The following is a 72,089-nucleotide window of genomic DNA, read 5'->3' as shown; positions in this document are numbered from 1 at the left end:
GTCTGGATGCGTATACAATACTTAATTGTGCCGCATCGACACACATCCGATTCCCTTATGAGAAGCATTACTATGAACTACCAAATCTCCTTAGTACTTTTCAATTGATAAAACAGGTGTCATAACCATTCTCTCATTTAACTTCGCAAAACTTTCTTCACCCTTCTCCATTTCATATAACCTTCTTGCTTTTCCTGGTTAGCTTCATCCAAAATATTGCAACTTTTAAGAAATCTTGCACAAATTTCTGATAGTAACTGGCCCATGATAAAACTTCTAACTTTTGATAGTGCTTTTGATCTTTCTTCATTCATACTATCTTAAAATTTTTCTTCTGAATCCCTTTTTATTTCCTTTTCACTGACTATCTATGCTAAGAATTATACTTCCTGCCATTATAGTTTTCACTTGATAAACTTTTCATACCACTTTTTGCTTCTTTGACTCCTCAGCTATCATTGTATAGATTGCATGATTCTTCTTAAATAACACAAATACATCCTATCCAGATTCCTCCTTCAAGATTTTATTCATCAAATTTAAATATCACCGGTATATCAGTTCGACCAACTAACATTTCTAGAATTTTATAACAACAGTACTGAGTTCTAAAAATTATCTTTGGTATGTCCATAAGTTCAATCTTCACTTAGTAATATACCCAGTCTTAAATTAATCTTATGAAAATACTTTGCTTTCTTCATTTGGTCAAACAAATCATTGGTGAGGTAACAAATATCTGCTCTTAAGAGTAACCTTATTAAGCTTTCACTAGTTAACACATAATCTCACACTTTCATATTTCTTATTAACAAATCGTGCCGGTGCACTTTAGGGGGTACACTAGGTCCAGTTGCTTTCTCCTCTAATTATATCCCGCGTTCGATCTGGTAACTTCTTTATTTTACCTGGTGCCATTCTGTGCGGGGCTTTGGACACTGGCTTCATTTCAGGTGCTAAATCAATCATAAACGCATTTTCTTTATCTAAAGGAAATATTGGTAACTCATCTGAAAACATATTTTGAGAATGTAAAATCTTCAAGTTCGGTTTGCTCCTGACTCTTATTTATAATCGTCATAGCACTTATATTTTGGTCGCTGTAATCTTAAATCATTCTTAACAAGTTCTTTACTTTCCTTTGTCCTTTAAACTTCTTCATGTTCTCATTTGGCGTCTTCAGAAATATCTTCCATCACGACGATCTACCTGGGCATCACACTTAAATAGTAAATCCACTCCTTAGAATAATGTCACATCCTCTTATCCCAAATGATATCAATTCTTCGTAACTTATTACCAGGAATATCGATTCCGCCATTGGTACTTACTTATTCAATAACTGTACGTTCTTAACTTGCTAGTCCTTTAGTCATAAACTTATTGATTCGACAAGATAATTCATCTGATCAATAAAACCTTGAGAGATATACGATCAAGTTGCTCCCACATCTTTCAATACTTTAACGCATAAGGTATCCGCAATAATCTTCCACGTCATCACATCCATATTCTAAATAACATATCACAAATTTTCGTTCTCGGAGACGTTTCCCTTATTGAATTAGATTCCCTTGACTGTTAATGCATCCCTGGCTAGGGCCAGTGATTTGCAATTCTCACTATATGCCCTTGTTTCCTTTCCATACATGAGAGGTAGATGAGACTTTGCCCGCTGAGTGTATAATACATTGACTTTTGTTTGAAAAGCTCTCGCAAAGAACAACGGTACAACGAAATAACGGATTCACAATTTTAATAAACTTAGAGTTGAAAAGAAAGAAGAAGTAATGATTTGAATATGAATGAGACAACCACATTGGTACTTAAGATGGCCAGTCTTTCATATCGTATTGCATACAACACATGATTAGGTGGCGTCCCACCCGACTCTTCGTCATTCCGACAAAGTGTCTCATCATAACATTGTTTGTCCCAATCAGAAAGCAAAACTCGAGGGGAACAATTAAATTTGAAAGGAATGCAAAATCCTCCATTTTGATATCATCAGAAAGAATTTATCAAGAAAAGGAGTTCATACATTTTTAGGAATTAAAAAGGAATATATGCTGTAATGTTGAGGACGAGAATGATACCATTGGTCACCATTCACATTTCACTTGTATTCATCTTTCGAGCTTGCTCGATCATTTCCCAATTGTATCACATAACAACTTTAGAAGTATGCTAAAATGCCTTCGCAACTAAGCATTATGGTAGATTCTTACTTGTTAATTCTCGCGTCTGTAACGTCGTACCTACACGTATAATACTTTAACAATTCGATCATAATGGCGTTCTTATCAGATAACCTTGAGTTTCTTCTTTTTAATTTGGAATAACCAAGAATCATTCAACATAACGATCATTTTATTAATAATATTCTTCCTTTAGAAAAGTCTGGAAATTTTCCCAATCTTCTTCGGTCATGCTCAGGCTTCCGTTTAATCAATGAATTCTTCGAACTCTGATAATCCCAGTAATTGGATGAATAGTTACTCCGTACGCTGGTTTTGTTGTTAATCTTATCAAACAATATTTGTACCTTTCTGTTAAGAATAACCAACTTCTTCATAATCATGGATTACTTCGTCCTCTGAATTAACAATACTAAATCTAAAATAATATCCTTCCAGCTAATCCAAATCTTTTGACAAACAAGAAACTCAAGTAGTAACTTGACAACCGATGTTTAAAACTTATTTTATTCAAAAAGGCTTTTAGAAATTTTGTAAGGAAAATCTTTTTCGAAAACTTGTTAAAAATTTTGAAAATTTTGAAAATCACGCATCTGGTTGTCCTTACTGTATGAGTTGGTTGTTGTCCTTCTTATGACCAGATACCAAGTTAAAGAAATGATCACTCAAAGGTCCATTCACTTCCATTTATCTCCTCTCCTTCATTGGGGTCTATTACTTTCCTTAATCAATGAAAACTTCAGCTATCGTTGCACATTATCTTATTCGTAGCTTCACATTAAGGCTCCCATACTGGTAGTACTCTCGTTAACCACTTTGCAATCATTAAGCGAAACAAACTATCCAATAGTCAACAAGTCAGCTAATGTCAAATCATCTTGTTAAATTATATATCACATCATTACAACACCATTTTCTAATTTCAAAAAAAATCTTCAGATCCCTAATTTCCTCTAACTCTCTCTCTCTCTTCAACACTTATCTACTTCATTCCACAAGCTAGTTGGCCTAATCACTTAATAACTTCTTGTAACCTGGTAACAGCCATCCTCCGAAACACTTGAATCTTCTTTCTAAACTCCTTCTCACCATAATTTATATCTCAATGCTCACCATTTACCGCAGCTCTCGAATCCATCCTCATAAATACAATTATTTCATAGAACAGATTTTAAACTGGGGTATAGAACAGGGTGTAGGGTAAATTGAAAGGACACACTCACAGCCGATGTCTAGTAAAACAAGAATAAACAGATGGAAGTTTCTTAAATAGGTCGTCTCATATCAAGAGATGATAGAATATCGTTAAATAACTTGGAGAGGCGCAACTGTCATAATAGAAGGTAATACCATTAATACTGATGGAGGAACAAGGCGCAAATCGAATTTGGGAGAAGATGACGATCCTTAAATGAAAAACTCCAAACGATCAGTTGATGCAGGGAAATCAGGATCTGCCATTGTCGTTGCCTGGATATCACGTAGCTAGTTAAGAATCCCGAATCGCAACACGAACCGTGCCGGAGACCTACTATACAGTCGCACTCAACCTCACGATGACCTATCTTTCTATTTCCTATTCCTAATCCTAAAACTCTACCCAATCCCGACAATCTAGGCTTATTTCAGTGACTTATAACCTGTAGCTCTGATACCAACTTGTGGCGCCCTCCAAACCCGGGTCAGAAGTTTGGGGTCCACAACACATATACAATATATAAACCTGTATAAGAAATATTATTTGTAATGACCCTGCTTTACATAACCACGGATCGCAATAGGTTAAAGTATGAAAACAAGCCACAACCTTAACTTTTATTACAACGTATCAAATCCCAACTAATTTAACTTACAACTGATAATGAAATTACTCTTACAATCTTACTATCCCACTACTGTGATAAGCTCCTGCTAGCTCGATCCAACATAATCTGGAATCCTAGCTCGCACTTTGGATTGAAGAACTTCATTATCATCCATATCCTTCTTAACTGTAAAATATATAAAAAGATTCGCAAGAGTGAGCTAACTAGCTCAGCAAGTCATATTATTAATAACTGAGGTTAAACAATAATTAAACGAGATGATTCAAATGAATTAAGTTTCTTGTTAAACAACCAATAGAATTGGATATTCATTTTAAATTTTTAAAACCAAGGTTAGGCTGCTGATCAGTCACACACTAACCCCGAGCAAAGCACACATCACTGCTCTAACTACTGGATCCAAGGCACATATTGGCCTAACTTGACCATCGATATGGTCTGACCACGAATCTGGTCCACATAAAGAAAATTATCCAATTCTAAAGCAGTTCACTATGATAAACAATATAATTCATAAAACCGGATCATAATCAATAACATTAAACATTTGTATAAGAGCATGGTGAAAATTCATGGGTACAAAAAGGGTATGTCAAACTATATAAAAGAAGTGGCCTCCAGCCTGTAGGATAATCGGGTATTAGATAAATAATGTTTTTACAAGGTTTTAGTACTTTGATGTCACAAGGTATGGTTGAGTATAAAAGTTTCTGTATGTGTAAACAGTTCTGTTCCAGTGTTTGGGATATGATGGATATATATTTGTGGAGCGGCATCGTGTTTGTGTGGTTTAGTATCTGGTAAATCAACAAGAAATGGTTCACAAAGAATAAGGCTTACGGCTCAAAGATCAAATGATGTGGCTCAGGTTCAAGGCTGAAGGATTCAAAGTACTTTCAACATAAAACAAAGCTATTTTGAACACTTAACAATATGTTACGAGAAAGTTTAGAAATATTTGCATTATATCTCGAAAAAGGTTTAGAAGTACTTGCCTTATCATAATCGATTTCAACTTCACTTGTACTTGTCTAATGACTCCATTCAACAATCACTCGTCTACTTCTCCTATGCCTCGCTTTTATCCTCTGATCACTTGCTGTATTTTCTATATGTTAATTCTATTTTCTAATCACCTGCTTCTCTTTCCTATGCCTTGCTTACTCTTCTAGGCATCATAAGTATCTATTAATATTTAACTCATATGATTCTATTCGACATACACTTCTATCTACCCTTCGTTTTACCCAAATCTGATTAATGGATTGAAAGTTACGCTATAAACAAGTAATCATCGAACATATAGACCGACAGTCAACCAACAAGTCACATATAACACATAGCACGTCACATAATTAATGATATATCATTTATAAAGAAGTCTCGGGGCATAAACAGGTTTTCGGGTATTTAAAATGATTTTTAAAATATTTTTCGAAATTAAAACGGGTCGTTGGATAAATTTTAAAGTAATAAATGGGTTTGGTTGGCCAAATCTGGCTTCAAAACAATTTTATAATAATTATCGAGCCTTGAAAACAATTTAAAATAATAGTTTAAAGCTCGAAACTATTTTTCAGAATTTTTAAATCAATTTTAAATAACTAAATCCAATTAAATAATCAATTAAAATTAATTAATAAATAATTAAATTAATTAATCAATTAATATTTAAATTAATTGACCAATTAAATATTTATTTATTAATTAAAATTAATTAATTAAATAATTCAGATTTTTTTCTAAATTTTTAAATCATTGAAAGTATTTTTGGAATTAAAAATGAATTTTATGAAATAAAAAAATAGAATTTTTGATTTATTTTTAAAAAGAAAATCCCAGAAACAGGATTTGGAAATGCAACTGAGCAAAAGAAGATTGAAAGCGGGTCGAAAATCAGGGAAACGGGTCAACAGTCGGGTTGCCAAGAACAACCCAGACCCGCCGGAAATTTTGCAGAATCCGACGAGGTCGGGAAGCTCCGGCGACCTCGATTCAAGCCTATTTCGAATCGTTTCCTTTGATTTATTAGCTCCAATCGATTACACACCACCACAGCATCTCTGCCAGTCGATTAACATCGAGTAACAACGGCCCAGGCAGCTTTTCCGGCCAAATTCAAAGAAAATCCGGCGAGCTTTAAATAAAATCTGGCAGAAACTTCAAATTACAACTCACTGCTCTACAGGTCTCGTCAATTCACAAAACTTATATGGATCGATTGCAAATTGCATAAAGAACACAACCCACCCCTCTAGAACATCTAACAATTCCGAAATAAGAAACCCCCAAATTGGATTGAAAACATTCAAAGTAATATACCTAATTTCTAAATTCCGAGAATCAAACCCAAAATTAAACATGTTATTGAACTCCAAATCAAGAGTATAATATACCAAAATGATCAGGAAAACAATCTCTACAACATACAATCATCAAATCATACAAACAATCTCTCGAACAAAAATTCATAATTTAAATACCAATAAATTCGAATATAATTAATTAAATAAAAAATCACCTGATGTTTCGGGGTTGAAATTGATGGAAGATTTGGATTCTAGATTTCAGTAGCTTCATTTTGAATGTATGTACACCAAAATCGGATATCGATAACGCCTTCAAATTTTTGTTTGATTACGAAGAACAAATATAATTATAGTATTTTCTCTGTAAAAACTCTGTAAATACTGTTTGCAAATGATTTCTGGTACAAAATAAAATACGGTAGAGGCTATTTATAATTATGGGATATTAGTATCCCGTTGGATCATTCTGGATATAAAACGGTACGTTTATTTATAAAAACTGATCCAAACGGTACCGGTTTTCGAGATAATTATCCAAACCAGTACAATTTGTACTGCGGTCTTGGTCTCAGCGCCTGGTTACACGTTTACGAGGTGATAATTGTGATAGTTTAATAAAAAGCTCTCGTTTATCGAAAATACGAGTTTATTTATTTACCGAAACGAATATTGTATCGAAAATGTTGCACCGGGACCCGCACAGGATAAATCGTACGCCGGATCGAAAGAGTCAAAACACGGAAGATGCTCGAAATATTGCAATTATGTTGAGAAGGAGTTCTCGGAAGAGTTTCGGGTTCTAAAAACGTAACTACGGATGACGTCGGTTGGTTCCCGTTTTTATAAAATAGATTTTAAATATCCGGAAAAAGATTTTATAGAATCCCTATGATTCCTATAAATTCATAAATCAACATAAAAATAATTAGGAAGATATGACAATTATCTATATTTTATTTTGGACATATAAAAATTAAAATACTCAATTAATATTATTTTTAAATATCCAAACACAGATAACACTTAACAATTAATTCATAGAATAGATATTGAACACATATAATAATTATTTATTAACAAAAATAATTACACGATATATCCCAGATATTACAAGGAAGATTTTTGAAGAATCAAAGACAACCTCTGACATAGCTCAAGTTGTTTAGAGTGAAGAACTGCAAGCTACAACAGAAACATCAAGTTCTGATAAAGTCATCAAAACATCAACCTCTGGCAGTGCTCAAGTTGATTTAGACAAGATGGAAGTAGCTGATAAAAAGAAACTTCTATGGAAAAATGTCAAACCATCAGATCCAAAGAAAAGCCAATTGTTGTCTACTTTCATGACTATTGGGTTAAATACTAGAGAACCAAGAGACAGGGATGGACTAGGTTCTGATGAAGCTAAGATCAAGACAGGAGTTGAAGTTGCTACTGCAGATCCATTTCTATTGACTCACAGACCTCTTGAAGATGTTACACAGAAACACCTTGATAAGGTTATCTCTGTTCAAGTGGTACTGGATGCTCATGACAAGCACAATGTCAAGGAAAATCTGATTCTATTTCTTGAAGATGGAAGGACATATCAGATGTCAGAATCAGATGTGCTAAATAAATCACTGAAAGAACTTCAATTTTTTCATTACCTTTTAGAGGTAAAGTCTGATATTACCTGGAGATGGTCAAATTTCTTATTGAAGACCATTAGAGATAAAGTAAGAATTTATGGTTCAAGAGTTACAGAATTCATTCCTAGTATTGTTGAAGATGATGGAAGTAAAACTCCAATGAAGAAATATTCTGCTAAGCTTGAAGTGTTAGTGAATGAGAAATGTTTATGCTACAATGAAGATTCTTCTCATCCTACGGTAATAAGACTGAATGATGGTTTAGAAAGAAACCATATCTATGCTTTAAGGACTGCAATCTACCATATTGGGAGTCAAGATGAAGAGATGAAGCAAGTTAAAGCTACAATGTCTCAAGTCCTGAGGAGTAAAGAAGAAAAGCTGATATCAAGCTTTGTCAAAAATCATTATGGATTCAGATTGACTCAGTGAGATTGGTAAAAGCTACAAGGACTGTAAGTTGTAGTTAGTTATCTAGTTAAACTCTTATTGCATTTGTACTTAAAATGTTTTTGACATCATCAAATCTATTAACTTGTATATTTTGCATAGTTTACAAGTTGGGGGAGATTGTTAGATATATTTGACATGTCATGTCTAATATGATTTGTGTTTAGTTTTCAGAACTTAACAATAGGACAAATTAGGACTTACTAAATTCAGGACTTACTGGAAGTCAGAACTTAAGGTCATCTCAGAACTTCAGTGCGGGAAGACTTTCATACAAAGAAGGAAGCTGATTTACAGTAGAAGATCGAGACTAAAACAAAAGAAGATATGCATGGAAAGAGTTAGAAGACTGGAAGACTTGTAGAAGATATTTGATTGATATATTTTAGGAGATAAAATTATATTCCATATCAATTAGAAGTTATCTTGTAACTGTGTACTATAAAAACACAAACTTAGGGTTTACACTATATGTGTTATGATTATCGAGAAGATTATACATTGTAACCTAGCAGCTCTTAGTGATATTTGTTCATCACTGAGAGAGAACAACGGTTCTTATTGTAACAGAGTTTATTCAGTATACTTGATCTTTGTTACATACTTGTGTTAAATCGATTTGATTGTATAAACACTGTATTCAACCCTCTTATACAGTGTTGTGTGACCTAACATTATAATTACAATAATTATTTTTGAGATTTTATAAATTTTAGAAATCAATATTTCATCAGTTATTTAGCCCTGTAAGATTTTCTGATTGCATTTATTTGAAAAATCCGTATTTAATTCCAAGATTATTCAAAAATTATGAAACATATATTTACTTAAGTTTGAAATATTCTGAGAATTTTAAAATTATTTTGGGAATTTTTGGAATTTATTTCATCTGCACGTTGTTTCGTTTATTCGTTAAAAGCATGTATAAATTGTGTTTTGCTTTAAAATTATGAAAATTACGTTTTTATTTACTTCGGGATATTTATAATATTTTAAAACTATTTTCGTGATTTTATAAATTTATTTTAAGTGCAGCTCGGTTCGTTAATTCGTCAAATGCGGGTGTGCGGTGCGTTTAAGGAATACATAATAAATTCTGAAAATTTTATTTTATTAACTTTTTAATATTCTGGAAATTTTGGTGTGTAATTTGTAATATTTTAATATATTCTCAAGCTCTGCTGATTCGTTAAATTAAAGGAAAACGAATCGGAAACTGGGAAATGAAACCAGGACAGGTGTTTCGCAATGGCAATATAAGTTGATACGTGTCTTCTTTGTGGACAAGTGGCGGCATTTCTAAGTATAATTTTTTAAAATTTTTTTCTTTCCTATAATCTAATCCCTCACAGTTCATCTCTCACCCTCCAGTCTCTCTCTCACTCGATCAATTACTCTCCACTCTTCCTTATATTTCAATTTTTTGTTTCATTCTTCTCGGCCTTCGCTGGTAAGCCGCCGCTGCTCCAATTTCTTTTTCCCTGCGACCCCGCCACCCTTGCTCCCCTATTTTCTTCTTCGGATTGATCTCGTGTGTGTGTCTAATTCATGTGTCTGTATGTCATGTATTATTGTGTGTGTGTGTAGCAGTTAAGTGTGTGTGTATGTTGCTATGCCTTGTTGCTACCTCTGTCCTTTTTATTTTCGGCCACCGCCGTGTGTTTTGCGGCATGGTGGCCGGCTTGCATGTGTTGGTCAAATTGCCTCTGTTGCCTTGATTTTAATTGCTGTAATTTGGTTCGGGTATATTCGATTAATTCGAATACCCTTTTTCAGTTGTCTGAATTGTGATTGCAAATTATTGACGAAATTTACTTGATAATTATTGCATTATTTAATCAAATGAATTTTGATGATTAGTCAAATATTTATTTTAAGTATTTGAGAATTAATCGGTGAAGTTCGTATGGAAACCCGGAATATTTGGGCACCGACGAATTTTACCACTGTCGGCGATGAGCCTCGGCGAGCCGACGGTGGTATGTGGTGATTTATTCTGAGTCCTAATATTTTAAAATAAATAATTTAGGTCGTAAAATTATTTCCAGAATGAAAGTATTTAATTAAAATGTAAAGATTGTATCGAGGATCGAGATTTATAATTGAATTGATTGTTTGGTTGTGATGTCGGTTGGATGGTGATTATGGATTTTTGTGGTTGTTGTTGTGTATTGACGTCGATTCATGTTTCAACGGGTAGTCCAATAAACAAAGGAGACGTTGCCCGATTTCCGAAAAATCGAACTACGGAAATACGGGAGCGTATCCGGTGATTATCGGGACGTCGAGCGACTATATAAATACATATGTATTCTATACGAAACTTGATTGTACGATGTGATGAAATATTTTGCCAAAACCCAATAACCCTAATTTCATAAAATGACGAGTATACATATTTTCTAAAAATGAACACCGAACTGATTTCAAGAAAGTGAACCCTAATTGTTGCGTGTGTTATTATAATATGTATAATTACGAGTCGGGATTTGATATTAAATGGGTAGGTTGTTAGCGAGGATATGTCAAGCATACCTAGAAGTCTAACATAGAATAGTTCGACCCTGTAGGTGTTAGTCGAATGACTCGAGAAGTGGTGTTGGACTAAAGATAACCTAGTGATCAGTCGACGAGCTCAGCAGATTCCAAGAGAAGGACCTGAGTGTCAAAGTCGGATCCAGGATAGGCTACTAGTAAGGCGATAAAGCCGAGCGTCCAAGTCAGTCCAAGGTCAATCGGTATTAGTTGTAAAGCTCTGCAAGGCAAGTACCCCTGACCATTCTTTTATGGTTCAGTATATGTGAATAGCTAATGTTTTAATCTCGCAATGGAACATAAACGTTTTAAGTTATGTATCCCTTGTAGTTATAAATAATTGTTTCCAAAACCTGTTTTGGGGAAAAGTAACTTCTGAAAGCACCTATCTCTAAATGTGATTAAAATGAAAAGAAGTTTTGAATAGTGTGCTGTGACAGGATGGTTTTAAAAAGAGATAGGTGATAGTGATTTGAAAAACTGGATAAAGAAAATGTTCTGATCCACCCGTGTCATGGAAGTTCTGATCCACCTATGTCGTGGAATTTTGGAAAGAGGCAAAAAAAAAGGGAATTCAGTTGATCTATTGGAATTGAGTAGGCGTAAGTGGATAATTCGCTTGGGCGCCCTATTTAACCGATTAGTCCAACATGGGGGAAAGACCTAGCTAGTCTTTTCCCAAGTTCCGGAACACATTCTTTATTCTGGATGGCCGTTAGTCGTTGTCCGGTGAGGGTAAACGGATCAGCTATCTTCACCCGTTGAACGTCCAATAGATTTGATTGAATCAGTTTTGAAATTGTGTAACAAATCAACTTGTTTGAGACAGGTGATTTGAGAATGAAATAACATGCTAAGATTTAACTCCGGTATTTATACACAGCACACGACTGATATTGTTGTTTTTCAGAGCATGCTAGTTTTGAATATCCAGTTTATGAATGTTTACCATATTTTGCAAACGAGCTATAATCTCTGTTCCTATCACTGTTTTATCATAAATAGTTTTACTTGTTATTCATATAGTACTGCTGAGCAATTGATTGCTCACCCTTACAGAATGTTTTATACATGTATTGCAGATGCCAAGGAGATTCTTTCATGGTAGTCAGGGCAGAGTTCCAATTCCTTCCGTGTCAGGCTCCTCTGAGGTAGTTGAGTTGATGTATTAAGTTAGTCGTCGGGATTGTATAAGGTAAATTGGATTGTGATAGTTGTGTACCCTAAATCATACTTAAACCTGGAAAAGATCTTGATAGAGGGGTTGTATTCGTATTATACCATTGAAATGGATTATTTTATATTTATTATTGATATTATGGGTGACGCCAACTACAGACCCCGGGGTTGAGGCCGTCACAAAAGTCACATGACTATTATAAAATTTATGCTAAAATAAAGCTTCATTTCTCCTTAACTAAATCGACCATAATGTAGCTGCCAAAGCTATTCCACAACAGACTTTAACTGAATTATCTTTGCATCACTCCAGCCATTTCCAAGTATTAAAATGAATTTGCCTCATAAACTTTGAGGTAAAACCCCACCAATTGCACACCTTCATTTAGAATTCCTTATCAATGATACTGTTAGATATATTTAAGATGTCATGTCTAATATGATTTATGTTTAGTTTTCAGAACTTAACAACAGGACATATCAGGACTTACTGAAATCAGAACTTACTGAAGTCAGAACTTAATATCAGAACTTAAGGTGTCAGAAGATACATATCAGTACTTAAGTGCGGGAAGACTTTCAGATAAGGAATGCGGCTGATTTACAGGAGAAGATCTAGACTAAAATAATAGAAGATATGCATGGAAAGAGTTAGAAGACTAGAAGACTTGTACAAGATATCTGATTAATATATTTTAGGAGACATAATTATATTCCATATCAATTAGAATATATCTTGTAACTGTGTACTATATAAACACAGCTTAGGGTTTATACTATATGTGTTATCATTATCAAGAAGATTATACATTGTAACCTAGCAGCTCTTAGTGATATTTGTTCATCACTAAGAGAGCACAACAGTTCATATTGTAACAGAGTTTATTGAATATACTAACTCTTTGATTATATAAACACTATATTCAACCCCTTCTACAGTGTTGTGTGACCTATCAAGTGGTATCAAAGCATTTCTGTTAACACACATACAGTAAAGATCCAAACAATCATGTCTGAAGAAACACAAACCCCAACTAAGCCCACCAAAACTCAAGATACTCAAAACACTCAAACCCACAGTCGATATGAGAATATTAGGGTTCCCATACTGAGACCTTCTGAGTATCCCATATGGAAAGTGAAGATGGATATGTTTCTGGAAGCTACAGATCCAGAATACCTTGACAGAATTAATGAAGGACCATATAAGCCTACCAAGCTCTCTGTTACAATTGCTGATCAACCAACAAAGTCCATACCAAAGTAGAAAGGTGATTACACAGCTGAAGACATCTCATCTATTGCCAAGGATGCAAGGGTAAGGCATTTGCTGCATAGTGCCATTGATAATGTCATGTCAAACAGGGTAATTGGATGCAAGACTGAAAAGGAGATATGGGATGCTTTGGACACAAGATGCCAGGGAACTGATGCAATCAAAAAGAACAAGAGGACTATACTCACTCAAGAGTATGAGCACTTTAACTCAAAAGCTGATGAGTCATTAACTGACTTATATGACAGGTTTGTCAAACTTTTGAATGATCTGTCACTGGTGGACAACGAATATGATCTTGAGGATTCAAATCTAAAATTCCTTTTAGCTCTTCCTGAAAATTGGGATTTGAAGTCTACTACCATAAGAGACAACTATGACCTTATTGAAATTACTCTTGATGAAATTTATGGTATGCTTAAGACTTATGAACTTGAGATGGATCAAAGGAGCAAAAGACATGGAAGAAAGTCAAGGACAGCTCCTCTTAAAGCTTAGGAGGAATCTCCTAAAGTGGTTGCCTCAAAGAGGGGCAAAGGAAAGGCTCTCATCATAAAGTCTGATTCAGAGTCATCAAGTTCTGATGATGATGATTCAGAAATTGAAAGTTTATCTGAAGTTGATGTTGATACAGAGATGATGCAACTGTGTGCTCTAATGGTGAAGGGTATCACAAAGATAGCCTACAGGAAATCCAGAAAGGGCAAGAAGTTTTCTTGGAAAGGTGGAAGTTCTGATAAGAAATGATTCAGAAAGTCTGAAGGCAAAGTAAGAAAGTCTGACAGAGGAGACAACTCAAATGTCAAATGTTGTAATTGTGGTGAAAAAGGTCACATATCTCCTGACTGCAAGAAAGGAAAAAGTGACAAAGGCAAGGCACTTGTCACAAAGAAGAAAAGCTGGACAGACACTTCAGATTCTGAACATGAGGTGAACTATGCCTTGATGGAAAATGCTGATAGCAGTCCTGAAATTGTTGAATTGAAGGTACCTCAAACAACTTATGCTTTTCATACTGATGATATTACTGAGTTGAGATTATATCTTAAAACCATGGTCATTAGTTATAGAGATCATACTTTAACATGTGAAAGATTAACATATGAAAATCTTGCTTTTAAAAACAGAAATGACAATTTAGAAAAGGAGTTAGTTTTTCTTCATCAAACTAAGAAAGAAAGAGATGATGCTTTGTATGTTAGAGATGAAGTACTAAAATTGAATGAATCTCTAAAAACTGATTTAGAAAAGGAAAGAGAGATTATCAGAACTTGGACTAACTCTGGCAGAACAACTCAGGATTTACTAAGTAGTGGAAACTGGAAAGAGGGCTTAAGTTATGGAGATGATAAAAGTGAGAAAGGAACTGTGCAAATTGAGCCAACTGTTGTTAAACAGACTGCTAAGCCAAAGATAAATCCAGTTAAGTTTGTAGCAAAAACTATAAAGTCTGATTCTGAAAAGATGAAAGAATCTAGGACAGAAGTTAAAGAAAAGACAACTTATGACAAATTAAAACGGGATAAACCAGCTGAAGTAAACATAGGCTTAATGACAAAGAAGCAGCTTAAGCATAAGCTGAAAGAGATTAGAAATGTGAACAAGGTAAAGGAAGCTAGGAAAAATAGGAATGGAAAGGAAGGTGTGAATAAAAGCAATAATTATATGCATGTTCTTAATGCTCCTAGAAAAAAATTTTATAACTATGGAAACTCTAACCATCTTGCTTCCTTTACAAGAAAAATAAAGATATAAACTCTTTACCTCCTAGATCAGGAGTTAAGAGTTAGTCTGTTAGGTTTAAACCATAAAATCCTTGTTTTCATTGTGGTAGTTTATGGCATTCCATTTATACTTGTAAGGAATAACATAGTTTGTACTATGATTATTATCAAATAAAACCTTCTTTGAAGAAAGTTAGTTTAATTCCTTCTAGTGTAAAGTCTAATGCAAAGTCTGATATAAATTCTGATAAATAGAATGTTAGCATAAACTTCGAAACTAAAGTCGCTGCAAATGCTAACAAACTTAATAAGGCCAAAGGATCCAAGCAAGTTTGGGTCCTTAAAACTAACCAATAGTGGTCTTTGTGATTGCAGGGCAACAGGAAAAACATCCTAGTTCTGGACAGTGGATGTTCAGGACATTTGACTGGAAATAAAGCCCTGCTATCAGACTTTGTGGAGAAAGCTGGCCCAGGAGTTTCTTATGGAGATGGCAACATGGGAAAAACTCTGGGATATGGTAATATCAATCTTGGGAAAGTCATCATAGAATCAGTAGCTCTTGTCTCAGGACTTAAACACAATCTGCTAAGTGTGAGTCAAATCTGTGACATAGGTTATCATGTGGATTTCTTTGAAGAACACTGTGAAGTTGTAAGTAATTCTACAGGCAAATTAGTTCTGAAAGGTTATAGGCATGGTAACATTTATGAAGCCTGACTTTCAACAAACTCTAATGGTTCTGCAATATGTCTGTTGAGTAGGACATCAATTGAAGAAAGCTGGAATTGGCATAAGAGACTCTCTCATTTAAATTTCAATAACATAAATGAGCTAGTAAAGAAAGATCTTGTGAGAGGACAGCCAAAATCAGTATTTTCTCCTAATGGCCTTTGTGATTCATGTCAAAAGGCAAAACAAAGAAAATCTTCATTCAAGAGCAAAACTGAATCCTCAATTCTTGAGCCTTATCACTTACTGCATGTTGATCTATTTGGTCCAGTAAATATCATGTCAATTGCAAAGAAGAAATATGTTATGGTTATAGTGGATGAGTTCACAAGATACACTTGGGTGTATTTCATGTACAAGAAGAATGAAACTGCATCTACTCTAACTAATCATGTCAAACAGTTGGATAAGTTGGTCAAAGATTCTGTTAAAATAATAAGAAGTGATAATGGCACTGAGTTCAAGAATTCAATCATGGAAGAGTTGTACAAAGAGAATGGAATTAAGCAGGAATTTTCAGCACCTGGAACTCCACAGCAAAATGAAGTTGTAGAAAGAAAGAACAGGACTCTCATTGAAGCTGCATGAATTATGCTTGATGAAGCAAAGCTACCAACCTACTTTTGGTCTAAAGCTGTGCAGACTACTTATTTTACACAGAATGCTACACTCATAAACAAGCATGGAAAAACACCATATGAGATGGTGAAGAAAAAGAAGCCAAATCTGAAATACTTTCATGTGTTTGGATGCAAGTGTTTTGTTTTTAAGACTCATCCTGAACAGCTGTCAAAATTTGATCTAAAAGCTGATGAAGGAATTTTTGTTGGATATCCACTTTCCACAAAAGCCTTCAGAGTCTAGAATTTAAGAACAAGGGTTGTCATGGAATCTATCAATGTATCTTTTGATGATAAAAAGATTACTGGACTTGAAGATTTCAATGATCATGATCAGATGAGACTTGAAAATGAAGATTTAAATTCTGATTCTGTAAATTCTGATGGCTTAAATCCTGATGTCATTGTAACTGTGGTAACTACTCCAAGGGAAACTGCACCTATTCGGGGGAGCAAGCTGAAGATCCTACCACAACTCAAGACTCTCAAGAAGCATCAGTGTAATAACCCCAATTTTTGAGAAATTTTGAAACCCTTATGAATAGTGTTTTTGCTGAACGAGAAAACTTTTCATGCCACGCTATGTAGGGGTTCTGTTATTGATCTTATGGGATATTATTAGTACTCTATGAAGTATATAAGTGTATGTAAAGATCGTCAGAATCCGATTCCGAACACTTTGGTTTTTCCCGGAAATCCACAAGATACGGAGAGAATTAAGTATAAGGTAACAGGATAAAAAGGATTTAAATTAAAGGATTATAATAGAGGATCATAAAAAGGAATATAATGTATTGAGAAAGGTTAAGGGAACCTAAGTAATAAGACCCCGGGTATGATCCTTCAAACGATAAACGAGAACGAAAGTTAAGCGAACCGTATAACAGATCAGCGGTCATTAGGCAAACGATTAGGAAGTTAATCAAAGGGATTAGTGGGATTGATGTCATCCAACCAATAGAAAGAGGACAAGGAAGGGAGGATGACATCATGAGGATGACACAAGCATGACATGGGAAGGAAGGAGATGTGGTGACTTTTTAACCACACAAAACCAAGGGCAACTAGGTAATTCACTAAAGCAAACAACAAAAATCAACCAACCAAAAGCAAATCAAGCCAAAACACAAAAATCTCTCTTCTTCTTCTTCAAGCTCTCGGGTGCATTTCTTAAAATTTGAAGATCCAAGCTCCACCACTTACTATTTAGCAAGGTAATTATCTAAGCTTCCCCATGGATAGTTACATACTTCCTATAAGTTTAAGCTTCTAATTCCAAGCCAATCTTTTTCTATAAATCATGAAAGAAGATGGGGAATAGTGTTTTCAAGAACTAAAATTTGTGTTCTTGAAGTTTTGTTTAGATTAAGCTTGGATAAGGGCTTTAAAGGTGATTCCAAGCCATCCTCTTGATTCTCCACTCTCCAAGGAAGGTATAAACTACAAACCCTAGCTTTAGTTTTGAGTAATTAGGATTGAATGTGTTTGGTATAGCATATGTGAAGCATGATGCTTGATTGGTTGAAGTTTGGTTGAGTTTGTAGAGATTAGTTGGTTTTGTTGCATTGTTGGAGTTGTAAATCTTGGTAATTAGTTAAAGAACCTAAGTAAAGCTTTTAGTTCATGTGAGGAATAAGTATAAATGGTTAATGTGGATTTGTTGGGGATGTTATGATGTGGTTTGGAGGAATATTGGTTGTATGATTGAATTGGGGTTGATTTGTGGTTGGTATTGAATGGTTTAAAAATTGGGAAATCGCGTAAACATAGCCGTCGTAATGTCCGATTTACTTTAGACTGCTTTTGTTCATAACATTAGGACCCGAGAACCCCCTGCTAGTTTATGACCACTGCCATGTTTAGATAACTCATGTTACGAGCTTCGTTTTGATATGTAGTTCGTTCGATTCCGATGCACGGTTTAGGAGAAACGACCGTTTCAAGTAACGGCGTTTCGCGAACGAAACTTTTCCCCTCGCCTTACTTTGAAACATAGGTTAAAGACCAAAAAGGGTTAATTAATGTATGAAACATTTATGGTAAGTGTTTTAGGCAGTTGGTAAGACACTCGCGAAGGAATCGCTTTAAAACTCGTAAAGGTTAAATTATTAAAAATGGTGGAGCCGAGGGTACTCGAGTGACTTAAGAGAATCAGTAAGCGCAAAACGAGCGTTAGAGTCTGAGTTGGTTAGAGTATAGATTTACAAGTGACTTTGGTTTAATTCCAACTTACTTGTTGTTTATAGGTTACCAGACTCGTCCCGAGCCATTCGTAACCCCCAGTCGCTCAGGCAAGTTTTCTACCCGATATACTGTTGTTGTGATGTAAATATATGTATATGCATTATCTTATGATAGTGCATGATTGTTATTAGCAAATTTTGCGATATATTGGAGCATGCTGATATGGTATATATGCATGTCTGTTTCGTAATCTGGTTATCTATCTGTTGATTTCAATGCTTATAGTTGCATAATACCTATGCTAGAAATAAGCAAGTAGTTGCGTATACCCTTAGTATAGGGGATAAAAGGTGAACATATTTCTAAACCGGGAGTCGATGTTCCCGAGTATATTATATATATATATTTATATATATATGGATATAGTTTTTAAAACTATGGATCGAATAAGGTTTATTCGATACCTTTATTTTATTATTTGAATATTATTTGAATATTCATTCGAGGGCTTATGACTCAGTTTATATTATTATTGAATATTACTTGGATATTCATTTGAGGATGTATGACTCCTTTATTTTATGAATATTATTTATAGTATTCATTCGAGGTATTATGACTCCGCTTATTACTTAATAATATTCTTTATTGTATTAAAGAATAAGGTGTCGATAATCAAACTTATTTTTGATTATTCAAATAAAGATAATACTTTCATATAAGTATATCTTTGATTATTTAATACTCGTTTCAAGTATAAGTTTTAATACTTCTACTTCAATTATTTTTATAAAGATAATTCTTTGTGGGAATATTATTTAAATAATAATATTCAGACATTTTCTAAATATACTGGGGACTGATTTACTTCATTAAATCAGTTTTACTCCAAACACTCTTTAAAGTGTTTTCGAGTCTTCAAAATGATTTTTAAAAGTTAGAGCGGATCCCAAAACTCATTTTTATATTTAAGATCTTCCTTTTTAAGGGGATTTAAATACTCGCTCAAAACCTGGGGAATCCGGCTCTGTGGTGTATTTTATATTCGCAACAAGGTTGCTGTCTTGGTAAAAGAGTTTTTGATTACTTACCCAATATTCGGGAAGTAAAATTCTTGGAACAAGTTAATCCATTAACAGGCATCGCCTGGGAAATATCGGTGAGTTTTCCTTTCCAACTAGATACGACTTCTTGGTGAAGCCGTATCAACAAGTTTCTACTTGGGGAAAGGGGGAACGAGCTTTACGTTTCAGAGTCATGGATTTCATCTGAACTAGGAGTGGCGTAAGTGGTCGAGTAGCGCCGGCCCAGCCTTATCATATTGGCCCAAATGGCCTGGAAGTTCCGCTAAGGCGATCCATTCCTTAGGAGTTCAGTGTTCGGTTGACAAGTAAATCCGACAGGTTCTCCTCTACATGTAGAAAATGGTGGGGTTGTACTACTACGACTGATCATCGTAAGTGGTCTTCCTGGCGCGGCAAACTCCCGTAATGAGTTCATCCTCCAATTGGATAATTTCTGCAACACTACCCAGAGCACTTCGATAGAAAGGCTACGGTTGGGCGATTGTTGAGTGTTGGCAGGGTCAAGTTTTCAAAATGATGTTTACATCAAATGAAGTATCTCATAACTTCATTTTATTTTGATGATATTTTAAAGGTTGAATCTATTCAAGTATTATCTTGTAGTCTCATCTATGTGATGAACTTTTGAACTAATTATAACTTGAACGGTGGTAGTTCAAGTAGTATTTGGAAAAGATATAAGTATATTGGAGTATCTTGTAACTTCATCTTTTAAACTTATATCTAGTAAATGATTATCTTATGCATGATAAAGATTTTCAGAAAAATGTTGAGACAAGGTTAGATATATGAGATCACCTTGCAACGATATTTTTATACAGTTATACACTGGAACTCTGTGTGTATTATGCATGGAAGAGGACTTCCAATATTTTGAAAAGTATATATGTATATATATATATATACACTGAATATTTTGCGACTTCATCGCATTAAGATATCAACTTGGTTCATTTCTTTTGACCAAGACTTTCATGAGTACTATGAGAAGGCTCATATATTGTTAATCATTATACATATTATTTTGGTGGGCTTGCAGCTCACCCTTGCTTTCTTCTTTCATCACACAACATCAGATAGACAAGATGAACCGGACCAAGCTCCCGATTCGCAAGAGGTTAGGAGACGTTCCGCAGTTTTCTAGAAGCACTGATGCCGCCATAGCTGAGGTAGGAACTACCAATAGGCTAGGCTTTCAACTTTTGATGTATCAGATTATGTATATTTATGAATTGTAATAATGGCAAAGAAATGTAAATTTATTCAGAAACCTGTTTAAGGTGTATTGGCATATAATTGTGGAATAAAATGACTTGTGATTATTTTTTTGATATTCATCTCTGAGACTATAACGTGTGGTGTGTGTGTTTATAGTGGGGTCACAGTACAGAGTAGTTGAGTAATTATTTAGATTGGGTGTTATTAAGGGAAATGGAACTCGTGACGACCCGGATCCCCGACCCCGGATCTGGGGGTGTTACAGAAATGGTATCAGAGCCAAGCGTTATAAACCTCAGAGATGATGGGACGTTAAGATAATAAGTTAACTAAGATAATAAGAACTCTTGCCAAGTTCATAGTCGGGCTACCTAACGTAGCACTGACAGTTAAAACCCTTATGGGAACCCTTATAAATATCGTGATAGGAGCGTAGTTCGTTATCGTATATGGTAGCGGGACTCCGAACCCTGAAGTTGAGGAACAACATCGCGATGATATTTTATTACTAATTGGAGATCGGATTGTGGATCCGATAGAGTGTCCTAATGCAGGACCGGATGATATTGATATTGAGGATGTAGTGGTTGAGGATGTTGTCCTAGAAGGGATAGTTGTTGAGGAGGATCCCATGGAGGATCCTGACAGGATTGGATAAAGGACCACTGATGAATTGATGACCATGGTTTGGTCGACTACCAGAGGTAGGATTGGCCGGTCACTACCGGAGGTTCGTTCAAGTTATAAAGATAGTAGCCCCTTTAACGCGGCTTACTCGTAAGACTGAGAAGTTCGAATGGACAGAGAAATGCGAGAACAACTTTCAAGAACTGAAGCAGAGGTTGGTGATGGCCCCTATGCTGGCATTGCCGGATGGAAAAAGGAGATTTTGTGATTTGTAAGTGACGCTTCGCATAAGGAATTAGGGTGCTTCTTAGCACAGCAAGATAATCGCGTCCGCGTCAAGACAATTAAGGTAATATGAAATTTAATATCCCCGCTCATGAGCTTAGGCTCGTGGCAATAGTTTACCCTAAAGATTGGAGGCACTACTTGTATGGAGAGAAGTGCGAGAATTACCTAAGCCATAAGTGCTCTAGTACATTCTTACGTAGAAAGAGCTCAACATACGCCAGAGGAGGCGGTTAGAGCTAATCAAGAATTATAATTGGGAGATTCTTTATCATTCGGGGAAAGCCAATATGGTGGCTGATGCCCTTAGTAAAAAGGAGAGACTCAAGATGATAATGTCTTTTGGAGAGTTTATAAGAGATTTTGAGAAAATGGAAATAGTAGTGAAGGTAACCGGAGCCGGTACCGAAAAGCTGTTTGAGATTGCAATACAGCCCGAATTATTGGAAAAGATCATATTGTGCCAGAAAAAGTTATGAATGAAGGCAGGGAGCCAACAATTAGATAAAAGATTAATATCGAGAAAGATAATAAGGGAATAATGAGGTATTCCTATAGAATTTGGGTTCCGAAAGTTCAAGAGCGTAAGGATGAGAACTTAGATGAGAGCCATAGTTTGAGGAATAAGATTTAGAGCAAACCCTGAACGTGATAGTCAGGGAGGTCGCCATCAAGATAGAAGGAAACCATGACATAATGGAGTGGAAAATGAGGATTTTAAATTAAAAGATGATCCCAATTATGGGGAGTAGGATGAAACATTTCATACTAAGGAAACAGAAAGTCGAGTAAGGAAAGGAGACCCGAGACGGTACTCCTATACGGCAATTCATGGACCTGTCCAGACAGAACTTACTATTATCCCCAACCACCACCTTGAGGAAACAATGTGGTGTGAAATTCTTTCAGGACCTCTAAGTCGCTAAGCTCTCAGAGTTCCAAGGAACAAGCTGACCCAGTCGAGGCAAGAGCCTGGCTAAAGGAAATAGAGGAATCATTCGAGATTCTAAATGATTGACGAACCACAAAAGACTGTTTTTGTCACTTACCCTCCTAAGAGAGAGACCACCTGCTGGTGAAAGACCAAGAAAGGCACGGAGCCAGAGGTTAGAATAAACTGATTTAAGTTCAGTCAATTGTTTTTGGGAAAGTAATTCCCAAAGATAAGGAGATAGTGTAAAAGCTTTGGAGCTAGAATAAAAGTGGATGAGTATGATGAATTATGAATCTAAGTTGTAAAAGTTATCAAGATTCGTTCTGAGGACACGAATCCAGAATGACGGGATGTTTGGAATCAATACTTATGTTGTGTTAGTTCATGAAATAATGATAAGAGAAAGGAAAATAAAAAGAAACTGAAGTGGAAAGGAATATAAAGGCAATAGAGTTTGAGGTATGATAAGGGAATTGGGTATGAGGAAACCCTAAAGACTCGTAGAAATAGAAATAGAAAAGTATGCATTCGTCAGGATGAGGGTGATTCACCATGAGTTAAAATTGATGGTTGAAGGCATAAGAGTTATGTATATTTTATCCCCTGTAAGTTGGGAAGATTCGAGGAAACCTTGAGATAATTCGAAGGATAAATAATGAGACGCGGATAGACTGAGGAGACAAGAAAGTAAGAAATTAAGAAAATTGGATGAAGGAAGTGACCTTCAAGAACGGGAAATGTAAGACCGGTGGCTTGATACCCAGAAAGGGAGACGCCAGGTATGAGAGATATCCCAACATTGAGATGACTGTTGAGATAAACAACAAAAGTAAATAAGGAATTATTAAGAAGAGGTTCACGTTGAACATGACCAATATCTTCCAGAACATCCATATTATCATTACCAAATCAGGAAAGAAAAGCGGATGACCATTGTTATCTTTTGGAGGCCATATGGATTGACCTCAATTTGAATAAGGATGCTATTATGAAGTTAGGTATAGACTATCGAGGTGGGAATGATGAATAAGATAACCTATCAAGGATATATGACTTGATTTATCCATGGAAGGATGCATGTACCTTTTTAAAGGTGGAATTAAGAATAGAACATCGGTAACTTAAAATGAATCCTAGGGGAATGCATAAAGGTTGGCATTTCACCCTTAATAGGGACAGTATGAGTTTTGACAGGATGAATTGGAAAGGGTTAAGGTAACAACAACCTTTAAGGATCAGTGGAGAATTTTTTTCAGAAGTATATAGATAATGGTTCTAGTAATAGTGAATGGTATTTTGATATGCCCTGTATCTAGGGAATACAGGAGGAACGATTGAAGGATAACCTTAGAGGTTTTACAAGGAGAAAGGTAATATTTAAAATTCTCAAGAATAAAAATGTTGATAAAAGAAAAATGACGTAATTATAATGATGCCAAGTGGGGCACGTGTTAAACCACGAGAAAGTATGGATCGAACCAGTAAAGGTTTAAATTGTTCTAGGCAATTAGGACTTAAGATAAAAGATGTTCTAAGTATAATTGAGAGTCAGTCGTGACAGTGATTAACCTCTAAAGACTGAGGCAATAACTTATGGAAAAATGGTGATTTTTTTATTACTCATCAGATTTTAAGGAAAACATCTTCACATAAGCTGTGATTGAAATGAGGTAGAAAATTTAGTTGAAGGTGGTTAAAAGACATTGACTGTAAGGAACTATTACTATCAGGAAAGGCCAAAGAGGTGGCCGACACTTTAATGGTAGAAGGAAAAAATTTATAGGCGCGTGTGCCAAAAGAATACAGTGATGATGGTTAAAAATGTGAAGGTTGAATTATGGTTTGGAAGATTGACATTCCTTCTGATGACTGTGCAATACCCAACCGTAATAGTAGTTGGTAAAGGTTTAATTTGTGTAATCGCCATGAATGGGCTATCTATCTTAGAAGGTCCTATCTTGAGATAAGCCAGGACCATGTTTCAAAAAGGACTAGACGAACCTTTGAGTAAGTCTTCTATTTAAGGCATATGATTTAGAATGGTATTAACCTGCTATCGTTGCTTTGATTGAAACTCTTCTGCAATTTTATCTACTTCATGTCATGTATGTATGTCAGGATCAGGAGTGTTCTTCATGAATCATGAATGGTGATTATGTTACCTCCTTAGAAGAATTCGATACGATATGTATGGACTCCGTATAGTTAGCTATTAAGACTTCAAGGAAAATGAATGACTACAGTAGGTCAGTGGTGGACCATAGTAAGGCAATAATGATTCTGCGAGTAATGAGCTGTTTACAACCGTGAGAGTTGTATTGGAATGGTTGTTGAGATTGAGTACCACTAATCGGGTCGTGGTAGTGTATAAGTTATCATTGATAGACTAATTAAGTAGAGTGTCTACCTATTGAATATTTATTCTTTATTATCAATAGAGAGTCGTATTACTATATGAGGAAGGTTGCGGTACAAGCATAGAATTTTAGTAACGGTGATGTCTGGAATGAAAACCCAGATTCGATTTTCGATATCGAAGGAGTTTCAAAGGTGATTGTGTACAAGCTCGATGAAGAGCATGGGTCCATAGAATGATGGACGGAATAGAAATATTTAGGCATGGGAAATACGATGCTATAATACTTGATGTTGATATAAATACATATGTTTTGTTCTCCTATGACAAACCTCTATAGTTCAGAGGTAGGTTCCAAGCCAGATATTTTGTGGCAGTATATTTTTCATATATACAATTCTCTTCCATTCGTTCTTTTCTCTTCTTTTCATTTCATGTAAGCTGAGAAGAACAACCCTTCCAGAAGGGGAGGTATTGCCGAATGACTATCTATCTGTGTGATAGAAGCCGAGTAGGATACCAGCTATTGTTTAATTGCTTGTCAAGTACTAAAGGCTGGCCACCTTCTGTACTAACTATGCGATATAACAAGTGTTCATGATCATAGTGATCTCTCAACAAATTTCTTTACTTCTATTTGATTGATCAAATTTTGGAAAATAGAAACAACTGATAAAGGAGTAATAAAATTGTGATAGTATTCGGAATGGAAACACATTCGTGATACTAAGGTTGACGTGGTTATTAAAAGGTCATAGAACGCTAACGAGCAAAAGTATAACCCGTATAATATTAGGAACGGAAGGTAGTAGCGATTATGAACTGGAAAAGAATGGGTATTGAGAAGCAAAAGTTATAATGATAAAAGCTATAATGAGAGTCTGTGCAATAGACTTGAAAGGAATTGGAATGATCACATAACGCGGATTGAGTTTTCTTACGACAATAGATCATATGTCAGTATTGAGATATCACCTTATGAGATCCTTGAGGGAAGACAATGTCGATCTCCCTTATGTTAGGATGAAGTTGTAGAGCGCAAGATGCTCGGACCCGCAGTAGTCCAAAGGACCAAGGATATGATAGATCTAATCAGAGGACGGCTGGTAATAGCCCAAGATGGACATAAAAAGTATGTTGATTTGACACGAAAGGACAAGGAATGGGAAGTAGGGGATCTAGTGCTGTTATAGGTATTCCCTCAGAAAGGATTGATGAGATTCGGAAAGAAAGGAAAGCTAAGTCCACAAGGTGTCGAACCCTTGGATATGTTAAGAAGTATTGGGAGGTTAGCATATGAGCTAGCCTTACCCCCCGAACGTGTAGCAAGTCGTAACGTGTTTCACTTATCAATGTTAAGGAAGTGTAATTCAGATGCCAGATAAATAGGGGCATATGAGCGCATAGACATGCAACCAGACGTAACCTATATGGAGCAACCAGGAAGGGTTATAGAGTGAAAAGGAACAAGTGCTTAGGAGAAGGATTATCAAACTAGGCAGAGTTTGGTGGTAGAACCACAATGTGGGAAAATTACTTGAGAGTTAGAAAGTGCAATGCTAAGAGAGTATCCCTATTCATTTTCTATCTGATTCCGGGACGGAATCCTTTTAAGGAGGGGAGACTGTAATAACCCCAATTTTTGAGAAATTTTGAAACCCTTATGAATAGTGTTTTTGCTGAACGAGAAAACTTTTCATGCCACGCTATGTAGGGGTTCTGTTATTGATCTTATGGGATATTATTAGTACTCTATGAAGTATATAAGTGTATGTAAAGATCGTCAGAATCCGATTCCGAACACTTTGGTTTTTCCCGGAAATCCACAAGATACGGAGAGAATTAAGTATAAGGTAACAGGATAAAAAGGATTTAAATTAAAGGATTATAATAGAGGATCATAAAAAGGAATATAATGTATTGAGAAAGGTTAAGGGAACCTAAGTAATAAGACCCCGGGTATGATCCTTCAAACGATAAACGAGAACGAAAGTTAAGCGAACCGTATAACAGATCAGCGGTCATTAGGCAAACGATTAGGAAGTTAATCAAAGGGATTAGTGGGATTGATGTCATCCAACCAATAGAAAGAGGACAAGGAAGGGAGGATGACATCATGAGGATGACACAAGCATGACATGGGAAGGAAGGAGATGTGGTGACTTTTTAACCACACAAAACCAAGGGCAACTAGGTAATTCACTAAAGCAAACAACAAAAATCAACCAACCAAAAGCAAATCAAGCCAAAACACAAAAATCTCTCTTCTTCTTCTTCAAGCTCTCGGGTGCATTTCTTAAAATTTGAAGATCCAAGCTCCACCACTTACTATTTAGCAAGGTAATTATCTAAGCTTCCCCATGGATAGTTACATACTTCCTATAAGTTTAAGCTTCTAATTCCAAGCCAATCTTTTTCTATAAATCATGAAAGAAGATGGGGAATAGTGTTTTCAAGAACTAAAATTTGTGTTCTTGAAGTTTTGTTTAGATTAAGCTTGGATAAGGGCTTTAAAGGTGATTCCAAGCCATCCTCTTGATTCTCCACTCTCCAAGGAAGGTATAAACTACAAACCCTAGCTTTAGTTTTGAGTAATTAGGATTGAATGTGTTTGGTATAGCATATGTGAAGCATGATGCTTGATTGGTTGAAGTTTGGTTGAGTTTGTAGAGATTAGTTGGTTTTGTTGCATTGTTGGAGTTGTAAATCTTGGTAATTAGTTAAAGAACCTAAGTAAAGCTTTTAGTTCATGTGAGGAATAAGTATAAATGGTTAATGTGGATTTGTTGGGGATGTTATGATGTGGTTTGGAGGAATATTGGTTGTATGATTGAATTGGGGTTGATTTGTGGTTGGTATTGAATGGTTTAAAAATTGGGAAATCGCGTAAACATAGCCGTCGTAATGTCCGATTTACTTTAGACTGCTTTTGTTCATAACATTAGGACCCGAGAACCCCCTGCTAGTTTATGACCACTGCCATGTTTAGATAACTCATGTTACGAGCTTCGTTTTGATATGTAGTTCGTTCGATTCCGATGCACGGTTTAGGAGAAACGACCGTTTCAAGTAACGGCGTTTCGCGAACGAAACTTTTCCCCTCGCCTTACTTTGAAACATAGGTTAAAGACCAAAAAGGGTTAATTAATGTATGAAACATTTATGGTAAGTGTTTTAGGCAGTTGGTAAGACACTCGCGAAGGAATCGCTTTAAAACTCGTAAAGGTTAAATTATTAAAAATGGTGGAGCCGAGGGTACTCGAGTGACTTAAGAGAATCAGTAAGCGCAAAACGAGCGTTAGAGTCTGAGTTGGTTAGAGTATAGATTTACAAGTGACTTTGGTTTAATTCCAACTTACTTGTTGTTTATAGGTTACCAGACTCGTCCCGAGCCATTCGTAACCCCCAGTCGCTCAGGCAAGTTTTCTACCCGATATACTGTTGTTGTGATGTAAATATATGTATATGCATTATCTTGTGATAGTGCATGATTGTTATTAGCAAATTTTGCGATATATTGGAGCATGCTGATATGGTATATATGCATGTCTGTTTCGTAATCTGGTTATCTATCTGTTGATTTCAATGCTTATAGTTGCATAATACCTATGCTAGAAATAAGCAAGTAGTTGCGTATACCCTTAGTATAGGGGATAAAAGGTGAACATATTTCTAAACCGGGAGTCGATGTTCCCGAGTATATTATATATATATATATATTTATATATATATGGATATAGTTTTTAAAACTATGGATCGAATAAGGTTTATTCGATACCTTTATTTTATTATTTGAATATTATTTGAATATTCATTCGAGGGCTTATGACTCAGTTTATATTATTATTGAATATTACTTGGATATTCATTTGAGGATGTATGACTCCTTTATTTTATGAATATTATTTATAGTATTCATTCGAGGTATTATGACTCCGCTTATTACTTAATAATATTCTTTATTGTATTAAAGAATAAGGTGTCGATAATCAAACTTATTTTTGATTATTCAAATAAAGATAATACTTTCATATAAGTATATCTTTGATTATTTAATACTCGTTTCAAGTATAAGTTTTAATACTTCTACTTCAATTATTTTTATAAAGATAATTCTTTGTGGGAATATTATTTAAATAATAATATTCAGACATTTTCTAAATATACTGGGGACTGATTTACTTCATTAAATCAGTTTTACTCCAAACACTCTTTAAAGTGTTTTCGAGTCTTCAAAATGATTTTTAAAAGTTAGAGCGGATCCCAAAACTCATTTTTATATTTAAGATCTTCCTTTTTAAGGGGATTTAAATACTCGCTCAAAACCTGGGGAATCCGGCTCTGTGGTGTATTTTATATTCGCAACAAGGTTGCTGTCTTGGTAAAAGAGTTTTTGATTACTTACCCAATATTCGGGAAGTAAAATTCTTGGAACAAGTTAATCCATTAACAGGCATCGCCTGGGAAATATCGGTGAGTTTTCCTTTCCAACTAGATACGACTTCTTGGTGAAGCCGTATCAACAAGTTTCTACTTGGGGAAAGGGGGAACGAGCTTTACGTTTTAGAGTCATGGATTTCATCTGAACTAGGAGTGGCGTAAGTGGTCGAGTAGCGCCGGCCCAGCCTTATCATATTGGCCCAAATGGCCTGGAAGTTCCGCTAAGGCGATCCATTCCTTAGGAGTTCAGTGTTCGGTTGACAAGTAAATCCGACAGGTTCTCCTCTACATGTAGAAAATGGTGGGGTTGTACTACTACGACTGATCATCGTAAGTGGTCTTCCTGGCGCGGCAAACTCCCGTAATGAGTTCATCCTCCAATTGGATAATTTCTGCAACACTACCCAGAGCACTTCGATAGAAAGGCTACGGTTGGGCGATTGTTGAGTGTTGGCAGGGTCAAGTTTTCAAAATGATGTTTACATCAAATGAAGTATCTCATAACTTCATTTTATTTTGATGATATTTTAAAGGTTGAATCTATTCAAGTATTATCTTGTAGTCTCATCTATGTGATGAACTTTTGAACTAATTATAACTTGAACGGTGGTAGTTCAAGTAGTATTTGGAAAAGATATAAGTATATTGGAGTATCTTGTAACTTCATCTTTTAAACTTATATCTAGTAAATGATTATCTTATGCATGATAAAGATTTTCAGAAAAATGTTGAGACAAGGTTAGATATATGAGATCACCTTGCAACGATATTTTTATACAGTTATACACTGGAACTCTGTGTGTATTATGCATGGAAGAGGACTTCCAATATTTTGAAAAGTATATATGTATATATATATATATACACTGAATATTTTGCGACTTCATCGCATTAAGATATCAACTTGGTTCATTTCTTTTGACCAAGACTTTCATGAGTACTATGAGAAGGCTCATATATTGTTAATCATTATACATATTATTTTGGTGGGCTTGTTGCTCACCCTTGCTTTCTTCTTTCATCACACAACATCAGATAGACAAGATGAACCGGACCAAGCTCCCGATTCGCAAGAGGTTAGGAGACGTTCCGCAGTTTTCTAGAAGCACTGATGCCGCCATAGCTGAGGTAGGAACTACCAATAGGCTAGGCTTTCAACTTTTGATGTATCAGATTATGTATATTTATGAATTGTAATAATGGCAAAGAAATGTAAATTTATTCAGAAACCTGTTTAAGGTGTATTGGCATATAATTGTGGAATAAAATGACTTGTGATTATTTTTTTGATATTCATCTCTGAGACTATAACGTGTGGTGTGTGTGTTTATAGTGGGGTCACAGTACAGAGTAGTTGAGTAATTATTAAGATTGGGTGTTATTAAGGGAAATGGAACTCGTGACGACCCGGATCCCCGACCCCGGATCTGGGGGTGTTACAGAAATGGTATCAGAGCCAAGCGTTATAAACCTCAGAGATGATGGGACGTTAAGATAATAAGTTAACTAAGATAATAAGAACTCTTGCCAAGTTCATAGTCGGGCTACCTAACGTAGCACTGATAGTTAAAACCCTTATGGGAACCCTTATAAATATCGTGATAGGAGCGTAGTTCGTTATCGTATATGGTAGCGGGACTCCGAACCCTGAAGTTGAGGAACAACATCGCGATGATATTTTATTACTAATTGGAGATCGGATTGTGGATCCGATAGAGTGTCCTAATGCAGGACCGGATGATATTGATATTGAGGATGTAGCGGTTGAGGATGTTGTCCTAGAAGGGATAGTTGTTGAGGAGGATCCCATGGAGGATCCTGACAGGATTGGATAAAGGACCACTGATGAATTGATGACCATGGTTTGGTCGACTACCAGAGGTAGGATTGGCCGGTCACTACCGGAGGTTCGTTCAAGTTATAAAGATAGTAGCCCCTTTAACGCGGCTTACTCGTAAGACTGAGAAGTTCGAATGGACAGAGAAATGCGAGAACAACTTTCAAGAACTGAAGCAGAGGTTGGTGATGGCCCCTATGCTGGCATTGCCGGATGGAAAAAGGAGATTTTGTGATTTGTAAGTGACGCTTCGCATAAGGAATTAGGGTGCTTCTTAGCACAGCAAGATAATCGCGTCCGCGTCAAGACAATTAAGGTAATATGAAATTCAATATCCCCGCTCATGAGCTTAGGCTCGTGGCAATAGTTTACCCTAAAGATTGGAGGCACTACTTGTATGGAGAGAAGTACGAGAATTACCTAAGCCATAAGTGCTCTAGTACATTCTTACGTAGAAAGAGCTCAACATACGCCAGAGGAGGCGGTTAGAGCTAATCAAGAATTATAATTGGGAGATTCTTTATCATTCGGGGAAAGCCAATATGGTGGCTGATGCCCTTAGTAAAAAGGAGAGACTCAAGATGATAATGTCTTTTGGAGAGTTTATAAGAGATTTTGAGAAAATGGAAATAGTAGTGAAGGTAACCGGAGCCGGTACCGAAAAGCTGTTTGAGATTGCAATACAGCCCGAATTATTGGAAAAGATCATATTGTGCCAGAAAAAGTTATGAATGAAGGCAGGGAGCCAACAATTAGATAAAAGATTAATATCGAGAAAGATAATAAGGGAATAATGAGGTATTCCTATAGAATTTGGGTTCCGAAAGTTCAAGAGCGTAAGGATGAGAACTTAGATGAGAGCCATAGTTTGAGGAATAAGATTTAGAGCAAACCCTGAACGTGATAGTCAGGGAGGTCGCCATCAAGATAGAAGGAAACCATGACATAATGGAGTGGAAAATGAGGATTTTAAATTAAAAGATGATCCCAATTATGGGGAGTAGGATGAAACATTTTATACTAAGGAAACAGAAAGTCGAGTAAGGAAAGGAGACCCGAGACGGTACTCCTATACGGCAATTCATGGACCTGTCCAGACAGAACTTAGACTATTATCCCCAACCACCACCTTGAGGAAACAATGTGGTGTGAAATTCTTTCAGGACCTCTAAGTCGCTAAGCTCTCAGAGTTCCAAGGAACAAGCTGACCCAGTCGAGGCAAGAGCCTGGCTAAAGGAAATAGAGGAATCATTCGAGATTCTAAATGATTGACGAACCACAAAAGACTGTTTTTGTCACTTACCCTCCTAAGAGAGAGACCACCTGCTGGTGAAAGACCAAGAAAGGCACGGAGCCAGAGGTTAGAATAAACTGATTTAAGTTCAGTCAATTGTTTTTGGGAAAGTAATTCCCAAAGATAAGGAGATAGTGTAAAAGCTTTGGAGCTAGAATAAAAGTGGATGAGTATGATGAATTATGAATCTAAGTTGTAAAAGTTATCAAGATTCGTTCTGAGGACACGAATCCAGAATGACGGGATGTTTGGAATCAATACTTATGTTGTGTTAGTTCATGAAATAATGATAAGAGAAAGGAAAATAAAAAGAAACTGAAGTGGAAAGGAATATAAAGGCAATAGAGTTTGAGGTATGATAAGGGAATTGGGTATGAGGAAACCCTAAAGACTCGTAGAAATAGAAATAGAAAAGTATGCATTCGTCAGGATGAGGGTGATTCACCATGAGTTAAAATTGATGGTTGAAGGCATAAGAGTTATGTATATTTTATCCCCTGTAAGTTGGGAAGATTCGAGGAAACCTTGAGATAATTCGAAGGATAAATAATGAGACGCGGATAGACTGAGGAGACAAGAAAGTAAGAAATTAAGAAAATTGGATGAAGGAAGTGACCTTCAAGAACGGGAAATGTAAGACCGGTGGCTTGATACCCAGAAAGGGAGACGCCAGGTATGAGAGATATCCCAACATTGAGATGACTGTTGAGATAAACAACAAAAGTAAATAAGGAATTATTAAGAAGAGGTTCACGTTGAACATGACCAATATCTTCCAGAACATCCATATTATCATTACCAAATCAGGAAAGAAAAGCGGATGACCATTGTTATCTTTTGGAGGCCATATGGATTGACCTCAATTTGAATAAGGATGCTATTATGAAGTTAGGTATAGACTATCGAGGTGGGAATGATGAATAAGATAACCTATCAAGGATATATGACTTGATTTATCCATGGAAGGATGCATGTACCTTTTTAAAGGTGGAATTAAGAATAGAACATCGGTAACTTAAAATGAATCCTAGGGGAATGCATAAAGGTTGGCATTTCACCCTTAATAGGGACAGTATGAGTTTTGACAGGATGAATTGGAAAGGGTTAAGGTAACAACAACCTTTAAGGATCAGTGGAGAATTTTTTTCAGAAGTATATAGATAATGGTTCTAGTAATAGTGAATGGTATTTTGATATGCCCTGTATCTAGGGAATACAAGAGGAACGATTGAAGGATAACCTTAGAGGTTTTACAAGGAGAAAGGTAATATTTAAAATTCTCAAGAATAAAAATGTTGATAAAAGAAAAATGACGTAATTATAATGATGCCAAGTGGGGCACGTGTTAAACCACGAGAAAGTATGGATCGAACCAGTAAAGGTTGAAATTGTTCTAGGCAATTAGGACTTAAGATAAAAGATGTTCTAAGTATAATTGAGAGTCAGTCGTGACAGTGATTAACCTCTAAAGACTGAGGCAATAACTTATGGAAAAATGGTGATTTTTTTATTACTCATCAGATTTTAAGGAAAACATCTTCACATAAGCTGTGATTGAAATGAGGTAGAAAATTTAGTTGAAGGTGGTTAAAAGACATTGACTGTAAGGAACTATTACTATCAGGAAAGGCCAAAGAGGTGGCCGACACTTTAATGGTAGAAGGAAAAAATTTATAGGCGCGTGTGCCAAAAGAATACAGTGATGATGGTTAAAAATGTGAAGGTTGAATTATGGTTTGGAAGATTGACATTCCTTCTGATGACTGTGCAATACCCAACCGTAATAGTAGTTGGTAAAGGTTTAATTTGTGTAATCGCCATGAATGGGCTATCTATCTTAGAAGGTCCTATCTTGAGATAAGCCAGGACCATGTTTCAAAAAGGACTAGACGAACCTTTGAGTAAGTCTTCTATTTAAGGCATATGATTTAGAATGGTATTAACCTGCTATCGTTGCTTTGATTGAAACTCTTCTGCAATTTTATCTGCTTCATGTCATGTATGTATGTCAGGATCAGGAGTGTTCTTCATGAATCATGAATGGTGATTATGTTACCTCCTTAGAAGAATTCGATACGATATGTATGGACTCCGTATAGTTAGCTATTAAGACTTCAAGGAAAATGAATGACTACAGTAGGTCAGTGGTGGACCATAGTAAGGCAATAATGATTCTGCGAGTAATGAGCTGTTTACAACCGTGAGAGTTGTATTGGAATGGTTGTTGAGATTGAGTACCACTAATCGGGTCGTGGTAGTGTATAAGTTATCATTGATAGACTAATTAAGTAGAGTGTCTACCTATTGAATATTTATTCTTTATTATCAATAGAGAGTCGTATTACTATATGAGGAAGGTTGCGGTACAAGCATAGAATTTTAGTAACGGTGATGTCTGGAATGAAAACCCAGATTCGATTTTCGATATCGAAGGAGTTTCAAAGGTGATTGTGTACAAGCTCAATGAAGAGCATGGGTCCATAGAATGATGGACGGAATAGAAATATTTAGGCATGGGAAATACGATGCTATAATACTTGATGTTGATATAAATACATATGTTTTGTTCTCCTATGACAAACCTCTATAGTTCAGAGGTAGGTTCCAAGCCAGATATTTTGTGGCAGTATATTTTTCATATATACAATTCTCTTCCATTCGTTCTTTTCTCTTCTTTTCATTTCATGTAAGCTGAGAAGAACAACCCTTCCAGAAGGGGAGGTATTGCCGAATGACTATCTATCTGTGTGATAGAAGCCGAGTAGGATACCAGCTATTGTTTAATTGCTTGTCAAGTACTAAAGGCTGGCCACCTTCTGTACTAACTATGCGATATAACAAGTGTTCATGATCATAGTGATCTCTCAACAAATTTCTTTACTTCTATTTGATTGATCAAATTTTGGAAAATAGAAACAACTGATAAAGGAGTAATAAAATTGTGATAGTATTCGGAATGGAAACACATTCGTGATACTAAGGTTGAAGTGGTTATTAAAAGGTCATAGAACGCTAACGAGCAAAAGTATAACCCGTATAATATTAGGAACGGAAGGTAGTAGCGATTATGAACTGGAAAAGAATGGGTATTGAGAAGCAAAAGTTATAATGATAAAAGCTATAATGAGAGTCTGTGCAATAGACTTGAAAGGAATTGGAATGATCACATAACGCGGATTGAGTTTTCTTACGACAATAGATCATATGTCAGTATTGAGATATCACCTTATGAGATCCTTGAGGGAAGACAATGTCGATCTCCCTTATGTTAGGATGAAGTTGTAGAGCGCAAGATGCTCGGACCCGCAGTAGTCCAAAGGACCAAGGATATGATAGATCTAATCAGAGGACGGCTGGTAATAGCCCAAGATGGACATAAAAAGTATGTTGATTTGACACGAAAGGACAAGGAATGGGAAGTAGGGGATCTAGTGCTGTTATAGGTATTCCCTCAGAAAGGATTGATGAGATTCGGAAAGAAAGGAAAGCTAAGTCCACAAGGTGTCGAACCCTTGGATATGTTAAGAAGTATTGGGAGGTTAGCATATGAGCTAGCCTTACCCCCCGAACGTGTAGCAAGTCGTAACGTGTTTCACTTATCAATGTTAAGGAAGTGTAATTCAGATGCCAGATAAATAGGGGCATATGAGCGCATAGACATGCAACCAGACGTAACCTATATGGAGCAACCAGGAAGGGTTATAGAGTGAAAAGGAACAAGTGCTTAGGAGAAGGATTATCAAACTAGGCAGAGTTTGGTGGTAGAACCACAATGTGGGAAAATTACTTGAGAGTTAGAAAGTGCAATGCTAAGAGAGTATCCCTATTCATTTTCTATCTGATTCCGGGACGGAATCCTTTTAAGGAGGGGAGACTGTAATAACCCCAATTTTTGAGAAATTTTGAAACCCTTATGAATAGTGTTTTTGCTGAACGAGAAAACTTTTCATGCCACGCTATGTAGGGGTTCTGTTATTGATCTTATGGGATATTATTAGTACTCTATGAAGTATATAAGTGTATGTAAAGATCGTCAGAATCCGATTCCGAACACTTTGGTTTTTCCCGGAAATCCACAAGATACGGAGAGAATTAAGTATAAGGTAACAGGATAAAAAGGATTTAAATTAAAGGATTATAATAGAGGATCATAAAAAGGAATATAATGTATTGAGAAAGGTTAAGGGAACCTAAGTAATAAGACCCCGGGTATGATCCTTCAAACGATAAACGAGAACGAAAGTTAAGCGAACCGTATAACAGATCAGCGGTCATTAGGCAAACGATTAGGAAGTTAATCAAAGGGATTAGTGGGATTGATGTCATCCAACCAATAGAAAGAGGACAAGGAAGGGAGGATGACATCATGAGGATGACACAAGCATGACATGGGAAGGAAGGAGATGTGGTGACTTTTTAACCACACAAAACCAAGGGCAACTAGGTAATTCACTAAAGCAAACAACAAAAATCAACCAACCAAAAGCAAATCAAGCCAAAACACAAAAATCTCTCTTCTTCTTCTTCAAGCTCTCGGGTGCATTTCTTAAAATTTGAAGATCCAAGCTCCACCACTTACTATTTAGCAAGGTAATTATCTAAGCTTCCCCATGGATAGTTACATACTTCCTATAAGTTTAAGCTTCTAATTCCAAGCCAATCTTTTTCTATAAATCATGAAAGAAGATGGGGAATAGTGTTTTCAAGAACTAAAATTTGTGTTCTTGAAGTTTTGTTTAGATTAAGCTTGGATAAGGGCTTTAAAGGTGATTCCAAGCCATCCTCTTGATTCTCCACTCTCCAAGGAAGGTATAAACTACAAACCCTAGCTTTAGTTTTGAGTAATTAGGATTGAATGTGTTTGGTATAGCATATGTGAAGCATGATGCTTGATTGGTTGAAGTTTGGTTGAGTTTGTAGAGATTAGTTGGTTTTGTTGCATTGTTGGAGTTGTAAATCTTGGTAATTAGTTAAAGAACCTAAGTAAAGCTTTTAGTTCATGTGAGGAATAAGTATAAATGGTTAATGTGGATTTGTTGGGGATGTTATGATGTGGTTTGGAGGAATATTGGTTGTATGATTGAATTGGGGTTGATTTGTGGTTGGTATTGAATGGTTTAAAAATTGGGAAATCGCGTAAACATAGTCGTCGTAATGTCCGATTTACTTTAGACTGCTTTTGTTCATAACATTAGGACCCGAGAACCCCCTGCTAGTTTATGACCACTGCCATGTTTAGATAACTCATGTTACGAGCTTCGTTTTGATATGTAGTTCGTTCGATTCCGATGCACGGTTTAGGAGAAACGACCGTTTCAAGTAACGGCGTTTCGCGAACGAAACTTTTCCCCTCGCCTTACTTTGAAACATAGGTTAAAGACCAAAAAGGGTTAATTAATGTATGAAACATTTATGGTAAGTGTTTTAGGCAGTTGGTAAGACACTCGCGAAGGAATCGCTTTAAAACTCGTAAAGGTTAAATTATTAAAAATGGTGGAGCCGAGGGTACTCGAGTGACTTAAGAGAATCAGTAAGCGCAAAACGAGCGTTAGAGTCTGAGTTGGTTAGAGTATAGATTTACAAGTGACTTTGGTTTAATTCCAACTTACTTGTTGTTTATAGGTTACCAGACTCGTCCCGAGCCATTCGTAACCCCCAGTCGCTCAGGCAAGTTTTCTACCCGATATACTGTTGTTGTGATGTAAATATATGTATATGCATTATCTTGTGATAGTGCATGATTGTTATTAGCAAATTTTGCGATATATTGGAGCATGCTGATATGGTATATATGCATGTCTGTTTCATAATCTGGTTATCTATCTGTTGATTTCAATGCTTATAGTTGCATAATACATATGCTAGAAATAAGCAAGTAGTTGCGTATACCCTTAGTATAGGGGATAAAAGGTGAACATATTTCTAAACCGGGAGTCGATGTTCCCGAGTATATTATATATATATATATATTTATATATATATGGATATAGTTTTTAAAACTATGGATCGAATAAGGTTTATTCGATACCTTTATTTTATTATTTGAATATTATTTGAATATTCATTCGAGGGCTTATGACTCAGTTTATATTATTATTGAATATTACTTGGATATTCATTTGAGGATGTATGACTCCTTTATTTTATGAATATTATTTATAGTATTCATTCGAGGTATTATGACTCCGCTTATTACTTAATAATATTCTTTATTATATTAAAGAATAAGGTGTCGATAATCAAACTTATTTTTGATTATTCAAATAAAGATAATACTTTCATATAAGTATATCTTTGATTATTTAATACTCATTTCAAGTATAAGTTTTAATACTTCTACTTCAATTATTTTTATAAAGATAATTCTTTGTGGGAATATTATTTAAATAATAATATTCAGACATTTTCTAAATATACTGGGGACTGATTTACTTCATTAAATCAGTTTTACTCCAAACACTCTTTAAAGTGTTTTCGAGTCTTCAAAATGATTTTTAAAAGTTAGAGCGGATCCCAAAACTCATTTTTATATTTAAGATCTTCCTTTTTAAGGGGATTTAAATACTCGCTCAAAACCTGGGGAATCCGGCTCTGTGGTGTATTTTATATTCGCAACAAGGTTGCTGTCTTGGTAAAAGAGTTTTTGATTACTTACCCAATATTCGGGAAGTAAAATTCTTGGAACAAGTTAATCCATTAACAGGCATCGCCTGGGAAATATCGGTGAGTTTTCCTTTCCAACTAGATAAGACTTCTTGGTGAAGCCGTATCAATAAGTTTCTACTTGGGGAAAGGGGGAACGAGCTTTACGTTTCAGAGTCATGGATTTCATCTGAACTAGGAGTGGCGTAAGTGGTCGAGTAGCGCCGGCCCAGCCTTATCATATTGGCCCAAATGGCCTGGAAGTTCCGCTAAGGCGGTCCATTCCTTAGGAGTTCAGTGTTCGGTTGACAAGTAAATCCGACAGGTTCTCCTCTACATGTAGAAAATGGTGGGGTTGTACTACTACGACTGATCATCGTAAGTGGTCTTCCTGGCGCGGCAAACTCCCGTAATGAGTTCATCCTCCAATTGGATAATTTCTGCAACACTACCCAGAGCACTTCGATAGAAAGGCTACGGTTGGGCGATTGTTGAGTGTTGGCAGGGTCAAGTTTTCAAAATGATGTTTACATCAAATGAAGTATCTCATAACTTCATTTTATTTTGATGATATTTTAAAGGTTGAATCTATTCAAGTATTATCTTGTAGTCTCATCTATGTGATGAACTTTTGAACTAATTATAACTTGAACGGTGGTAGTTCAAGTAGTATTTGGAAAAGATATAAGTATATTGGAGTATCTTGTAACTTCATCTTTTAAACTTATATCTAGTAAATGATTATCTTATGCATGATAAAGATTTTCAGAAAAATGTTGAGACAAGGTTAGATATATGAGATCACCTTGCAACGATATTTTTATACAGTTATACACTGGAACTCTGTGTGTATTATGCATGGAAGAGGACTTCCAATATTTTGAAAAGTATATATGTATATATATATACACTGAATATTTTGCGACTTCATCGCATTAAGATATCAACTTGGTTCATTTCTTTTGACCAAGACTTTCATGAGTACTATGAGAAGGCTCATATATTGTTAATCATTATACATATTATTTTGGTGGGCTTGCTGCTCACCCTTGCTTTCTTCTTTCATCACACAACATCAGATAGACAAGATGAACCGAACCAAGCTCCCGATTCGCAAGAGGTTAGGAGACGTTCCGCAGTTTTCTAGAAGCACTGATGCCGCCATAGCTGAGGTAGGAACTACCAATAGGCTAGGCTTTCAACTTTTGATGTATCAGATTATGTATATTTATGAATTGTAATAATGGCAAAGAAATGTAAATTTATTCAGAAACCTGTTTAAGGTGTATTGGCATATAATTGTGGAATAAAATGACTTGTGATTATTTTTTTGATATTCATCTCTGAGACTATAACGTGTGGTGTGTGTGTTTATAGTGGGGTCACAGTACAGAGTAGTTGAGTAATTATTAAGATTGGGTGTTATGAAGGGAAATGGAACTCATGACGACCCGGATCCCCGACCCCGGATCTGGGGGTGTTACAATCAGAACCTGTCACTGGCTCTTTAAGTTCGATTCATCAATTTCTGATGAGCCAAATTCTGATAATTCTGGAAACTCTAATTCTTTAAATCCTAAAGGATCCAACTCAAATTCTGAAGTCTCAGAGAGCATAACAACAGGGGGAGCATCAGAAAATGCTGATGGAGACAGCATGGATCATGGGAGAGGATCCAGTTCTAGAAATCAACTTCCATCTGCAAGGAAGTGGACCAAATCACATACACCTGACTTAATAATTGGAGATCCTGAAACAGGTGTCAGAACTAGAACTGCAACATCAAATGAATTTATCTATCATTCATTTCTGTCTTAGACTGAACCAAAGAAAGTGGAAGAAGCTCTTCAAGATGCTGATTGGGTGCAAACAATGCAGGAAGAGTTAAATAAATTTGAAAGAAATAAAGTCTGGACCCTAGTGCCAAGACCAAAGAACAGATCAATTGTTGGCACAAAATGGGTGTTCAGAAAAAAAACTGACAATGATGGCATAATTACTAAAAATAAAACAAGACTGGTTGCTAAAGGCTACTCTCAACAGGAGGGTATTGATTATGATGATACATTTGCACCAGTTGCTAGATTGGAAGCCATAAGAATCTTTTTGTCTTATGTTGCTCACAAAAAGTTTAAAGTCTTTCAAATGGATGTGAAAAGTGCTTTTCTCAATGGAGAATTGGAAGAAGAGGTATATGTTGAACAACCTCCAGGATTTGTAGATCCAAAATTTCCTAATTATGTCTACAGACTTGACAAAGCACTTTATGGTCTTAAGCAAGCTCCAAGAGCATGGTATGAGACTTTAACTCAATTCCTTCGAGAAAGTGGATTTCATAGAGGTACAATTGATAAAACATTGTTCTACCTCAACCATGGAAATGACTTACTTTTGGTACAGATATATGTTGATGAAATCATATTTAGTTCTACAAATGAAAAACTCTGTGAAAGGTTTGCAAATCTAATGCAGTTAAGATATCAAATGAGTATGATGGGAGAACTTAGCTATTTTCTGGGACTTCAAGTCAAGAAAAATGAAGAAGGTACTTTTATCTTTTAATTTAAGTACACCAGAAATTTACTGAAGAACTTTGTAAGGCAAGACTGTTCAACTGCATTCACTCCCATGGCCACTGCAACCAAGTTAGATAAAGATGCTGGTTCATCAGTAGATGTTACTTACTACAGAGTTATGATTGGCTCTTTACTCTATTTAACTGCAAGTGGACCTGATATCATATATGCTACATGACTTTGTGCAAGATTTCAGGCTGATCCAATAGAACCTCATCTAATAGCTGTGAAAAGAATTTTCAAGTACCTCAAGGGTACAGCTGATCTCGGATTGTGGTATCCTAGAGAATCATATTTTAAGCTAATAGGTTATTCCGATGCAGATTTTGCAGGATGCAAAATAGACAGGAAAAGCACTCGTGGAAGCTGCCAATTTTTTGGAGGCAGATTGGTTTCTTGGTTTAGCAAGAAACAGAAATCAATTTCTACATCAACTACAGAAGCAGAATATATTGATGCAGGAAGCTGTTAAGCACAGATTCTTTGGATGAAGAATCAGTTACTGGACTATGGGTTAGAATTTTCTAAAATACTTATTTACTATGATAATCAAAGTGTTATTGCTATGACAGGTAATCCAGTTCAACACTCATTGACAAAGCACATCAGCATTAGGTACCATTTCATAGGGGAACATGTGATGGAAGGTATAGTGGAATTGCATATTGTTCCAACAGATCAACAACTAGCAGATATCTTCATAAAACCACTATGTGAAGCTACTTTTTACAAGAATGGTAAATGAACTTGGAATGGTTTCAGGTTCTTTCTCTAAATCTGCTTAGTTTTTGTTCTCATGCATCAGACTTTATGATTAGTGTTTACAGATTGTCTTATCTTCATGTAATCTGTGCTTAAATCGTAATACATTAAATACTGATTGTTATCTGATGTGGATCTATATACTCTGATAGTGTTTTGAATGTTCTGTGACTATTCAATCCAATGAGGATTAACTGTGCTAGATGATGACCTAGTAGTCTTTAACATACTAGAAATCCCATGTTTGAATTAGTTGTTTATGTGGAAATTCATTAACACAAGCAAATTCTGATTTTGAGCTTAGTCAAATTTACTTTGTTTATCTTATTACTAAGTCACAAACTAGATTCTTGCTTCTTATCTGTCAAATTCTGATGTCAGTAAATCTTATGGATGAACCACATGCTTGATAAGCCTCACTTATCTGAAGAAAAGAAAAGAAAAGAAAATTGAAGTCAGGTACTCCTTTGAGATATAGAGTAAATATGTGGAAGGGAAGACCCAAGTGCATTATTGGTATTAAGTAATATGCATTAGAAAAACAAATATTTTTTTCTTGGTGACTTTTCACATTCTCTGATTACTGGAGAAATACTCTGATAATAGCATAAATTCTGATAACAATTGTGACTCACTTACACTGAGAAGCCACTATAAAAAGAAATTTCAAAAGATGCATAAAATGAGCACAAACAGTTGAGGTGGATTCTTGCATAAAGTTATTCTATAGTAGACTTCATTATTAATGATAATTTTTAATCACATTTCTTAGTTCTGCCTTATTTCTAAGATGTACTGAAGTTTATCAGACTTTAATCTTTATCTGATATTTTGCTAATGCACACACTCTCACTCCACGTGAATGATGAAAATTACTGTGGTGATTAAGTTGTTTTTGACAAACAGTTAAGTGTCATTTGCATAAATTCTGAGGACAAATTCTGATGGAAGTTTTGATGATTAAACTCTGAAGAAACAAGTTAGTTTTTGTATGAAGAATCACATAAACAAACATTCACTTTCTGAGAACAGAAGCCATGTTCTGATGACCGTTAAAATCTGATAATAGTCAAGTCCTGATATTAAATCCTGATGGAAACTCTGATGCTTACGTGACATTATTTATTTACTTGACTTATTTGTGGTATATACTGAACTGTCATATTTTATCAGAATATATTTAAGTGAGGTAAAAGCAGTCATAATCATTTATTTAGTGGGAAACGTGTTAGTCTTGAAATACTGCATGTGCACAATAATTACTGCTTATTTCTCATGCCCACTAACTATTCCTTTAACTATTTACTGGTTGTTCACATATTTCCAGGTGTAAATTGCCTGCCATGCTTCACAAATTGAGTTGTTATCACGTGGGCTGTATAAATAAGAGAGTTAAAAGATTTTCTAATCTTTTACCTACTTTTCTTATTCTCTCATCTCTCTTATTTTCTCTAACCTACTAATATTCTCTGACGCTATTTTTCGTACGGGCATTTTATCAAATGTAACACCCCCAGATCCGGGGTCGGGGATCCGGGTCGTCACGGTCTTTCTTTCCACAATATCACTTAACTTAATTAATAATAAATAACCTCATGCTGTGACCCCACACTAACACACACCACAACCCATTATAGTCTCAGAGATGAAATTGAAATAAGTACAAGTCCTTGAATCCACAATTTAAAAGTTATTACAACCCAAAATGATTACTTGATAAGTTTACAATTAATTGCCATTATCTGCCACAAGTTATAATTATACATAATTGATTCCCAAAAGTAGAATGTCTGATCTATAGATAGATCTACCTCTGCAGCTAAAACACCTACGATCTCAACGAGAAGGCGCGGGGCGCTTTCCACGCTCTTGCGCTGGGTCTGCTTGAGTCTGGCCATCTTTCCTAACTGTTGTTGTGTGATGAAGAAATGAAGCAAGAGTGAGCATTACAGCTCACAAGATAATATATAGTGTAAACAATAATGCAAGTATCTAAATGGATAACTTACTAGAATCCTTTATCAAGTGTAAGATAATTACTTACTGGATATAAGCAAAAACAAGGGATGAAGTTACCAAATACTTCACTATACTTATATCATTTATAAAACTACTTGAAGTACCACTGTTCAAAGTATAATGAGTTTTCAACAGTTCATCACATAGATGAGACTACAAGATAAGATTTGAATAGATTAAATCTTTGAAATATTATTGAATGAAATCAAGTTACGAGATACTTCATTAAGTCCCGATATATATCCACATATATATCTCTTATACATTTCCTGAAAACCTCTGTCATGTAAAGTATGAACAGAGTTTGTAACATCCAATGAATTTTTGGAAAGGAAAAGAATTGTGGCAAAAACCCGGTATCTTGCTGATCAGGCAAAGATACAAATAAGTAACCTTTTCTACTGTAGATGGATGAATTCCTCGCCGGTCATCACCCTGGCCGCATTTCGACCTCGCGCTAGACCGTTACCCGGCCACTCACGTGTGGATGGACTGTCACCCAGCCTCTTACACCTTCATAGACCGTACCACGGCCTGTCGCTTATGCCGACTCAATCAGATGGACTTACTTCCCGAACATTGGGCAAGTAATCAAATTGTTGTCTGAAAACAGTAACCACGTTGCGAATATAAAATACACCACAGAGCCGGATCCCTCAGGTTTTGAGCGAGTATTTAAATCCCCTTGAAAGGAAGATCTTAAATATAAAAATGAGTTTTGGGATCCGCTCTAACTTTTAAAAATCATTTTGAAGACTCGAAAATATTTTTAAGAATGTTTGGAGTAATGCCGATTTAATAAAATAAATCAGTCCCAATATATTAGAAAATATCTGAATATTATTATTTAAATAATATTTCCATAAGGATAATCCTTATAAAAATAATTGAAGTAAAAGTTTTAAAACTCATACATGAAATGGATATTAAATAACCAAAGATATACTTATACGAAAGTATGATCTTTATTTGAATAATCGAAAATAAGTTTGATTATCGAAACATTATTCTTTAATAAAATAAAAAAATATTAATTAGTAAATAAACGAAGTCATAAGTCCTCGAATAAATATTCAACTAATATTCATTAATAAAATAAACGGAGTCATAAGTCCTCGAATGAATATTCAACTAATATTCATTAATAAAATAAATGGAGTCGTAAGTCCTCGAATGAATATTCAACTAATATTCATTGATAAAATAAACGGAGTCATAAGTCCTCGAATGAATATTCAACTAATATTCATTAAATAAAATAAGGTTATCGAATAAAACTTATTCGATTAATAGTTTTGAAAACTATATCCATATATAAGTATATATAAGAATATATATATATATATATATATTATACTCGGGAACATCGAATCCCGGTTTTAGAAAATGTTCACCTTTGGGTCCCCTATACTAAGGGTATACGCAACTACTGCTTATCTCTAGCATAGGTATTATGCAACTTATAAGCAATTGAATCAACAATTAGATATCAAGATTACAAAATAGACATGCATATATACCATATCACATGCTCCAATATATTGCAAGATTTGCTAATAACAATCATGCACTTATCACAAGATAATGCATATACATATATTTACATCACAACAACAGTATAACGGGTAGAAAACTTGCCTGAGTGACTGGGGGTGACAAATGGCTTGGGACGAGTCTGGTAACCTATAAACAACATATAAGTTGGAATTAAACCAAAGTCGCTTATGAATCTATACTTTAACCAATTAGACTCTAACACTCGCTTTGCGCTCAACGATTCTCTTAAGTCGCTCGAGTACCCTCGGTTCCACCATTTTTAATAAATTAACCATTAAGAGTTTTAAGGCGATTCTTTCGCGAGTGCCTTACCAACTGCCTAATATACTTTACATAAATGTTTCATACTCCAATTAGTCCTTTAAGGTCTTTAACCAATGTTTCAAAGTAAAGCGAAGGGGTAATGGTTCGTTCGCGAAACGCCGTTACTTAAAACGGTCGTTTCTCCTAAACCGTACATCAGATTCAAACGAACAAAATATCAAAACGAAGCTTGTAACATGAACTCTATAATCATGGCAATGATAAAAACATAACAGTGATTTCTCTGGTCCTGATGTTAAGAACAAAACAGTCTAAAGTAATTCGGACATTACGACGGCTATGTTTACGCGATTACCAAATTTTATCCTACTCTAAATCAACCACCAATCAACCACAATTCAACCATACAACCAAACTCCATACCTACAATGCTACAACAGCCCCAACAACTCAATATTTCCAAATTTATACTACTTCCCAACATGAACTAAAAGCTTTACTTAAGTTCTTTAACTAATCATCAAGATTTACAACTCCAAAAACATAATAAAACCAACCAATCTCTAAATACACAACAATCAAGCCTCTCATGAACTATTATACTCGTATTAAGCTCTTAACATTCAATAACAAAGCTAGGTTAAGAGATTATACCTTCCTTGTGAGTAGGAGTAACTAATTAGCTTGGAATCACCCTTGAAAGTCCTTACCCAAGCTTAATCTAAACAAAAACTCAAGACCAAAATTTTAAGTTCTTGAGAAACACTATTCACCCTCTTCTTCCATGAATTTTAGGAAGAGATTATGACGGAATTTGAAGCTCAAACTTATAGGATAGCTATATCTATGCATAAGGAGTATTAGATAATTACCTCACTAATTAACAAGGCTTGGATCTTGGATTTTGGATTTTTCTTTCTTGAAATATGAAAAGGGCCGAGAGCTTTCTTGAAGAAAAGTGAAGTCAACTTTATGTTTTGGTGAAATGAATTGTTGGTTGGTTGTTTTTGGCTTTTGTTTTAATTATTTACCTTTTAACCATGGTGATTTTTGTGTGGTTCTTAATCAACCAACAACACACTTCTCTTTGGTCATGCTTAGGTCATCATGTTATGTCATCCTCCCACACTTGTCCTCTTCTTGTTGGTGAGATGACATCACTCTCCACTAACCCTTTGATTAACTCCTAATTACTTGGCTAATGACCGCTGATCTGTTATAAGGTTCGCTTAACTTTCGTTTTCGTTTATCGTTTGAGGGATCATAACCGGGATCTTATTACTTGGGTTCCCTTAACCTTTCTCAATACATTAAATTCCTTTTTATGATCCTCTCTTATAATCCTTTAATTTAAATCCTTTTTATCATGTTACCTTATACTCAATTCTTTCGGTATTTGGTGGATTTTCGGGAAAAATCAAAGTGTTCGAATTTGGATTCTGACGATCTTTACATACACTTATATATCATACAGAGTACTAATAAGATCTCTATTTATCCATAAAAGAACTGCTATATAGGGTGGCATGAAAAGTTTTCTTATTCAGCAATAACAGCAAAAACACTATTCATAAGGGTTACAAAAAAAGTTCAAAATTTTGGGGTTATTACAGTCTCCCCTCCTTAAAAGGATTCCGTCCCGGAATCAAATAGAAAACAAATGGGGGTACTTTTCTAGCATTGCGCTCTCTAGTTCCCAAGTTGATTCTTCCACATTATGATTCTGCCATAGCACTCTGACTAGCTTGATTACTTTGTTCCGAAGCACCTGCTCCTTCTCATAAATAATCTTTACTGGTCTTTCCACGTAAGTCATATCTGGTTGCATATCCACCTGCTCGTACTCCATTATGTGCCTGGCATCCCGATGATACTTCCTTAGCATTGACACATGGAATACATTATAAACTTGTTGTAGGTTCGGGGGTAAGGCTAGCTCGTAAGCCAACTTCCCAATCCGTCTTAGTATCTCAAAAGGTCCAATGTATCTTGGGCTTAGTTTCCCTTTCTTTCTGAACCTCATTAACCCCTTCCAAGGGGATACTTTTAGTAGTACTAAGTCCCCTACTTCATACTCCTTGTCCTTTCGGGCTAGGTCTACATATTTCTTCTATCTGTCTTGGGCTGCTACCAGCCGTCCTCTGATGAGATCCACTATGTCTTTGGTCCTTTGGACCACTTCGGGTCCGAGCATCTTCCGCTCTCCTACTTCATCCCAGTATAAGGGAGATCGACACCTTCTTCCATACAGGGCCTCATAAGGCGGCATTCCGATGCTAGCATGAAAGCTATTGTTATAAGAAAACTCGATCAACGGCAAGTTATCATCCCAACTTCCTTTAAAGTCTATTGCACAGACTCTCAACATATCCTCTAGTGTCTGGATGGTCCTTTCACTCTGCCCATCCATCTGGGGATGGTAAGCGGTACTCATATTTAACTTGGTCCCCGCACATTCTTGAAAGCTCCTCCAAAATCTGGAGTTGAACCTGGGGTCTCGGTCTGAGACAATGGACGCTGGGACTCCATGTCGCGTCACTATTTCCTTAAGGTAAATGTCCACCAGTCTATCGAATGTGTATCTCTCATTGATAGGAATGAAATGAGCTGACTTTGTCAGTCGGTCTATAATCACCCATATGGCATCATGGTTGGCTTTCGTCCTTGGTAAACCGACAACAAAATCCATGGCTATCTGTTCCCATTTCCATTCAAGAATCTCCAGGGGTCGTAAAAGTCCACTGGGTCTCTGGTGCTCTGCCTTTACTCTTTGGCAAGTCAAACATTTGCTTACCCATTCTGCTACATCCCTCTTCATGTTGGGCCACCAGTAATACTCCTTCAAATCCCTATACATCTTGGTGCTTCCCGGGTGAATGGAATACCTTGAACTATGGCTTTCATCCAAAATCTCATCTTTAAGCTCTTGAACATTCGGAACCCAAATCCGGTAGGAGTACCTCATTATCCCTTTATCATCTCTCTCAGTATGGATCTCTTCTCCAGTCATTGACTCTCTGCCTTCATTCATTACTTTCTCTTGGCACAATCTAATCTTTTCCAATAACTCTGGCTGCATCGAGATCTCAAACAGCTTTTCAGTTCCGGCTCCGGTTACCTTTACTTCTATTTCCATTCTCTCAAAATCCCTTATTAATTCTTCTGAAGTCATTATCATTTTGAGCTTTTCCTTCCTGCTAAGGGCGTCAGCCACCACATTGGCTTTCCCTGGATGATAGAGAATCTCACAATCATAGTCCTTGATTAGCTCTAACCATCTCCTCTGGCGCATGTTGAGCTCTTTCTGCATAAATATGTACTTGAGGCTCTTATGGTCTGTGAAAATCTCGCACTTCCCTCCATACAAGTAGTGCCTACAAAGTTTTAGGGCAAAAACTATTGCCGCGAGCTCAAGGTCATGAGTAGGATATCTAATCTCATATTCCTTCAGTTGTCTCGACGCATACGCAATCACCTTACCGTGCTGCATAAGCACACACCCTAATCCTTTGTGTGACGCGCACTATATATCACAAAATCTCTTTTTCCGTCTGGCAATGCCAACACCGGGGCCGTTACCAACCTTTTCTGTAATTCCTGAAAACTGTTCTCACATTTTTCCGTCCATTCAAACTTCTCTGTCTTACGAGTAAATCGTGTCAAAGGGGCTGCGATCTTCGCAAAGTCCTATACAATTCTACGATAGTAGCCGGCCAATCCTATGAAACTCCTTACCTCTGTGGGTGTGGTTGTCCTTTCCCAATTTGAAACCGCCTCTATCTTGGAGGGGTCGACCAATACTCCTTCTTTATTGATCACATGTCCTAAAAACTGTACTTCATTCCGCCAGAATTCACACTTCGAGAATTTGGCAAATCACTGCTCCTCTCTGAGTATTCCTAGAGCTATCCTCAAATGCTCTGCATGTTCTGCCTCATTCCTTGAGTAGATTAAAATATCATCGATAAAAACTATCACACACTTGTTCAAGTACTTCTTAAATACTCTGTTCATTAAATCCATGAAAGCCGTTGGGGCGTTGGTTAATCCAAAGGACATTACCAAGAACTCATAGTGCCCATACCTGGTACGGAACGCGGTCTTGGAAATATCTCCGGGTTTAATCTTTAGTTGGTTATATCCAGTTCTCAGGTCAATCTTGGAAAAATAAACAGCATCCTTTAGCTGGTCGAATAGATCGTCTATTCTAGGTAACGGGTACCTGTTCTTTATGGTTAGCTTGTTCAACTCTCGATAGTCGATGCACAGCCTCATGCTCCCATCCTTCTTCTTAACAAATAACACTGGTGCTTCCCACGGAGACACACTGGGTCTTATCATACCCTTATCCAAGAGTTCCTGCAATTGATGTAATATCCGGGATATATCATGTGATTATTTTTGCTATTAAATAATTATTATGTGTGTTCAGTATCTATTCTGTGAGTTAATTGTTAAATGTTATCTGTACTTGGATATTCAAAAATAATATTAATTGAGTATTTTAATTTTTATATGTCCAGAATAAAACATAGATAATTGTCATATCTTCCGAATTAATTTTATGATGATTTATGGATTTATAAGAATCATACGAAATTTCTAAAATCTTTTTCCGAGTATTTAAAATCTATTTTATAAAAACGGGAACCAACCGACGTCACCCGTTGTTACTTTTTTGGAACCCGAAACTCTTCTGAGAACTCCTTCCTAACCTAATTATAATATTCCGAGCATATTCCATGTTTCGACTTTTTCGATCCGGCGTACGGTTTGTTCTGCGCGGGTCCCGGCGCAACATTTTCGATACAATATTCGTTTCGGTATATCAATAAAACCCGTATTTTCGATAAACGGGAGCTTTTTATTAAACTATTCCAATTCTCACTTCGTAATACGTGTAACCAGGTGCTGAGACCAAGACCACAGTACAAATTGTACTGATTTGGATAATTATCTCGAAAACCGATACCGTTTAGATCAGTTTTTATAAATAAATGTACCGTTTTATATCCGGAATGATCCAACGGGATACTAGTTTTCCGTAATTATAAATAGCCTTTTACCGTATTTTATTTCGTATCAAAATTATTTGCAGATAGTTAATTTTATAATTTTCAGAGAAAAACCCTAATTACATAAACTGTTCTAAGAATCAAACAGCAAAACGAAGGCGTTTGATTTGGAGTTCAATAACATGTTCAAAATTGAGTTTGATTTTCGAATTTTAAAATTAGGGTTTATAACCCGTATGAATGTTCTTAATTGAAATTTGGGGGTTTCTTATTCTGGAATAGATTGATGTTGTGATATAGTGGATTGTATTCTCTGTGAAATTTGCAATCTAGTCGTATAAGTTTCATGAATCACCGAGATCTCTAGAGAAGGGAGTTGTCTTTTGAAATTTTCCGAAGTTCGCCGGAAACTGGCAAACTTCACGGCCAAATTCCGGCCAACTCATGATTGATTAGAATGATTTGTTGGTATGGTTGAGTTCCTGGTGAAATATAGATGTGATCTGGAGGTGTTGGTGGGGTGAGGACGCCGGGAACGTGTTCTCCGGCCACCCCTGTATTTTTCGGCGACGGGGCTGGAAAATTACAGTTTAGTACCTATAGTTTTGAAAACGATGCAGTTTGGTCCCTGAAGTTTCCAAAGTTTGCAAATTTAGGATTCCTGTTTATAAAATGTTTAAAAATCATATTTCCTATTTATTTTTATTATAAAAATTTATTTTTAATTTCTGAAAATTCTGAAAATTATTATTTTAATTCCGAAAATTATTTTTAATTCAAAAATAAATCTAAATTAATTAGTTAATTAATTTCAGTTAATTTTTAATTAATTAGTTGGTCAATTAATTCGAAAATTAATTGATTAATTAATTTAATTAATTATTAATTGATTTTGATCAATTATTTAATTAGATTTAATTATTTAAAAATGATTTAAAAATTTCGAAAAATAGTTTCGAGCTTTAAATATTATCCTAAATTATTTCCAAAGCTCGATAATTAGTATAAAATTGTTTCGGAGCTAGAATTGGCCTACCGAACCCTGTTTATTAATCCGAAATTGATCCAACGACCCGTTTTAATTTTGAAAAATGTTTTAAAAATCATTTTAAATACCAGAAAGCCTATTTATGACCCGAGACTTCTTTATAAATAATATATCATTGATTACGTGATGTATTATGTGCTATATGTGACTTGTTGATTGACTATCAGTCTATATATTCGATGTTTACTTGATTATTGCATAACTTTTAATCCGTTAATCAGATTTGGGTAAAACGAAGGGTAGATAGAAGTATGTGTTGAATAGAACTCTATGAGTCGATTATTGATAGATGTTTATGATATGTGAGCAGAAGAGGCAAGGCGTAGGAAAGGGAAACAGGTAGTTGAGGAGTAAGACGATTGTGATTGGAAGCGAGTGCGGTGTAGTAAGCTAATACCAGGCAAGTGTTCTGAACTTTCTCGAGATATTATAGTACTTGATAGTCTTATTGATATTGCAAGTGCTTTGAAGCACTGTACCCTAAATCCTGATTCCAGTTATTGATCTTGAGCCGTCACCTGATTCTTTCTAGACCATTGATTGTTGTACACCCAAACACGAACCTCAGGTATACGATACTACTCCACAAATACATACAAACTAAATACCAAACGCTGAACTGAATTACTTATATACTCAATCCATGATATCTTATGCTTTGAAAGACCAAGTCCTTGAAACCCTGAAACATTGATTCCTTTGTTATCCAATTCTTTCATTGCCCAGCATACAAGCTTTGAAATTACCTTATTGATCCTTACAAGGATTGAAACCCTTTCATTGTTAAACACTCAGTGTTGTTAATGATTATGGTCATTGATTATTATTGCTTATTCTGTTATTATGTTAGAATTTGATTGTTTTTATAAAATTGTGGACCAGATTCGTGGTCAGACCATATAATGGTCAAGTTAGGCCAATGTGTGCCTTGGATCCAGTAGTTAGAGCAGTGCTGTGTGCTTTTCTCGGGGTTAGTGCGTGACTGATCAGCAGCCTAACCTTGATTTTTTTAACATGAAAATATAATATCCAATTCAATATCATAATCCATTGTTCACTTGATATCATAATCATGTTCACTTGATGATCATTATTCTCAGTTTTGTCATTGTGACTTGTTGAGCTAGTTAGCTCATTTGTGCGATATTGATTCTGTTCTTTTCCTGTTAAGAAGGAACCAGTTGGTACCGCAGATCCCCAGTCCAGCGCGAGAGATAGGGGTTCAGGTTGATTGAGATGAGCTAGTAGGCTTCTTTTGGGATAATTTAAGTCTGTAAAAGTTTGTAATAAAGTTTAATACTCAGTTTGAGTTTGAATGAGTGGGATTTAAACAGTATGTAATATAAGTAGATGTGTGGCTTGTGTACATATTTTAACCTGTTGCGATCCGTGGTAGTTGGTAAATAGGGTCACTGCATATTATTGTTATCTTTATTATTGTTATAAGCAGGTTATAAATAAAGTGTGTGTGTGTGGACCCCAAACTTCTGACCCGGGTTTGGAGGGCGCCACAGGTTTGGTATCAGAGCTACAGGTTATAAGTCACTGACACATGCCTAGGTTGACAGGAATGGGTAGAGGGTTAGGATTAGAAGTAAGGAATAGAAAGATAGAACGTCGAGAGGTTGAGTGCTTCGGTATATCAGGTATTAGTGTAATTCGCGTCGTGGTTCGAGATTCTTATATTGCGATATGATTTCAGATAGCAGCGATGGCCGACTCTTTTATTCCCGTATCAGCTGATCACTCAGAGCCTTCAGTTAGAGTGCCGTCTTCGGATCGACGTCCTGTTGTTCCACCAGTGTTGGCTATACTACCTCCACCTGTGTTGCAGCCCGTACCACTGCAGGCTATTCCACCTCCAGGCATGAGGCCACCTGTCAGAGGACCCCCACCTGCTGATTCAGGCTTTACTAGTCATTCAGTCACAGGAGTACCTTTCTAGTTCTCTTCCTATCCTGTCCCATATCATCAGTTTGAGGCTTGCCTTATAGAGCAGCGATTCCTACAGGGTCAGATCCAGGAGTTATTGCATATCATGCGTACCAGAGAGATGGGGAGTGGTGAAAGGCGACTTAGGGAGAGGCTCCAGGCGTTTCGTAGAGCAGCTGTTGTAAGGATTGCTGAGGCTACACATGAGGACATCACTTCTGATTTCTTAGTGGAGTGGGCTAAGTGGGTTCTAGAGGAGCTTGAGGAGATTGGAGGTCCAGATTTTCCATGAGCCAGAGATTTAGAGATGGAGATGCTGAGCAGTGTTGTTATGGTTATGTAGTATGTACAGTAGTGTGTAGTGTGTATTAGTAGACTTTTGAGTTGTCTTTATAGACTAGCTATAATGACTACTGAGTAGGTTGTTGTACCCTTTTGCTTTTACTACCGAAGCGTCTTTACGCTTGTACTACCTAAAACTTTTGATCTATATATATCAGTACCTTTTTCCTTTCCAGCACTGTCATTTACTTTATTGCACCGGTTTTACCTTACCTTATCTATTGCACCAGTTATACCCCTGTGATACCATGTACCCTGTTTTCCATGACTGTTTATATTCTGTAAAGAAGCATGCAATTTACTTAGTTACAACTATTTTCAAAAAGAGATACCTCTGTTTTACAAAACTTTTCTTTTATACAAAGATTTGATTCAAAAGCTGAATAAGTTGTTTGATTCTTTACAGAAAATGCCTCCCAGAAGAAATACCCGCACCAATACCCAGAATGAAGAAACCAACAACAGCAATAACAACCAAGATGATACAAACCCAAATGTGAACCCAGGACCCATAGACCCAACAATAGCCCAGATTCTTCAAATCTTGGCCCAACAAACTGTTCACCTAGCACAACAACAACAAAGGCAGACCAACCCCCAGGTAACTTTCAAAACTTTTCAGGCAGTAAACCCACCAGAATTCAAGGGTTCCTTAGAGCCAATTGAAGCAAATGTTTGGTTAAAGGAAATAGAGAAGGCATTTGCCTTAGTGAAAGTAAAGGAGGAACAGAAGGTTGAGTTTGCAAGTTACTATCTGAAGAATGAAGCTACCTATTGGTGGGAGATGGTGAAGACATTGGAAGGTACAGATGTTATTACTTGGGAAAGGTTTAAGGAATTGTTTTTAGAAAAGTATTTTCCTCAGTTTGTTCAGGATCAAATGGAGCTAAAGTTTTTAGAATTAAAGCAAGGGAATATGTCGGTAACAGATTATGAGGGTAAATTTGAGGAATTGTCAAGGTATGTACTGTCGTATGTGGATACTGACAGGAAGAAGGCTAAAAGATTCCAGCAAGGTTTGAAACCCTGGATCAGAGGGAAGGTAGCCATTTTTGAATTAGATACCTATGCAGGAGTAGTACAAAAGGCTATGATCGCAGAGACAGAGAGTGAGATGTTCCAGAAGGAGAAAGAAATCAAGAAAAGGAAAGTTGAGGGAAGTGAGGGACAGTCACAACCAGGAAAGTTTCCAAATTTTAAGAAGGGCAAGTTTCAGCCAGGGAGAAATTTTAATTTCAGGAAACAGAATACAGAAGACGGAGGCCAGAGCAACCGTCCAGTTAATACAAATCAGCCAAATCAGTTGAGACTAACTTTTCCAGATTGTCAAGTATGTGGAAAGAAGCATGGAGGGGTTTGTAATAAGTCGAATGTGGTATGTTTCAAATGTAACCAGAAAGAGCACTATTCGAGGGAGTGCCGAAATCAGCCAGCAAGAGAACCAGCAAGTAAGGATCAGCCTATTCGGAATCCGGCAGTAAAAGTTCCAGCCATTAGATTTATGTGCTTTAAATGTGGAAGGCCAGGACATATGGTCAGGGATTGCAAGACATCAGCCCCAGTCAGTAATGCATTAAGGATTATGGGATCTACCCCAGCAGTGAATGAGACTCCAAGGGCTAGAGTTTTTGACATGTCGGTGAAGGATGCGATCCAAGATACGGATGTTGTGGCAGGTACGCTTAATGTGAATTCTTTATGTGCCAAAGTGTTAATAGATTCGGGAGAAACTCGATCGTTTGTTTCACAAGATTTTGTTAGGAAGTTAAATTATCCAGTTGAGTGTTTAAATGAAATAATGATTGTGGAATTAGCAAACCAAGAACGTGTAAATGTGAATCAAGTTTGTGGGAATTGTGAGATTGAGATTTCTGGTAGTAAGTTTTGTGTAGATTTGATACCATTTAAGTTAGGAGAATTTGATGTTATATTAGGGATGGATTGGTTATCTAGGCACGATGCCCAGATAGATTGTCGAAATAAGAAGGTAATGGTGAAAACGCTAGACGAAAGGATAGTAACGTTCAAGGATCAAAAACAAGTAAAGAAGTTCTTAATGATAATTCAAGCCAAGAAGTTACTACGATAAGGATGTGAGCATTTCATGGCATATGTGATTGACAGAAGTCAAGAACCAACAAAACTTGAAGATATTTCAGTTGTGAATGAATTTCCAGACATATTTCCCGACGAGTTACTAGGACTTCCTCCAAATAGAGAAATTGAATTTACGATCGACTTAGCACCTGGAACAGAACCAGTATCCAAGGCCCCGTATAGAATGGTGCCCGTCGAGATGAAAGAGCCAGCGAAGCAATTGCAAGAGCTGTTAGAGAAAGGAGTAATCAGACCCAGTGTATCCCCGTGGGGCGCACCGGTATTATTTGTCAAGAAGAAAGATGGAAGCATGAGACTGTGTATCGACTATAGGGAGCTCAACAAGCTGACAATCAAGAACAAGGGTCCGTTACCCAGAATTGACGATCTGTTCGACCAGTTGAAGGGAGCCAAGTATTTCTCCAAAATTGATTTAAGATCAGGATATCATCAACTAAAGATCAAGCCAGAAGATAAACCAAAGACAGCTTTCAGAACAAGGTATGGACATTATGAGTTTTTAGTGATGTCTTTTGGGTTGACCAATGCCCCGGCAGCGTTTATGGACCTGATGGTCAGAATTTTCAAGGAGTATTTGGATAAGTTTATTATTGTATTTATAGAAGATATTTTAATCTATTCAAAGACGGAAGAGGATCATGTGGAACATGTGAGAACGGCTTTGGAGATTTTAAGGAAAAAGAAGTTATATGCTGAATTCTCGAAGTGTGAGTTTTGGCTACAGGAAGTTCAGTTCTTAGGGCACATAGTTAGTAATAAAGGGATCAAAGTGGACCCGGCAAAGATCGAGGCAATTACGAATTGGGAGAGACCGAAAACACCCACCAAGGTAAGAAGTTTCTTAGGATTAGCGGGATATTATCGTCGATTTGTTCAAAATTTCTCGAGGATTGCCAAACCATTAACAAAGCTTACATGAAAGAATGAGAAGTTTATATGGAATGACAAATACGAGGAAAGTTTTCAGGAGTTGAAGCAATGATTGATCATGGCACCTGTTTTGTCACTATCAGATGATCAAGGGAATTTCATAATTTATAGTGATGCTTCTCACAAAGGATTAGGATGTGTTCTAATGCAGCACGAAAAGGTGATTGTGTATGCGTCAAGGCAATTGAAATCATATGAACAAAAGTATCCTACTCATGATTTGGAGCTAGCAGCCATAGTTTTCGCTTTGAAGATTTGGAGACATTATTTGTATGGAGAAAAGTGCGAGATTTTCACGGATCACAAAAGCTTAAAGTACATATTCACACAGAAGGAACTTAATATGAGACAAAGGAGATGGTTAGAGTTGATTAAAGACTATGATTGCTCGATTAATTATCATCCCGGTAAAGCGAACGTGGTAGTAGACGCATTGAGTCGGAAGGAAAGGTTGAATGTGTTATCAGTACCTGAAGACATATATAAGGAATTTCAGAAATTGGAATTGGAGATTAAAGTTTGCAAGCCTGAGGAAGCAAAAGTATACAGTATGACTTTCCAACCAGAATTATTTGAGAAAATAAAGAAATGTCAGGAAGATGTAATGGATCAAGATATAAATCATTTGGTAGGTGAAGAGTTATGCACGCAAAAGGATGATCAAGATATTCAGAGGTTTTCATCTAATATTTGGATTCTACCAGTGACGGAGCTGAAAAATGAAATTTTACAGGAGGCACATAATTCAAGGTATTCCATCCATCCAGGGAGTACCAAAATGTACAGAGATTTAAAGAAGAATTATTGGTGGCCAGACATGAAGAGTGAAATTACGGAATGGATTAGCAAATGTTATACCTGTCAGAGAGTTAAAGCAGAGCATCAGAGACCAAGTGGATTGTTACAGCCATTGGAGATTCCAGAATGGAAATGGGAACAACCATGGATTTCATAGTTGGATTACCAAGGACAAGGGCTAATCATGATGCCATTTGGGTTATAGTGGATAGATTTACCAAGTCAGCTCATTTTCTGCCTATAAATGAAAAAATTTCACTCGACAAGTTAGTCCATATGTACCTGAAGGAAATTGTAGTTCGTCATGGAGTTCCTGTGTCTATTGTATCTGATCGAGATCCAATGTTTAATTCAAGATTTTGGAAGAGTTTTCAAGAATGTTTGGGAACAAGACTGAATATGAGTACGGCCTATCACCCCCAGACGGATGGCCAAAGTGAAAGAACGATCCAGACAATCGAGGACATGTTACGTGTTTGTGCTATTGATTTCAAAGGAAGTTGAGACGAGCATTTACCCCTAGTAGAGTTTGCTTATAACAACAGTTATCATGCCAGCATTGGGATGCCACCCTATAAAGCCCTTTATAGACGCAAATGTAGATCTCCAATATATTGGGACGAAGTAGGAGAATGCAAGATACTTGGACCTGAACTGGTACAGCAGACAAAGGAAATTATTGAAATTATCCAGAAGAGATTGATAGCCGCACAAGATCGTCAGAGGAAATATGCAGATCAATCAAGAAAAGACATGGAATTTGAAGAAGGAAGCTTGGTATTACTGAAAGTATCACTATGGAAAGGACTAACGAGGTTTGGAAAGAAAGGGAAGCTAAGCCCAAGATATGTCGGACCTTTTGAGATTTTAAAGCGCGTTGGCAAATTAGCTTATGAGTTGGCGTTACCACCGCACATGGAGCACATTCACAATGTTTTTCACGTATCAATACTCAAGAAATATAATCCAGACTCCAGGCATGTAATAGAATATGAGCCAATTGAGCTTCAGGCAGATTTTTCATATATAGAGAGTCCGATAGAGATTCTAGAGGGGAGAGAGAAAGTATTGAGAAAGAAGGTGGTAAAGTTAGTAAGAGTATTGTGGAGAAACCCAAAGGTTGAAGAGTCAACCTGGGAGTTAGAAAGTGATATGAGAGAAAAGTACCCTCATTTGTTTTCTTAGGAGATTCTGAGGACAGAATCCTTTTAAGGGGGGAAGGATGTAATATCCGGGATATATCGTGTGATTATTTTTGCTATTAAATAATTATTATGTGTGTTAAGTATCTATTATGTGAGTTAATTGTTAAATGTTATCTGTACTTGGATATTCAAATATAATATTAATTGAGTATTTTAATTTTTAAATGTCCAAAATAAAACATAGATAATTGTCATATCTTCCTAATTAATTTTATGATGATTTATTGATTTATAAGAATCATATGAAATTTCTAAAATCTTTTTCTGAGTATTTAAAATCTATTTTATAAAAACGGGAACCAACCGACGTCACCCGTTGTTACGTTTTTGGAACCCAAAACTCTTCTGAGAACTCCTTCCTAACCCAATTGTAATATTCCGAGCATATTCCATGTTTCGACTTTTTCGATCCGGCGTACGGTTTGTTCTGCGCGGGTCCCGGTGCAACATTTTCGATACAATATTCGTTTTGGTAAATCAATAAAACTCGTATTTTTGATAAACGGGAGCTTTTTATTAAACTATCCCAATTATCACTTCGTAATACGTGTAACCAGGCGCTGAGACCAAGACCGCAGTACAAATTGTACTGATTTGGATAATTATCCCGAAAACCGATACCGTTTGGATCAGTTTTTATAAATAAACGTACCGTTTTATATCCGGGATGATCCAACGGGATACTAATTTTCCGTAATTATAAATAGCCTTTTACCGTATTTTATTTCGTATCAAAATCATTTACAGATAGTTAATTTTATAATTTTCAGAGAAAAACCCTAATTACATAAACTGTTCTAAGAATCAAACAGCAAAACGAAGGCGTTAGTGATCTCTGTTTTCAAAGATTGAGTAACCAAAACGAAGGATTTGAAGTGTTCTATCAGATTCTGAGCTTTGTTTCACTGCAGAATCAAAGGTTTATTTTCTGGAAATTTATTTATTTTCGAATTAAATTTATTAAAAATATGAATTTTTGTTCGGATGATTGTTTGTGTGATTTGATGATTGCATGTTGTAGAGCTTGTTTTCCTGATGATTTTGATATATTATACGTCTGATTTGGAGTTCAATAACATGTTCAAAATTGAGTTTGATTTTCGAATTTTAAAATTAGGGTTTATAACCCGTATGAATGTTCTTAATTGAAATTTGGGGGTTTCTTATTCTGGAATAGATTGATGTTGTGATATAGTGGATTGTATTCTCTGTGATATTTGCAATCTAGTCGTATAAGTTTCATGAATCACCGAGGTCTGTAGAGAAGGGAGTTGTCTTTTGAAATTTTCCGAAGTTCGCCGGAAACTGGCAAACTTCACGGCCAAATTCCGGCCAACTCAGGGATGATTAGAATGATTTGTTGGTATGGTTGAGTTCCTGGTGAAATATAGATGTGATCTGGAGGTGTTGGTGGGGTGAGGACGCCGGGAACGTGTTCTCCGTCCACCCCTGTATTTTCCGGCGACGGGGCTGGAAAATTACAGTTTAGTACCTATAGTTTTGAAAACGATGCAGTTTAGTCCCTGAAGTTTCTAAAGTTTGCAAATTTAGGATTCCTGTTTATAAAATGTTTAAAAATCATATTTCCTATTTATTTTTATTATAAAAATTCATTTTTAATTTCTGAAAATTTTGAAAATTATTATTTTAATTCCGAAAATTATTTTTAATTCAAAAATAAATCTAAATTAATTAGTTAATTAATTTCAGTTAATTTTTAATTAATTAGTTGGTCAATTAATTCAAAAATTAATTGATTAATTGATTTAATTAATTATTAATTGATTTTGATCAATTATTTAATTAGATTTAATTATTTAAAAATGATTTAAAAATTTCGAAAAATAGTTTTGAGCTTTAAAATATTATCATAAATTATTTCCAAAGCTCGATAATTAGTATAAAATTGTTTCGGAGCCAGAATTGGCCTACCGAACCCTGTTTATTAATCCGAAATTGATCCAATGACCCGTTTTAATTCCGAAAAATATTTTAAAAATCATTTTGAATACCAAAAAGCCTATTTATGATCCGAGACTTCTTTATAAATAATATATCATTGATTACATGATGTATTATGTGCTATATGTGACTTGTTGATTGACTATCGGTCTATACATTCGGTGTTTACTTGATTATTGCATAACTTTCAATCCGTTAATCGGATTTGGGTAAAACGAAGGGTAGATAAAAGTATGTGTTGAATAGAATCCTATGAGTTGATGATTGATAGATGCTTATAATATGTGAGCAAAAGAGGCAAGACGTAGGAAAGGGAAACAAGTAGTTGAGGAGTAAGACGATTGTGATTGGAAGCGAGTGCAGTGTAGTAAGCTAATACCAGGCAAGTGTTCTGAACTTTCTCGAGATATTGTAGTACTTGTAAGTCTTATTGATATTGCAAGTGCTTTGAAGCACTGTACCCTAAACCCTGATTCCAGTTATTGATCTTGAGTCGTCACCTGATTCTTTCTAGACCATTGATTGTTGTATACCCAAACACGAACCTCAAGTATACGATACTACTCCACAAATACATACAAACTAAATACCAAACGCTGAACTGAATTACTTATATACTCAATCCATGATATCTTATGCTTTGAAAGACCAAGTCCTTGAAACCCTGAAACATTGATTCCTTTGTTATCCAATTCTTTCATTGCCCAACATACAAGCTTTGAAATTACCTTATTGATCCTTACAAGGATTGAAACCCTTTCATTGTTAAACACTCATTGTTGTTAATGATTATGGTCATTGATTATTATTGCTTATTCTGTTATTGTGTTAGAATTGGATTGTTTTTATAAAATTGTGGACCAGATTCGTGGTCAGACCATATAATGGTCAAGTTAGGCCAATGTGTGCCTTGGATCCAGTAGTTAGAGCAGTGTTGTGTGCTTTGCTCGGGGTTAGTGCGTGACTGATCAACAACCTAACCTTGATTTTTTTTAACATGAAAATATAATATCCAATTCTAAATCATAATCCATTGTTCACTTGATATCACAATCATGTTCACTTGATGATCATTATTCTCAGTTTTGTCATTGTGACTTGCTGAGCTAGTTAGCTCATTTGTGCGATATTGTTTCTGTTCTTTTCCAGTTAAGAAGGAACCAGTTGGTACCGCAGATCCCCAGTCCAGCGCGAGAGCTAGGGGTTCAGGTTGATTGAGCTGAGCTAGTAGGCTTCTTTTAGGATAATTTAAGTCTGTAAAAGTTTGTAATAAAGTTTAATACTCAGTTTGAGTTTGAATGAGTGGGATTTGAACGGTATGTAATATAAGTAGATGTGTGGCTTGTGTGCATACTTTAACCTGTTGCGATACGTGGTAGTTGGTAAATAGGGTCACTGCATATTATTGTTATCTTTATTATTGTTATAAGTAGGTTAAAAATAAAGTATGTGTGTGTGGACCCCAAACTTCTGACCTGGGTTTGGAGGGCGCCACAATTGAGTAGCTAATTCATTCATTTCTAATGGGGCTAACCGGTAAGGTGCCTTTGAAACTGGCGCCGTCCCTAGAGCCAACTCAATAGCAAATTCAATCACTCTATCGGGTGGTAATCCTGGAAGGTCTTGTGGGAACACATCTTCAAATTTGTTGACTACCGGAATATCTTGTAAGTTGGGCACCTCCTTCTGCGTGTCCACCACATAGGCTAGGTAAGCCTCATTTCCTTTTCGTAGCATCCTTTTGGCCTGGGCCATAGTCAAAAATTTATTCGTCTGCCTCTTTCCTCTAAATATGACTTCTTTATTTCCTGGGATATTCAACTTAACTTTCTTCCCCTTACAGTCTATCTGAGTATCATTGCTAGATAGCCAATCAATTCCTAAAATTACATCAAACTCCCCTAATTTAAAAGGAATCAGATCAACACTAAAAGATTATTCCCCTATGCCTAACTCACAGGCGGGGTGAATCTGGTTAACAGGAATAACTTCATGATTGGATATTCTACTTGTAAGGGTTCTATCAAGGGTTCAGCCTTAAGTCTTAATTTATGCGCAAAGTCTCTTGATATAAAAGATTTAGTTGCTCCCGAATCAAATAAAACATTTGCACTAGCTGAATTTAGAGAAAGGGTACTTGCTATGACATCTGAGTCTTTCATAGCATCCTGGACTGTCATGTTGAAAGTCCTTGCAGTAGGTGGCTTATTAGAAGCAGCCCTGCTTGCTCCTGAAGCTGCTGGTTTATTCCCTGGGCATTCCCTCCTCATGTGGCCTGGTCTTCCACACTGATAACAGATGGTGGTCGGGCTGACACTAGGGGGTTGTGAAGTACACTTGTTAGAATAGTGACCCTCTCGACCACACTTAAAGCAGGTTACTGGCTTCCCCTTACACTCCTCAGAATGCATCATACCACAAGTGTTACAGGCTGGTAATGGGGATCGAGACTGGTTGGAATAGGACCTTCCTGACTTCTGGCCGCTCTGGCTCGCAGTCACACCCATTGGCCGCTTAAACCCATTACTCTTTCCTGGTAGGGACACTGCTCCTCGATTAAATCTAGTTGGGAAGCTCCCCCTACGGCACTTCCACCCATGCTCATACTTTTCCTCTTTATTCCCTTCTTCTCTCTTTCCTTCTACATCTGTTCACTTCTGGCTTCTACAATTGTTGCCTTTTGCACCAGAGTGGCATAATCCGTAAGCTCAAGGATTGTCACCCTATTCTGAATCCAGGATTTCAGTCCCTGCTGAAACCTCCTAGCTTTCTTTTCCTCGGTGTCACAAACTCCGGCACAAACCTTGATAACTCAGTAAATTTTGCTTCATACTCTGCTACGGATAAGTTATTCTGCTTTAGCTCCAAGAACTTGAGCTCCATCCGGTTCTCCATAAACCTCGGGAAATACTTTCCCAAAAACAACTAACTGAACCTCTCCCAGGTTATGATAGCATCTGTCTCCATGTTTTTCTTGGCCTCCCACCAGTAGTTGGCCTCTCCTTTCAGAAGGTAGGTAGCAAATACAGTCTTCTGTGCCTCATCGGTACTCAGAATCTCAAAGGATTTCTCCATTTCCTTTAGCCATGCCCTTGCCTTAACTTGGTTAGCTGATCCGTGGAACTCAGGGGGCTTAAGGGACTTGAAAGCCCTGAAAGAGTTTGCCACAACATTGTTATTTCCTTGAGGGGCTGGGTTGGGTTGATGTTCCAAGTTCTGCCTTAGTAGTTGCATGAACTGACCCATGGGATCCATGCCTGGGTTTGGTACTGGTTGCTCAACCTCAGTTTCTCCTTCTTCAGCCTCTATCTCAAATCCTTCAACATCATATGTTTCATCCTCCTCTTCATACAGGGAGTCATCCTGTTCAACATAATCCTCGTCTTCCTCTTCACTGTGTTCTTAATTCCTACCGTCCTGGTTATGGCTTCCCTGGTCCTCAGATCCAGGGTTCGCCCTAGTTCCAATCTTTCTTGGCAGCATGATACTGATAAATATTTGGGAAATTCAATGTTAGGTCACAATCATACACAACATTGTGCCTTGCACAGTTCTATAATGGGGAGACTGTATCTCACAATTCTATTATATTATGACAGTTCTAAAAGAAGTGCAGTAATAATAATGATAAAAACAGTGATCTCGTCACTAAGGAACTAAACTGAAAGGAAACAAATATATACATAATATGAGAAATACATAGTTTGATCTGGTCAAAAGTACAACAGTGCTACAGCCATCTGCCCAAAAGTGATACACAAGAGTCTATCTGTCTAGTCAGAAAAAGGGATGCTATATACAAGTCAACTATCCCGGAAAATTGGCTCTTACTATGGCCTCGACTAACTGGACAACTAGACTATCACATCGTCGGTCCTGAATCACAAACCGGAGCGGGTCAGCTCCCATACCCTTTCCATCGCATGACGGAATATATAGTCGGCTGCCGCCTGGAGATCCTACCATGCATGTCCCCCTGGAGCGATCGGAGTCTCGCTCGGGACGTGAGCTCTATCCCCGTCAGCTCCCTCCTCAAGGATCGGGGTATAGCAGCCCTAGTCTCATAAGCTCGGGCACGCCTACCCGCCCTCTCCGCATCCAACTCCCTCCTGACCTCATCAAGCCGGGCCTCAGCAACAGCCACTCGGGTCCTCAGTACATCCTGAACATAGCCGTGAGCTAACAAAGACTGCCTATGGGCAGGGTCGAGAGGTGGTGAATCCGGAGCCCCTGGAGGTGCCTCCTCGGTCTGCCTAGGCTCGGAAGTATGGGTCTCTGAGCTGTCATCATAGGGGCTCCAAGATAGTGGTGGAGGGGTAGGAGCTCTGACCACCGGGAGTGTGGGTAAAGGGGTATCAGTGTACTCCACTATAGCTCCGACATGCTCCTCAGCTAATGGGACCTCATCCGGGTCCTCCTCATCTGAAATAGTAATAACCTCTGTCTCTGACTCCTCTGAGGTGTCCTCCTCATCCTCCTCCATCTCAGGCTCCTCCTGATCCTCGGCATCTAGCAGTGCCTCATCATGCTCACGCTCGAACATCTCAGGGTCCTCTATCTCATGTGCCTACACATTAAACGAGCTAAGTTACTATCATGATACTTATAAGGGTTCCCGTAAGGGTTTTAACTGTCAGTGCTACTTTAAGGAGTCCGACCATGAACTTGGCAAGAGTTCTTATTATCTTTGTGAGTTTATTATTATATCGTCGCATCATCTCTGAGGTTTATAACGCTTAGCTCTGATACCATTTCTGTAACACCCCCAGATCCGGGGTCGGGGATCCGGGTCGTCACGGTCTTTCTTTCCACAATATCACTTAACTTAATTAATAATAAATAACCTCATGTTGTGACCCCACACTAACACACACTACAACCCGTTATAGTCTCAGAGATGAAATTAAAATAAGTACAAGTCCTTGAATCCACAGTTTAAAAGTTATTACAACCCAAAATGATTACTAGATAAGTTTACAATTAATTGCCATTATCTGCCACAAGTTATAATTATACATAATTGATTCCCAAAAGTAGAATGTCTGATCTATAGATAGATCTACCTCTGCAGCTATAGCAGTTACGATCTCAACGGGAAGGCGCGGGGCGCTTCCCACGCTCTTGCGCTGGATCTGCTTGAGTCTGGCCATCTTTCCTAACTGTTGTTGTGTGATGAAGAAATGAAGCAAGAGTGACATTACAGCTCGCAAGATAATATATAGTGTAAACAATAATGCAAGCATCTAAATGAATAACTTACTAGAATCCTTTATCAAGTGTAAGATAATTACTTACTGGATATAAGCAAAAACAAGGGATGAAGTTACGAAATACTTCACTATACTTATATCATTTATAAAACTACTTGAACTATCACTGTTCAAAGTATAATGAGTTTTCAACAGTTCATCACATAGATGAGACTACAAGATAAGATTTGAATAGATTAAATCTTTGAAATATTATTGAATGAAATGAAGTTATGAGATACTTCATTAAGTCCCGATATATATCCACATATATATCTCTTATACATTTCCTGAAAACCTCTGTCATGTAAAGTATGAACAGAGTTTGTCACATCCAATGAATTTTTGGAAAGGAAAAGAATTGTGGCATAAACCCGGTATCTTGCTGATCAGACAAAGATACCAATAAGTCACCTTTTCTACTGTAGATGGATGAATTCCTCGCCGGTCATCACCCTGGCCGCATTCGGACCTCGCGCTAGACCGTTACCCGGCCACTCACGCGTGGATGTACTGTCACCCAGCCTCTTACACCTTCATAGACCGTACCACGGCCTGTTGCTTATGCCGACTCAATCAGATGGACTTACTTCCCGAACATTGGGCAAGTAATCAAATTGTTGTCTGAAAACAGCAACCACATTGCGAATATAAAATACACCACAGAGCCGGATCCCTCAGGTTTTGAGCGAGTATTTAAATCCCCTTGAAAGGAAGATCTTAAATATAAAAATGAGTTTTGGGATCCGCTCTAACTTTTAAAAATCATTTTGAAGACTCGAAAATATTTTTAAGAATGTTTGGAGTAATGCCGATTTAATAAAATAAATCAGTCCCAATATATTAGAAAATATCTGAATATTATTATTTAAATAATATTCCCATAACGATAATCCTTATAAAAATAATTGAAGTAAAAGTTTTAAAACTCATACTTGAAATGGATATTAAATAACCAAAGATATACTTATACGAAAGTATGATCTTTATTTGAATAATCGAAAATAAGTTTGATTATCGAAACATTATTCTTTAATAAAATAAAGAATATTAATTAGTAAATAAACGAAGTCATAAGTCCTCGAATAAATATTCAACTAATATTCATTAATAAAATAAACGGAGTCATAAGTCCTCGAATGAATATTCAACTAATATTCTTTAATAAAATAAACAGAGTCATAAGTCCTCGAATGAATATTCAACTAATATTCATTAATAAAATAAACGGAGTCATAAGTCCTCGAATGAATATTCAACTAATATTCATTAAATAAAATAAGGTTATCGAATAAAACTTATTCGATTAATAGTTTTGAAAACTATATCCATATATAAGTATATATAAGAATATATATATATATATATATATATATTATACTCGGGAACATCGACTCCCGGTTTTAGAAAATGTTCACATTTGGGTCCCCTATACTAAGGGTATACGCAACTACTGCTTATCTCTAGCATAGGTATTATGCAACTTATAAGCAATTGAATCAACAATTAGATATCAAGATTACGAAATAGACATGAATATATACCATATCACATGCTCCAATATATCGCAAGATTTGCTAATAACAATCATGCACTTATCACAAGATAATGCATATACATATATTTACATCACAACAACTGTATAACGGGTAGAAAACTTGCCTGAGCGACTGGGGGTGACAAATGGCTTGGGACGAGTTTGGTAACCTATAAACAACATATAAGTTGGAATTAAACCAAAGTCGCTTATGAATCTATACTTTAATCAATTAGACTCTAACACTCACTTTGCGCTCAACGATTCTCTTAAGTTGCTCGAGTACCCTCGGTTCCACCCTTTTTAATAAATTAAACATTAAGAGTTTTAAGGCGATTCTTTCGCGAGTGCCTTACCAACTTCCTAATATACTTTACATAAATGTTTTATACTCCAATTAGTCTTTAAGGTCTTTAACCAATGTTTCAAAGTAAGGCGAGGGGTAATGGTTCGTTCGCGAAACGCCGTTACTTAAAACGGTCGTTTCTCCTAAACCGTACATCGGATTCAAACGAACCACATATCAAAACGAAGCTCGTAACATGAACTATCTAATCATGGCAATGGTCTAAACCTAACAGTGAGTTCTCTGGTCCTGATGTTAAGAACAAAACAGTCTAAAGTAATTCGGACATTACGACGGCTATGTTTACGCGATTACCAAATTTTATCCTACTCTAAATCAACCACCAATCAACCACAATTCAACCATACAACCAAAATCCATACCTACAATGCTACAACAGCCCCAACAACTCAATATTTCCAAATTTATACTACTTCCCAACATGAACTAAAAGCTTTACTTAAGTTCTTTAACTAATCATCAAGATTTACAACTCCAAAAACATAATAAAACCAACCAATCTCTAAATACACAGCAATCAAGCCTCTCATGAACTATTATACTCGTATTAAGCTCTTAACATTTAATAACAAAGCTAGGTTAAGAGATTATACCTTCCTTGTGAGTAGGAGTAACTAATTAGCTTGGAATCACTCTTGAAAGTCCTTACCCAAGCTTAATCTAAACAAAAACTCAAGAACAAAATTTTAAGTTCTTGAAAAACACTATTCACCCTCTTCTTCCATGAATTTTAGGAAGAGATTGTGAAGGAATTTGAAGCTCAAACTTATAGGATAGCTATATCTATGCATAAGGAGTATTAGATAATTACCTCACTAATTAACAAGGCTTGGATCTTGGATTTTGGATTTTTCTTTCTTGAAATATGAAAAGGGCCGAGAGCTTTCTTGAAGAAAAGTGAAGTCAACTTTGTGTTTTGGTGAAATGAATTGTTGGTTGGTTGTTTTTGGCTTTTGTTTTAATTATTTACCTTTTAACCATGGTGATTTTTGTGTGGTTCTTAATCAACCAACAACACACTTCTCTTTGGTCATGCTTAGGTCATCATGTTATGTCATCCTCCCACACTTGTCCTCTTCTTGTTGGTGAGATGACATCACTCTCCACTAACCCTTTGATTAACTCCTAATTACTTGGCTAATGACCGCTGATCTGTTATACGGTTCGCTTAACTTTCGTTTTCGTTTTCGTTTATCGTTTGAGGGATCATAACCGGGATCTTATTACTTGGGTTCCCTTAACCTTTCTCAATACATTAAATTCCTTTTTATGATCCTCTCTTATAATCCTTTAATTTAAATCCTTTTTATCATGTTACCTTATACTCAATTTTTCGGTATTTGGTGGATTATCGGGAAAAATCAAAGTGTTCGAATTTGGATTCTGACGATCTTTACATACACTTATATATCATACATAGTACTAATAAGATCTCAGAATATCCATAAAAGAACTGCTATATAGGGTGGCATGAAAAGTTTTCTTATTCAGTAATAACAGCAAATATACTATTCATAAGGGTTACAAAAAAAGTTCAAAATTTTGGGGTTATTACATCAAACACCTTGCAAACACTCTTTTTCTCACTTAATTCTTAAGAGAAATGGCACCAAAAGACATCATTTTTAATGGAACTAAGTTTTTTCCTAACAACTACTTGGCTATTCTAAGTAAGGATGAAACTCCATCAGAACTTCACTTCATCCAAGACTTTTTTTCTCGAAGTGAAATTGGGTATGCTTTGACCCAACCAGAAGCAATCTCAGGAACTCAAGTGCTGGAGTTCTGGAGGAGTGGTGTGTATGATGATGGTGGTGCACATGGGTCCCCTAGTATTATCTTCACAACAGGGGAGGATGATCATGTGGTGACTTTGGCTACAGTTAGACAGGCTTCACATTTTCCAGAAAACTGTGTTTATAGTTCAACAGTTGAGGAGCCTGCTCTTCAACAGATGATGGCCAACCTGGGTTATGAGAACTCTTTGGCAAAGCTGGGTCAATTGAAGAGACCTCACATCATGAGGGAATGGAGTTTCTTCCTTGACTGCATCACAAAGGCCTTTGTCAACAAGTGCTCCAATTTTGATGTCATACCCATACTGAGTCAACAAATCGGGTATGCTCTCTTGAATCAAACACACTTTGATTATGCAAATGCTTTTTTAGGATTCATAGGTGATAGGATGACAGAAGATTGAAATACAGTCTATTTTGCTAGATTCTGTCAGCTAATTTACAGTTTTTGTTGCTCTGAAGCTCCCCAACTAGCAAGTGATTTAATTGAACCATTTAAACTTGCTAAAAGAGCTTTTACTGACTTATTATCTACTGATAATAAGAAAACTATTTTGAGACCCCTCCAAATTCCATAATCAGTCAAACAGATTTTAGTAAACTCTGACCCAATCACCTATTCTACCATATATCCTGATGTCCAACCATCCCAACCTCCATCAACACCTCCAATCACTACACAACCAACCACCTCTCAACCTCAATCAACTCAACCTACAATAAGAACATACTTCCAACTAGCTCAATCCCAACAACAACAACCATCAGCACCTACCATCAGACCTTCATCTTCCAGGCCTAAGAGAGCAAAGTCTGTTCCTAAATCTCCCCCAAGGGGAAGAAGGATGAATCTAAGGGATGAATCAGATGATGAAGAAGCACAGGGTCATGCATCAGAACCTATGCCTATTGAAGCTGAAAATGTCAATTTTCAGAATGAAGTAGCAGCTGAAGGGTCAACCCATCAGATAAATGCTGAAGCTGAGGGTTCTGATACTTTGAAGAGAAAGAGAATTGTAAATTCTGATGCTACTTAGGCAACTTCTACACCATCTAGGAGATCTAAGAAACAGAGAGCAGGAAGGCATATGGCTCAACCTCAATCTGAGGATACTACTGAAGCTGAGGAAGGGGATCAGGAATCTCTGATCTCAAAGCCAATTGTGATTGAATCTTTGCCACCTCCTACTCAGGCTGGAGACACTATTCAGGATACAGTGATCCCACCTC

This window comes from Apium graveolens, chromosome 6 (genome assembly GCF_009905375.1).
Source record: "Apium graveolens cultivar Ventura chromosome 6, ASM990537v1, whole genome shotgun sequence".
Taxonomy (NCBI): Eukaryota; Viridiplantae; Streptophyta; class Magnoliopsida; order Apiales; family Apiaceae; genus Apium; species Apium graveolens.
This window is presented reverse-complemented; position numbering follows the sequence as displayed.